This window comes from Phoenix dactylifera, chromosome 11, assembly GCF_051530095.1.
Source record: "Phoenix dactylifera cultivar Ajwa chromosome 11, Ajwa_hap1_PhDact_Kaust_v1.1, whole genome shotgun sequence".
Lineage (NCBI taxonomy): Eukaryota > Viridiplantae > Streptophyta > Magnoliopsida > Arecales > Arecaceae > Phoenix > Phoenix dactylifera.
Genome location: NC_143200.1, coordinates 28,871,759 through 28,924,535, shown reverse-complemented (window position 1 = coordinate 28,924,535; position 52,777 = coordinate 28,871,759). Strand labels below are relative to the sequence as shown.

The 52,777-nt window shown below is 44.4% G+C and overlaps 2 protein-coding genes and 2 pseudogenes across 6 annotated transcripts; 3 read left to right on the top strand and 1 right to left on the bottom strand.

The window, feature by feature from the left end:
* Positions 1–14,205: 14,205 nt before the first annotated feature.
* LOC103720428 (transcription factor MYB36-like) lies at positions 14,206–16,473 on the top strand. 2 transcript variants are annotated; one of them, XM_008810119.6, is made up of 3 exons: positions 14,206–14,695; positions 15,315–15,444; positions 15,548–16,473. In XM_008810119.6, the coding sequence occupies exons 1-3, from the start codon at positions 14,560–14,562 to the stop codon at positions 16,335–16,337; spliced, it is 1,056 nt and encodes a 351-aa protein (XP_008808341.4). In that variant the 5' UTR covers positions 14,206–14,559; the 3' UTR covers positions 16,338–16,473. The 2 variants fall into 2 exon arrangements, with proteins under 2 accessions (XP_008808341.4, XP_038983811.3); XM_039127883.3 differs by having other exon boundaries at positions 14,559–14,695; positions 15,315–15,383.
* Positions 16,474–19,989: 3,516 nt separating this feature from the next.
* Positions 19,990–26,589, top strand: LOC108511760 (uncharacterized; annotated as a pseudogene). Its single transcript, XR_016397919.1, has 5 exons — positions 19,990–20,473; positions 21,468–22,298; positions 22,329–23,058; positions 25,850–26,368; positions 26,456–26,589. The product of XR_016397919.1 is annotated as an uncharacterized LOC108511760 (transcript).
* A 907-nt stretch (positions 26,590–27,496) lies between these two features.
* On the top strand, positions 27,497–39,536 carry LOC103720443 (putative lipase ROG1). Of its 2 annotated transcripts, none has more exons than XM_039127885.3 (10): positions 27,497–28,474; positions 28,685–28,752; positions 31,837–31,907; positions 32,072–32,320; positions 34,105–34,268; positions 34,371–34,426; positions 34,540–34,592; positions 34,707–34,827; positions 38,410–38,481; positions 39,195–39,536. In XM_039127885.3, the coding sequence occupies exons 1-9, from the start codon at positions 28,155–28,157 to the stop codon at positions 38,448–38,450; spliced, it is 1,143 nt and encodes a 380-aa protein (XP_038983813.2). In that variant the 5' UTR covers positions 27,497–28,154; the 3' UTR covers positions 38,451–38,481; positions 39,195–39,536. The 2 variants fall into 2 exon arrangements, with proteins under 2 accessions (XP_038983813.2, XP_038983812.2); XM_039127884.3 differs by having other exon boundaries at positions 27,506–28,474; positions 38,384–38,481.
* Positions 39,537–42,273: 2,737 nt separating this feature from the next.
* On the bottom strand, positions 42,274–44,485 carry LOC103720430 (mitogen-activated protein kinase kinase 5 pseudogene; annotated as a pseudogene). The gene has a single exon (XR_015971552.2). The product of XR_015971552.2 is annotated as a mitogen-activated protein kinase kinase 5 pseudogene (transcript).
* Positions 44,486–52,777: the final 8,292 nt, after the last annotated feature.

Sequence of the window (52,777 nt, the reverse complement as noted above, 5' to 3'; positions counted from 1 at the left end):
CGGAGCCGAGGAGGTCCGACTCGGGGTCGGAGTGCTGGATCATAGGGCAGCCGACCCGGGGTCGGGCTGCGGAGCCGAGGAGGTCCGACTCGGGGTCGGAGTGCTGGATCATAGGGCAGCCGACCCGGGGTCGGGCTGCGGAGCCGAGGAGGTCCGACTCGGGGTCGGAGTGATGGATCATAGGGCAGCTGTAGCTTTCCTGGATACGCGTGCCGATCACGTGGGGCATGGCGGCTCAATTCCCCCATAACAGTAGCCCCCCGCTTCCGAGCCTGGAACCAGAAGGGGAACAGGTGAAGGGAGTGATGTTTCGAGATTGCCGCCATCCTTCGGAGAGGCGCGCGCGCTTCAAGCTTCCCGCCTTCTTTATGGCGTATGGCGGTTGCTGCTGACCTGGCAACCTGAGGATTTCGGCGGACATCCTTCCTTAATGGTGTCGATTCGCCTTTGGGGTGCGAGCGACCCTTCGGCGGCCAGGCGTCTTCTGGCGTCATCGAGGTGTCACTTGCCCTTTCGCCTATTTAATCGGGGGCCCTCCCCCGTCCGTCTTCTTCTTTACGGACATTTTCGAGTTTCTCCTTTGCGCTACCATTGTTGCCGCCGAAACGTTCGCTTGCTTTTCCTTTGACGCTCTCGGAGCCGTTCTTCCTCCTCTTCAAGTGAGTTTCCCACTCTTCTACTTTGAGCTCTTCATACTTTTTCTTTTTGTACTAGTGCACCCCAGTCGTTCCGGCCTTTCCCTCCTTCTTGACCCCGTCCTGACCGTAGATTGGCCATTAGGGATGGGCGAAGTGGGAGCAGATAGCATCAAGTCAAAACTGGTCGCCGAGGACTTAGACGGATTTGTGGCTCGGTACCACCTTCCCGAGGCCTGCAATGTCACGCTCCCAGGGCCTGAGGAGAGGATGTCTCATCCTCCTCGAGGGAAGATCGCCATCAATGAGGGCATCCTCCAGGCCGGGTTCCGCTTTCCCCCTTCAGACCTAGTCTTACAGGTGCTCCGGGGTTTAGGAATGGCACCGACGCAACTGGTGCCGAACTCGTGGCGTGCTCTGACGGTCTTCCAGGTTCTCTGTCGCTTGCATGCGATTCCCGCCACCTTGAACGTTTTCTGGGAGCTCTACGGCCTGAGCGGCCACCCCCAGGACAAAGGGTGGTGGTGCTTCGCAGCGCGGCGAGGGTGCGGCCTTGTCAAGGAGGGTCCTACCTCCATTCACCACTGGAAGGAGCGCTTCTTTTTCGTTGATGCAGACCCCTCCTGGGAAATCAGGGCAATCTGGGGGACGCCGGTGAAGTCCCCAATTGGCCTGTCGAAGTTGTCGAGGGAGGAATCCGAGGGCGTCGCCGCCTTAAAGGGATTGGTCGCCGAGGGCCAGCTTCCCCCGGTGGGCCGCCTTATTTCTGAGGATACCTTGGTGAACGTCGGTTTGAGCTCGGTCCCCACCGACCGTGAGTCCGCCATCGTTTCTTTAGCTCTTTTCTTCTCTTTCGTTCCTTCTTCCTTTCGGTTTCTCAGTCCCTGACCATCCCGTCCTTCTTGCAGAGGTCGACGACGTCATGCGGTCGGTGAAGTCGAAGGCTGTTGGTAGGGCGTCCCTGCTGGAAGCAGTCCGGAGGAGGAAACGAGCTCTTCCGAGCGGGGCCCCACCGGCGAAGAAGTCCCGTAAGGAGATACCTCCGATGCCGACCGACGAGTCCGGGCCCACCGGTCAGGGAGATGTCGTGGGCACCGACCGGCAGCTGACGCTGTATCAGCCCTCCGGTGGTAAGGTTGCCGCTACTCCGGAGGTGCCACCTGAGCCTGCTCAAGACGGACGGGTCGGACGTGATCGGTCCCCAACCCGGCCTTCGACTCGGTCGGCTCCTGATGACTCGAGGAGGGATGCGCCGAGGCCCCGGCCGAGCGGGACCCTATCAATTCCTGGGGCGACCCCCGCCCCGAGCGCGATCAGCCGGACTCTTCCCCAGGCGATGGATAAGGGTAAGGCTGCAGAACCACCATCCGGCTCCGGGGAGAAATCGGGGTCTGCCTTCACTACCGATGGCGCCCGAAATCTCATCGAAACAGTGTTGCTGGAGAAGGACCGTCGGCGGGTCCGGGAGTTGGATGTCTCTGACGTTGGGGCCGCCAGCTGCGTCTGTCTCATGTCGGTGAGTGTTCTTCTGGCCGTCTTTCACCATTTATTGGCTCTGTTGTTCTCCGCCTGACTCCCTTATTTTTCCTATTTCTTAGCTCGCCCAGTACATGATCCGTCTGGAGGAGTGCTACAAGGAACAGGCGGGGCTTTTGGCGAAGGCCGAGGACCGGCTGAAAGCAATGGAAGAGGGAGGCCGGGCTGCGGCAGGCAGGACGACCGGGGACCTCGAGGCGAGGCTCCGGGAGGCCGAAGAGCGGGCACTCGGCTTCGCCGCCCTGGAGGAGCAACTGTCAGAGGCTCGGGAGCAACTCAAAGCCGCCTCGGGCCTCGAAAGCAGGGTCAAGAAGGCGGAGGAACGGGCTGAAAAGCAGTCCCGGAAGATCGCGGACTATCGAGAGCGGTGGGAGAAGGCCCAGCGGTCTGCCGACAACGCCTGCGACCGAATCCGCTCTTTTGAAGCCAAACTAGGCGAACTGGAGTCGGCCCTGGAGAAGTCATGCACGGACGTCCAAGAGCTCCGTTCGCGCCTGAAGGAAGCCGAGGCCGCTCGGGTTGCTACCGAGGCGAAGCATAAAGAGGCTCAGGCTGATCTGCTGAGGGTCTCCTCTGAGGCCGAAGGCCGGATTGTGGCGAAGGTCTTGGAGGCCAAGGCTCAGATTATGGAGCGAGCTGAGGCGGAGCTGGCCGAGAAGAGGGCGGAAATCGGGCGTCAGGCGGTAGAGGCTTATCGCCAGTCCGCCGAGTTCGCCCATGATATGTCGGAGGCAGTGTGGACCTATCGCCAGTCTGACGAGTTTGTCCATGACGCGTCGGACGCGGGGGCCAAAGCCTTCACCTTGGGCTTCGAGGAGGGCCTGGCAAGGGTGTCGGCTAAGTATCCCGAAGTTGACCTGAGCGAGATCTCCCTCCTGGACTCCTCTCCGGCGCCATCGCCTGCTGGTTCTCCTGCTGCTTCCCTACCTCCCGCGGACGAGCCCGGCGTTCCCGACCCGGGAGTTCCTCCAAGCTGACCTCTTGTACCTTTCATTGTCTTTTTTATTTTTGTATGTCGGCGTTTTGCCCAATTGTATGGGCCTCGGCCCTGAAAATTAATGCACGTTGAATATTTCTTCATCTCGCCCTCGTCCTCTTTTTTTTTTTTTTTTTTTTTTTTTAGCTCTTGGTTGCTTCTTGCTGACTTTTGATTCCCGAAGTTCTTCCGGCGCTAGGCCAGGCATCCGAGGGTTAAACCTCAGGAAACTCTTCCGGCGCTAAGCCAGGCATCCGAGGGTTAGGCCTCAGGAAATTCTTCCGGCGCTAAGCCAGGCATCCGAGGGTTAGGCCTCAGGAAATTCTTCCGGCGCTAAGCCAGGCATCCGAGGGTTAGGCCTCAGGAAACTCTTCCGGCGCCAAGCCAGGCATCCGAGGGTTAGGCCTCAGGAAACTCTTCCGGCGCCAAGCCAGGCATCCGAGGGTTAGGCCTCAGGAAACTCTTCCGGCGCTGAGCCAGGCATCCGAGGGTTAGGCCTCAGGAAACTCTTCCGGCGCTGAGCCAGGCATCCGAGGGTTAGGCCTCAGGAAACTCTTCCCCTCAGGAAATTCTTCCGGCGCTAAGCCAGGCATCCGAGGGTTAGGCCTCAGGAAATTCTTCCGGCGCTAGGCCAGGCATCCGAGGGTTAGGCCTCAGGAAACTCTTCCGGCGCTGAGCCAGGCATCCGAGGGTTAGGCCTCAGGAAACTCTTCCGGCGCTAGGCCAGGCATCCGAGGGTTAGTCCTCAGAAAATTCTTCCGGCGCTAAGCCAGGCATCCGAGGGTTAGGCCTCAGGAAATTCTTCCGGCGCTAGGCCAGGCATCCGAGGGTTAGGCCTCAGGAAATTCTTCCGGCACTAGGCCAGGCATCCGAGGGTTAGTCCTCAGGAAATTCTTCCGGCGCTAAGCCAGGCATCCGAGGGTTAGGCCTCAGGAAATTCTTCCGGCGCTAGGCCAGGCATCCGAGGGTTAGGCCTCAGGAAATTCTTCCGGCGCTAAGCCAGGCATCCGAGGGTTAGGCCTCAGGAAATTCTTCCGGCGCTAAGCCAGGCATCCGAGGGTTAGGCCTCAGGAAATTCTTCCGGCGCTAAGCCAGGCATCCGAGGGTTAGGCCTCAGGAAATTCTTCCGGCGCTAAGCCAGGCATCCGAGGGTTAGGCCTCAGGAAATTCTTCCGGCGCTAAGCCAGGCATCCGAGGGTTAGTCCTCAGGAAATTCTTCCGGCGCTAAGCCAGGCATCCGAGGGTTAGGCCTCAGGAAATTCTTCCGGCGCTAGGCCAGGCATCCGAGGGTTAGGCCTCAGGAAATTCTTCCGGCGCTAAGCCAGGCATCCGAGGGTTAGGCCTCAGGAAATTCTTCCGGCGCTAAGCCAGGCATCCGAGGGTTAGGCCTCAGGAAATTCTTCCGCTCGCTGGTCGGCCAAGGCTGGCGCAAGCCGAAGCGACCGGTCGGGGCTTCCGGCTAGTCTGCTCCCGGGATGATCATCGGGTTAGCCAGGCATCTGAGGGTTGTCAAGCCTCAGGGAAATTCCGCTCGTTGGTCGGCCAAGGCTGGCGCAAGCCGAGGCGACCGGTCGGGGCTTCCGGCTAGTCTGCTCCCGGGATGATCATCGGGTTAGCCAGGCATCCGAGGGCCGAGCCTCGGGAGATTCCACTCGTTGGTCGGCCTAGGCTGGCGCAAGCCGAGGCGACCGGTCGGGGCTTCCGGCTAGTCTGCTCCCGGGATGATCATCGGGTTAGCCAGGCATCTGAGGGTTGTCAAGCCTCAGGGAAATTCCGCTCGTTGGTCGGCCAAGGCTGGCGCAAGCCGAGGCGACCGGTCGGGGCTTCCGGCTAGTCTGCTCCCGGGATGATCATCGGGTTAGCCAGGCATCCGAGGGCCGAGCCTCGGGAGATTCCACTCGTTGGTCGGCCTAGGCTGGCGCAAGCCGAGGCGACCGGTCGGGGCTTCCGGCGAGTCTGCTCCCGAGATGATCATCGGGTTAGCCAGGCATCCGAGGGCCGAGCCTCGGGAGATTCCACTCGTTGGTCGGCCTAGGCTGGCGCAAGCCGAGGCGACCGGTCGGGGCTTCCGGCTAGTCTGCTCCCGGGATGATCATCGGGTTAGCCAGGCATCCGAGGGCCGAGCCTCGGGAGATTCCACTCGTTGGTCGGCCTAGGCTGGCGCAAGCCGAGGCGACCGGTCGGGGCTTCCGGCTAGTCTGCTCCCGGGATGATCATCGGGTTAGCCAGGCATCCGAGGGCCGAGCCTCGGGACATTCCACTCGTTGGTCGGCCACTTGTCGCTCGCCGCCCATCGGGGTTTCTCTGTGCCCAGCCGCGACCGTGTTTCTCCTCTCCTCCAAGCGTTGCCTGGGGGGAACACGAGAAGGGTATTAAACGCTAATTAATGCGTTACCTGGGAAATCGGATCGCCAGTTGCTGCTGGTGAGGAGTGTTAGTTGAGCGGCCGCGATACGCGGGTTCTTCGAGGAGGATGCGGCCTGGGCGCGAGCGGAGACACGTGGACCTAGGGGTATACGTCACCCGGATCGTCCTGCACAAAGAATGCGATTTAAGGAGAATGACGCTTAGGAAATCGCGGGAAGATACGCCTCGGGAGCCGGAACGGCTCCGGATTCAGTGCGCCTGCATTTATTGGAGCCACCCGTATCGGAACTACCAGGGGGCCGCAGCTTGGCTATAAATACAGGTGCAGGTACGATGGAATTTGCCAAGCCGGAGCTGCAGGTTGCCATGGATCGCGGACCTCCTCCTTGGCATATGACTGAGAGACTCCTGTCGAAGGAAAGGGGAGGCGCTCCCCTTACAACTTCAGCCAACTAGCCGTTTCATCTGGGATCAACAAGGAGGGTCTCCCCGGCGGAACTCCGCTCTAGGCGTTTCATCCGGGATCACATCTCCCCTCCTTGAAGTTCAGCCTCCCGGTTGAGCTCTGCGCCGGACGCTCAATCCGGGACCGCGCCTCCATATACTCTTCCCCCTTGAATCCCTTCTCTTCCCTACCACTGGGGAAGATGGGAATATCCTTTGGAGGCGGCGTTCCCCTGGGGGCAGCGGGAGCTTCTTCTGCGGCGGCTCCTCCTCTTTTTGGTGAGGTGCTGGATGGCGCCTCCGGTTAGAAGCACCCACTTCTGGTGGGACTGCAGCCGCCCTGGGTTGAGGGTTTGGGTCCCCACCTCTTCTTTACTTTCTTTACTCCCTAATTCCCCTCTGGGAATTCCTTGTAATCACACGAGCACGCCACTGTAACCAGAAATTATTGAAATGAAAAGTATTGCACCTTTTTAAATTGTCTTTCTGGCCTTGTTGTTCTACTGGTAATACATCCGCAGGTTAGCGGAATTCCAGCCCCTTGGAATTCCTCGGCCATCTAGGGCTTCCAACTGGTAGGAGCCAGGTCGGTTTACCCAACGAACTTTATACGGGCCTTCCCAATTTGGCGCTAGCTTCCCACCTTCCGTAGGTTGAGATGCCTTAGCTCGCCTCAGCACCAGATCTCCAATTCTGAAAAGCTTCGGTCGGACTTTGGAGTTGTAATATCGGGCCACCCTCTGCTGATACATTGCCATCCGTACCTGAGCCATTTCCCTTGCCTCTTCCAAGAGATCCAAGTTCCCTCGGAGTTGCTCTGAATTGGCCTCGGGTCGGTGCGCGGCCACCCGAGGCGAGGGGAGTCCGAGCTCCACGGGGGCAACGGCTTCCGTGCCATAGGTTAGGCTGAAAGGCGTCTCTCCAGTAGGAGTCCGTTGTGTGGTCCGATACGCCCAAAGGACATTCTCGAGTTCCTCGACCCAAGCTTGCCCCGTCCGGCCGATCCGCGCTTTGATACCTTGGAGGATTGTCCGATTTGTGACCTCGGCTTCGCCGTTGGTTTGGGGATGCGACACGGATGTGAACCGATGCTCGATCCCGAATTCCTCGCAGAAGTCCCGGAAGTGCTTGTTATCAAACTGTCGACCGTTATCCGAGATGAGGACCCGAGGTACTCCAAATCGGACAATGATGTTCTTCTTCACGAACTTCCGGACTTGTGCCTCCGTGATGGTGGCCAGTGGCTCTGCCTCCACCCACTTGGTGAAGTAGTCGATGGCGACAATCAAAAATTTCCGCTGGGCCGAAGCGACGGGGAATGGTCCGAGGATATCCATTCCCCACTGTGCGAAGGGCCAGGGCGCGGTGATTGGCGCCAAGGGGACAGAGGGGACTCTCTGGACGTTGGCGTGGCGCTGGCAGGCGTCGCATTTCCGCACGTGGTCCTTCGAGTCCTCCAACAAGGTCGGCCAATAGTAGCCTTGCCTCATGATCTTATGCGCCAAGGACCTAGCCCCCAAGTGCGATCCGCAGATGCCTTCGTGGACTTCGCCGAGGGCGTAGGCCGCTTCCGCGGGGCGGAGGCACCTTAAGAGGGGGGCGGTAAACGAGGTCCGATACAGCCTCCCTTCATAAAGTACGTAGTGGGCGGACTTCTTTACAAGCCGCCGGGCCTGATCTTCGTCTTCAGGGAGGATTCCTTCGGCGAGGTAGGCGACGAGCGGGTCCATCCAAGACGGCTCCGGATCAATTGCCATCACCGCTCCAGCCCCGTCAATGCTCGGGGCATCCAGGGTCTCCAGGTAGATTGCCCTCGACAAGTTGTGCGCGTCTGCGTCCACTAGGCGGGACAACCTGTCGGCCCTGGCATTTTCGCTCCTCGGGACCTGCTGAATGTCAACACTGCCGAGGTCGGGAATGAGTGTTTGCACCTTCCGGACGTAGCTCTGCATGGTCGGGCTCCGCGCCTCGAACTCCCCTCGAACCTGCCCGACCACCAGCTGGGAGTCGGTGAAGACTTTCAGACGCCGGATGCCGAGCTCCTTGGCGAGTTTGAGTCCCGCGACTAGGGCCTCGTACTCCGCCTCATTGTTGGTCACTGGAAATCCGAACCTCAAGGCATACTCGGCTATCACTCCATCGGGATTGGTGAGGACCAGCCCAGCCCCTCCACCTTCAGGGTTCGACGACCCGTCAATGTCGAGCGTCCAGATCGGGAGATCGAGGCTGGGTGTCTCCGGCGGCTTAGGTTCCGCCTCCTGCACAGTGCACTCAGCGAGAAAGTCCGCGAGCACCTGGGCCTTGATGGCTGGTCGGGGCTGGTAGCGGATGTCGAACTCACCAAGTTCTACTGCCCACTTCACCAGCCGTCTCGCATTCTCTGGATTGCTGAGAATCTGCCGCAGTGGTTGATCGGTCAAAAGGGTGACAGAATGAGCCTGGAAATAGGGGCGAAGCCTCCTGGTCGCAGTCAGCAGCGCGAAGGCGATCTCCTCAGCCTTCGTGTACCGCGTCTCGGCATCCCGGAGGACTCGGCTGATGTAGTATACAGGCTTCTGAAGTCTTGCCTCTTCCCGAACCAGTACTGCGCTGACTGCGGTTGGGGAGACCGCCAGGTAAAGGTAGAGCATCTCCCCCTCTTGCGGCTTGGACAGCAGGGGAGGAGACGCCATGTACTCCTTGAGCTGGTCGAACGCCGCATGACATTCGGCCGTCCAGAGGAAGTCTTTTGGGCGCTTCAACACCTTGAAGAATGGTTGGCAGCGTTCGGCCGACTTTGCCACAAATCGTCCGAGCGCGGCGACCCTTCCAGCGAGCTCCTGAACCTCCTTCACTTTGGTCGGAGGGGACATATCTTGGATGGCTTTGATCTTGTCCGGGTTGGCCTCGATCCCGCGCTGGTTGACAATAAAACCGAGGAACCTCCCGGCCGAAGCACCAAAAGCGCACTTCGCTGGGTTTAGCTTCATGCGAAACTTTCGCAAGGTGGTGAAAGTCTCCTCCAGATCTGCAATGTGCTGGTCTGCATGGCGGCTTTTTACCAGCATATCGTCCACGTACACCTCCATATTCCGGCCGATCTGCTCCTTGAAGATTTTATTGACGAGGCGCTGGTAAGTGGCGCCAGCGTTCTTCAGACCGAAGGGCATTACCTTGTAACAGTACAGCCCCCGGTCTGTTATGAAGGCAGTTTTCTCCTCGTCCTGTGGAGCCATCATTATTTGGTTGTAGCCGGAGAAGGCGTCCATAAAAGACAGTAGCTGATATCCGGAAGTCGCGTCGACCAGTTGGTCTATCCGTGGAAGCGGAAAGCTATCCTTGGGGCACGCCTTGTTCAGGTCGGTGTAGTCGACGCACATCCTCCACTTCCCGCTCGCCTTCCGGACAAGTACGACGTTTGCCAGCCACTCGGGGTAGCTCACCTCTCTTATGAAACCTGCCTCCAAGAGTTTGTCTACCTCCTGGTCGACCACCCGGATCCGATCCGGGGCACAGTGTCTCTTCTTTTGCTTTACTGGTCGGTGGGTCGGGTCGACGTTGAGGGCGTGAGAAACGACCTCCGGGTCGATCCTAGGTACATCGGCCGCCGACCAGGCAAACACATCTGCATTGGCTCGGAGGAATTCCACTAACCGGAGCCGAGCTTCCAAGTCGAGGTTGGCACCGACCCGGACCGTGCGGTCCGGGCGGCCTTCTTCGAGGGGAACTTCGATTACGCCCTCGGCCGGCTCCCCGTGCCGCAAGGCCACTTCGTCTCTGGCGTCAAGTGACTCGACGCTTAGGGCCTCCATGGGCTTCTTCCCTTTGAGAGTTGCTAGGAAACACTGCCGTGCGGTCGGCTGGTCACCTCGGACCTCTCCAATCCCGGCCGCTGTGGGGAACCGCATGAGCAAATGGTAGGTAGAAACCACCGCGCGAAGGGCGTTCAGTCCGGGTCGTCCGAGGATAGCGTTGTAGGCCGAGGGGACACGGACGACCAAGAACCCGAGCCGCACCGTGGCTTCTGCGGGTGCAATGCCCGCAGTCACAGGCAGCTCGATGACACCTTCGGCCGAGATAGCGTCTCCAGTGAATCCTATGAGGGGGGTGGATGTTTTGTGCAACAATTGTCGGGAAAAGCCCATCTTTTGGAAGGCCTCGTAATACAAAATATCAGCTGAGCTTCCACTATCCACAAGAACACGCCTTACATCATAGTCCGCCATAGTGAGAGAGATCACCATGGCGTCATCGTGGGGAGTCTGAACCCCCTTTACATCTTCATCACAAAAAGTGATTACATTTCCGACCCGCTGCCTCTTCGCGACGGCCACTCCTGATACTTCCGCCGAGCCCCCTGCGTTCCTCACGGGCCGAGAGCAGCCCCCAGTGATGGTGTGGATCACTCCCGCAACGGGTCGATTCTGCTCCCGAGGCTCCTGAGGGGCCGGGTCGGCTGGACGCGGGTCTGCGGGGGGACGTCGGTCGTTTACATATCGACCGAGACGCCCTCGGCGAATGAGAGCCTCGATCTCGTCCCGAAGCTGGAAGCAGTCTTCGGTATCGTGGCCGTGGTCTCGGTGGTACTCACAGTACGCCCGAGAAGGCTTCCTCCCAGGGATCTTCTTCATCTGCCTCGGGACCGGGAGGTCCTCCCGCCCCTTGACCTCCATAAGGATCTGGGCCCGGGGGGCCAGGAGTGGGGTGTACCGGTTGAAGCGTCGGTGCGGAGAACGAGGGCGTGTGGCGCCGTGGTTCCTTGCTGGTGACGGGCTTCTGCGCCGGCGTTGAGGCGTCGGGCTCCTCCTCTGGGGTGCCTCTTTTCGCCTTTTCTTCCCGGGCTTTAGAGGGGCCTCGGCGGCCTCCTTGTTCCGGTGGGAGGCTGCCTCCTCGGCGTCTGCATACTGGTTTGCCCGAGACAACAGCTCCGGGAAGCTCCGCGGCAGGCGTTTGTCCAGGAAGAAGGTGAGTCTGCCCTTCCGGAAGCCTCGCTTCAGGGCTAAGAGAGCCACCTCCTGGCTCAAATTCCGGACCTCCAGTGTTGCCTTGTTGAAGCGGGTGAGATAATCCCGCAGGCTCTCTCCCTCGTTCTGCCGGACATCGAAGAGGGAGTCGGAGACCAGTCTTCGCCGGCTATTGACGGCGAAATGGCTGATGAAGAGACGGGTGAACTGGTGGAAGGACTGGATGGAATTAGCCTCCAGGCCGGCGAACCACGCCCTTGCCGGGCCGCGGAGGGTCGCCGGGAAGGCCTTGCAGAGGAGAGGATCCGATGCTCCATGGAGGAGCATAAGAGTCCTGAAACTCTCCACGTGGTCCCGTGGGTCCGCCGCCCCGTCGTAGGGTTCGATCGCCGGCATTTTGAACCCCGGCGGGTTTAGGGTTCGCAGGATCCTTGAGGCAAGCGCCGGCTGGGAGGAGATTTCCAAGTCGGCGAAGGGATCTTTGGAGTGGCCCTTCAGGACCTGGAGCTGTCTGTGGAGATCGTCCACCCGCCGGTCCAGGGAGCGCGACCGGTGGGTGGGAGACAAGGAGCGGCGCGAGGGGGACCGACTGGAGTGCGGGCCCCTCGAGGACTGGGGTGTCTGAGAACGCGCCCGGGTCCGCCTCTCGTACCCCGCGCAGCTCCGATGAGAAGGTCCTGGCAGAATGGACCGCACTCGAGAATCCTCCCCGCGCCGGCGCTCCTCTCCATGGGAGAGGAAGGAGCGCGGGTTGTGAGGAAGAGGCGAGTGCTCGGGGAGCAGCGGCTCCTGAGCCCGCTGCGGCACCCGAGAGATCACACCCTGCAGATTCTGCACTGCCTCCGCGAGGGTGCGAACCTGCTGGGCTAGCTGGTCGAACTGAGCAGGTTCGACCGTCTGAATGGGAGGAGAAGCGGTGGAATGCTGCTGAGAGTGTGTTGGGGACGCAGCAGCCTCCCGGCCAGAGGCGCGAGAGGCTCCGCGACCGGAAGCATTGGAAGCTCCGCGACCACCTCGCCGTGCCATTACGATCGTTCTGAGATTCAGGCCCTCCTTCTAGCGCCAACTGTTGCTGGTGGTCCAAACCGAGAACGATTGACACGACGGTGTGAACGGGGTTCCGCCTGAGTTGTCTTGGTTGGTGCTGGTTGCGCTCCACCTTCCGCCAAGGAACCTGCAAACAAGCCTTGCACCACCACCAGGGTGGTGATGGCCCTCCGACGGTCAAGTCAGAGGAGATTGGAGGAGGAGAGATGATAATCACAAGTGGGAGAGAGTGCTCTGGGAGGTATTGCTTACCCCCCCCTTCTCCCCCCAGCCGCATATATACCTGGCTGGGAAGTCTCTCAGGGGGGTTTGTCGTCGTGGGGCACGATAGAATGGCCACTGACATGGCCGTTACGGGGCGTCGTGGAGCAGCGCTGGGTACGGTCATGGCAGGGCGTAGTGGAGCTCCGCTTTGTACGGTTGATACAGGAGATCGTGGGCAGCATCGGGTACAGCCGTTGCAGGGAGTAGTGGAGCAGGAGGCCGCGGCGTGCCTCTGGAGAATAGCCTGTCGTTATCAAAAGATCTCCGACTCGGGGTCGGAATGCTGGATCATAGGGCAGCCGACCCGGGGTCGGGCTGCGAAGCCGAGGAGGTCCGACTCGGGGTCGGAGTGCTGGATCATAGGGCAGCCGACCCGGGGTCGGGCTGCGGAGCCGAGGAGGTCCGACTCGGGGTCGGAGTGCTGGATCATAGGGCAGCCGACCCGGGGTCGGGCTGCGAAGCCGAGGAGGTCCGACTCGGGGTCGGAGTGCTGGATCATAGGGCAGCCGACCCGGGGTCGGGCTGCGGAGCCGAGGAGGTCCGACTCGGGGTCGGAGTGCTGGATCATAGGGCAGCCGACCCGGGGTCGGGCTGCGGAGCCGAGGAGGTCCGACTCGGGGTCGGAGTGCTGGATCATAGGGCAGCCGACCCGGGGTCGGGCTGCGGAGCCGAGGAGGTCCGACTCGGGGTCGGAGTGATGGATCATAGGGCAGCTGTAGCTTTCCTGGATACGCGTGCCGATCACGTGGGGCATGGCGGCTCAATTCCCCCATAACACTATTATTTCTGAGGAAGGTTCAAAATGACGGTAAAAAAAGACCGGTTAATTTCTCACCCATTTGGAAAGACATAAGCAAGGATCTTAGTTCTTTCTAGAACTGCACGACATTTAAGTTAGGGATTGGTAGCCGCATTCGATTCTAGAAGGATTCTTGGCTTAGGTATGTTCCTCTTGCTCTCTATTTCAGCGGCATTTTTCTATTGCTGCTAAGGTGAATGTTTTGATGGCCTCCCAATAGAATTGGAGATCTCATAATGATCCTCTCTCTTTTTTTTTTTTTTTGCTATAGTGGGTGGATTCATACCTGACGAGTATGAATGCACCCAATAAAGTCAGAAAACAAAATGGCCCAAAGTGCTTGGGATGCGTCACTATCTCCAGCGCACAAAATACCCTCGAAGTGATTGGCCACATAAGTAGCCACTCAATCCACAACCCCATTGGTTTTTCACTCTTTTCTCTTTAGCAATCTCTTCTCTTCAGTTGGAGCAGTTATTTGATCTTCTTTCTCCTATTAGACTGACAAGAGGAGCTGATTCTCCTATTTGGAAGCTCACAAGAAATGGTATCTTCTCTGCTAATTCTTATTACAACTCGATCAATAGCGGAGGATTGCATTGGTCCTTGTCGAAGGTAGTTTGGAAAGTGGCTGTACCCAAGAAAGTCAAAGTGTTTCTTTGGCTTGCCTTGAAGAATAAACTTCATGGGTGGCTAGTAAGTTGAGGTTGTCCACTCAATGGGTCTAGATTAGAGACAGTTTCTCACCTTTTCTTCAATGCTTTTTTGTGAATAGTATTTGGTGGACATTCAAGGCTTACCTAAATTATATTCGCGGAAGCTCATTATGGCACTCTTTTGGGATATTTGGCAAGAAAAGATTGCTAGAATTTTTCTCAAGAGGTGTTCTATCTATGCTACTTTGTAAAAAATCCTCCACACTTCCAGCTTTTGGGAGAACCTCGGATCAGCCAAAGTTGAGAAAGGATATCGGAAGATCTGGTCGTCTTTGTCTTCCTTGATTCCCGAGAAAGTTTTAAACAGTAACTATTTCAGTGGGAGCCCCCCGAGTCATACGTTAGGGCTAAACCTTAGTGGGAAACCAAATTATAATATCTATTAGGTCTTGCAAGCAACCTTATAAAATTAGAAAAAGGTTTTGTAAATTAAGCCATGAGGTTAGGTCTCCAGTGCAGTTTGATTTATCATGGAGAAAGAATAAGCACCAACACACGGTAGGCATACGCTGTGTTGACTGCCAAGATTAGATTTGAAATCTATTCAACAAAGGCCATAAAATAGGCGACCGAGAAAGCCATGCATTGAAGAAATTTATAAAGGTGGCTGAAAAGAAGTGATCAAAATAAACCCTAGAAATCGGTTCGCCAGCAGCTTTGTCCTCTCGTAAGCATCACATCACATTGGCCCGTCATTCTCTCAAGGTGCCTTTCTTTAAAGCTCGGCAACATCTTCCTCGGTTCTTCTCCAACTAGGGTCAAGATCGACCTCATCTTCTATTTGGGTAGCTGCAGAAAGAGTGAGAGAGAGGGAGGGAGGGAAAGGATAGAAATGGGGAGAGCTCCATGTTGTGACAAGGCTCATGTGAAGAAAGGACCATGGTCTCCTGAGGAGGATGCGAAGCTAAAGGCCTATATCGAGGAGCATGGGACTGGGGGAAACTGGATTGCACTGCCTCAAAAGATTGGTCAGTAACAAACCTAAAGGCTTCCTATCCGTTCCTGGTGTGCTGTTTCTTCTTCTTTATAAGAAAGTTAATTCATCCCATGTGTTTCTAGAATATATACATAGAGAGAGAGAGAGAGATTGGGAGAGAAAACATATCCTGTTAAAATTGGCTACTGAATCCAATTACATCCTTTCTTAATCCATTACTTCCTCTACGGGACTAAGAGATTTCACCTTCTACTGTTGGATTATTATCTAGAAGCAGTGGGTTTTGGTTTGTCATGAATTCAAAGAAGAACAGGGTGAAAAGAGGGGAACTATGGGGTTATACCACCTTCTTCTCCTCTCTCTCTCCATATCCAGAAGCAGGATCCATTCTTTGTCTTGATAATCCGTGTTATTAATTTTAGATAGATAAAGAAATAGATAGATAGATAGAGAGAGAGTGAGAGAGAGGGGGGGGGGGGGGGGAGAGGGAGAGAGATTTATGGTATGCATATATTCTTCCCTCTTTTTTCACTAGCTAATTTATGGAAGAGTGATAAATCACATACTTATCTCTACATAAAACGATGAGAATGATTAGAGGGGATAATATTATACACATATTCTTTTAACTCGTGATTATAATATTGCAGGTCTGAAGAGATGTGGGAAGAGTTGCAGGCTGAGATGGCTCAACTATCTAAGGCCAGACATCAGACATGGTGGGTTCTCAGAGGAAGAGGATCAAATCATCTGTAGCCTCTATATTAGTATTGGGAGCAGGTGCATCGTGTTTCCGCTCTCTTTCCTGCCCCACTGCTATAAACTAGTAGCTTAGGTATATCATTCTCATTAATTATGGGCTAATACTAATTTCATGCATTAGGTGGTCAATAATTGCAGCCCAAATGCCGGGGAGAACAGATAATGACGTCAAGAACTATTGGAACACAAGGCTGAAGAAGAAACTCCTCGGGAAGCGAAGAGATTCATGGCAGTCTCGCCGCCTCTCCATTAAACACGAGCCAAATGAGGAAACCAATGGGATGAGCCCTGACGCATCTTCTCAAGCTTTGAGTGCATCGGCCCCTGAAAGGATGCAACTCCACAAGCAGCTCCAAGGTCGCTGCAACCCCTTCTCTTTCTATAATAAACCTGGGCTGTGGCCAAAGTTCCACCCCTTGGGGGATGAGCTCTTCTTCCATATCCAACACACGGATGCCAATACTATTGCTGCCACCCCGGTGCAACAAGCCTCTAATGCCTCCATGATTGAGCCCTCTTGTCAAAATGTGTTCCTGATCAAACCCGACATCCCGAATCCCATGAATGCTAAGATACAAGAAGATCTGAACAGCTCTACCTTAGGGTTTCCTTCACCTTCGAGCTCTGGTGCTCTCAGAATGGAGAATCCCAGCTCAAACTTTAATGCAGCTGCTGTGGGACTTCAAGACGAGCTCCATGATTTGCTTTATCAGAAGAATCGGTGTTCCGGTGGGCAGGAACAGCACCAACAGACCGAATTCGAGTGTTCCAAAGATATGAACGGCGAAAAGGTGAGCATGGATTGGTGGCCTACCGATGGTTTTGAGAAGTCATCATCAGGGTCTTGGGACTCAGCTTCCAATCCCCAGGCTGACCTGCTTCAGGAGTATGAGTTGGGGTATGATTTATAGTTCTTGTTAGAGCCGATCTAAGAGTCTGGTATTAGTGATTCTGCATGAAAGGTCTAATTAAGACCAGTGGTGTACGTGTGTGAATAATACTGTATTGTTCTTCTCACTATGAAGAAATTAAATCTAGTTCTGAAAATTTCTTCTCACTCCTCTCTTCTTCTTCTTCTTCTTGCTAAATCATCAGTTTCTATCTTTTCTAAATCCTTTCATTGATTTTACTATACAGAGATTTCTAAATCAACAATCTAAGTATTGCTTTCTGCTGCCTTTTTTTGTGATAAGATTCCATGCGCTGTCTCTGTGGCCATTGCAAGCTCGCATTCTCCCTTAACAAATACTATATCAAGCCACGTTTCGTTTTATGAATAAATACATGTACATACCAGCAGGTCTGTACTATTAAATTACTTTGTATTGCAGGCTTCCTTTTCTCCCCTCTTCTCATGAATATAGTGTACTTCTGTTGCAGTTCTTCTGTTTCAACCCTTTTCTTCTCTCGTGAGGTTCTGCTCCATATGGTTATGTTTAAGCTTCCTTCCCCTTGTTTGGTTCTGCAAGATACGAGTGTATTTGAACTTAATGGGTACTAAGATATGCTCCCGCACGTGCCCCCAACCATGCATTTTTTAACTTTCCTTTTACTATAGAAGTTAGAACATGCATCCAGGCTATTGAGCATGGGACGGATATATACCTTTATCTCAGCTTCTATACACTCTTGAAGTTTGTTTGCCCAGGAGGATAATAGCTCATTTGCCTTCTATATTTCATGTATGATTCAATTACATCTGATTAAAGCTATTTTAAGATCAATATTTTCCATATGAAATTTGAAGCGTTACATCATCTATATTTCACAAAAAAAAAGGTTTTCTAGTTCTCAAAAAAAATTCATGTATAATTTGCATGTAATTAACTAAAATTGGTTAAAGATCTTAGACTTTTAACATAACGAACTTAGTATCATTCCAGACCATCAAGAAATTTGGTTATTAGCAGGCTACTAATTTTTTCTTTCATGAGTTACTAGATCTTCTACACTTGGCATGTTGCCTAATTTGAAATGACTCATGAAGACAGCGAGGTTCTTAGATTTCTGATTTTATATGTTGTTCCTAAATAAGAAATTAATCTTCTATTCCTTTAATTTCTGATTAAAACACTACAGGATGCATTATTCATTAATCTAAACTGAAAATGCCATATCATTTAATCATTTTATTGATTGTCAAAGATTTAGCGGAAACTTCATTAATATTTTCTGGGAGATCCTTAGCGGCTAGTAAACGAAAAATAAAATGTGAAATGGTAAGAAAAATAACTGAAAGATTAAAAAGACAATATATGCTCTTTAATGCTTCAAAAGTTGTTTTTCTCCTCCCATGAATCTTACTAGAATGGTTTTTTCTTACATATATACATAAACAAGTAATTAAACATACTTAATTTCTACAAATTATCTTCAAAATCCTATTAAAATTGTCCCTGGAGCTCCCACCGGGCCCAATGGCCTGCACCACCATCGCCTTGAGCTCATGCACCCTCTCCCTCATCCTCTTCCCATCAACCACCTCGAGAGCCCTCACAGTCCCTTCCTTCGTCGCCATCTCGCCTCCGAAGCCCAAACCGATCCCTTAGCACCTGCGACACGGCCCTCGCGTTCAACGTGATCTGGTCCCCGAAGAAGAGCCGGCACACCCTCGGCCAGCTCGGCTAGCTCGGCCGGCGGTAGGTCGTGATGGTGCCGAAGGCGACGGTGGCGGGGCAGTAGCGGTCGAGCCAGGAGAGGCAGCGACGGGGGTAGGGCTTGGGGACGGGAGGGCCGAAGAGGTGGATGGGGCCGGAGGGGAAGGGCGTTGGGGAGCGCGACCGCGAGGTCGGCGTCGATGGGCGGGTCGAGGGCGCCGAAGCTGTTGAGGGTGACGGCGGCGGCGGATTTGCTGGGCCATGCGGTGGAGGGGGACGTCGAGGGGGCCGGAGACGATGCCTTCGGGGAGGTCGCGGACTCGGTGGGTGGAGAGGCTGGGGATGAAGTCGAGAAGTTCGTCTTCCTCCTCCCGGCCCAGATTGGCGCCTGGGATCAGAAACATAAAGGTGAGTCCAGAAAAAGGGAAGGCCTAAATCCATCGTGGCGTAGACGGATGGAAGTAAGGCTTGCAAAACTTGATTCGTCCTCAACCAACCGTAACCAGATTTGGATTCGGGCTAAACAGATTTGAACACAGATCAACCCGTCTAACTTATTTAACATTTGGGTCAGATTTAGGTTTCAAACTTCTACCATTAGCCCAATTTAATATTCGAATTAATAATCCATTTAACTCATTTAACCTATCCATCTATTTTTAAAACTTGTTTAATCGGGTTAAAGCCTGCTTAACTAGTTTCTATTCTATTTAATCTAAACCGCTTAATCTATTTAACCTATTTTTATTTAACCCGTGTAATTTGACTTGACCTAATTAATAAATAGATTATGCAGGTTGAATTGGATTCAGATCTAAATTTTTGACTTATTTAATAAACATGTCAGATTCGAGATGATGAATTTTTGGTTCTAACCATATCTAACTCTACCTCACCCAATTGCCACCCTCAGAAGGAAGTGATTCAATTGAATTCCTTTTTTGGGTGAGGATTCAACACATTAAGGCAATGCAAAAAATGGACATGCTAGTTATATAAAAATCAGATACAATGAATATGACCATATTAAGGCAGCTTTTAGTCATGAAAGATTGGACGGATATCTAAACACATTCTACAACTCTCACATGCAATGTGCCAATGATAAAAGTTACAGAGCACAACCATGAGGAAAGTATGTTGCCGTTGCCGACTCTCTGGTAATCGATAGCTACTCAGCACAAATTTTGATGCCAATCCCTCAGCATAATAAATCGATAACTCCCAATCTAGGAGGAACTATTACCGTCTCTCGGTCTACCAGCTCCGCCGTAGACCAGGCCAATAGTTTCTTGCCGCATCATCTTGTCTGAAATTGGAACGAATTTATATTTTTGGCACGAGAAAAAAAATCCACCTTGGCACAATTCTACATTGAGGTTGTCTTAAGATCAGTTCTGAGCGCCTTGAGACCTGTGTGGTTGGTGATCCAATGGTTGATTTGGGCTGAGGAAGGCAAATCCTGCTTTCATGCAAAAGATAAACCTTGCTGCTTTGATAATTCTTTTTTGTTAATAGGAAAACCAAAGGCATGTGCCTTTCTTTAGGGAAGGATACCATTTGTTCACATTTCTGTGCTAGCAATTGAGTCCTTGGTCATCGCATTTAAATGTGCTTGTTGTGGCCAAATCACAATCGTTCCACTTTCGCAATCCTCGGTTTATATACAACCGTGCCTGATTATTATCCCGCCAACCTTTTCTTTTTTTTTGGTAAAAAATAGGAGGAGATGGGGAGGGGCAGAACCCCACCCGCGTAGCAGTTCTTACTGGATCATTTTCTATCAGAAAATGTTCGATGCTGAGTTGCAAATTTCTGCATGCTCTTTCCAACTTGAGAGGGCTATCCATATGTGAGTAGGTCATCCGAGCGCCATCTCAATACTGATAGAAGAAAGCATATTTACATGGAGCCATTTAAGCATGAGACATATGGTTTCTTAATTTAATCAACATCACCGGTGCATTTCGAACTCGGACAAGCCAGGTGGAGCCGGAGCCCCTTAACTTCTTGATCTTGAAACTGTCGTACGTAGAGAAGGGACGTTATGAGGGAGGTTATCTTGCCGCGAGTTTCAAGCGCTTAGATCTCCGAGAGAGGAAGCAGAGACGCGGGATACGCTCCCAATGGCGTACGAGATCCCATTCGATCGGATCCACCGGCTCCAGTCCGGTCTCCGGGCGGCGGCCGGCATCCCGTCGTACGACCCCTCCGACCCGGCGCTGCCGCTCCTCCCTTCGATCGAAGACGCGGTGGAGGCGCTCGACCCGAGCCGTCCCCCCTACCTTCGTTGCAAGCGATGCCGCGGCGGCCTCCTCCGAGGTCTTCAGTCCACGCTCTGCATCTACTGCGGCGCCGACCGGAGGAGAGAAGGCCTCTCCTACGAGATCTCCTTCAATTCCACCGTCGGCTGCCGGAAGCTTCTCGAGTCCCTCTGTCTCGATGGATCCGTGAGTTGTTTTCATTGATTTGTTACCGATTTTTTTTTAACTTTTCTTTATGCAGTTTCTAGGGTTTCCGAATGATGTGTTAGTTTTGTTTTTAGGAGTAGCCGATCAAGAAGTAAGGATAAGTTATTTAGAGATGCACTTTTATATTTCGTGTAATTTAAGAGAATACTTGTTATTCCCAAGGAGAAAATAGGGGATTGCACGATGTACAAGGAAATAAAAGTGAAGGATGAATGCTTGGTTTCTGTGTAGGAGAAATGCTGGCATAAATAGATCAGCATGCCACCTAGAAAGATTTAGTAACATAAAAGTCTTAAAGAGTTTCCAAAGGTTTCATCGCCATTTTGGATAACAGTAATTTAGAATCCCAACAATCATATTGATTCATCACAATTAGTTCTGTATGTTTTTTTTCCTTTAATAGGAGTCTCAGTTGGCATCAAACCATATATTTTCTGGTGAATGTGATGGAGATAATTCATACAATTAAGAAAAAGAGACGATAGCACCAGAGGATAGGCTTCCATCCACCTCAAGGAGTTGATAATGTAGAAGAGGAGCAAACTGATATTTAACCTTTTGATCATGGAGACTATTTTGGTTAACTGTAAACTCAAGAAAAGAAAAGTAAGAGTTGGTGCGGTGGATACGCATTAGGGCTTTGACATCTTACAGGCACTAGGATATGCATTATTATATTCTTCCAGAAAAGAATGGGGATATTTATTTGCATTCAACCGTGAAGTTTATTAGAGTCTTCTGGCAGACATGCTAACATAGGAAGTTATGTTTATGACTATTTTGAACTAGGAATGTAATCTAATGATTATAATTTCAAAACACAGTGGAAGATGAAAAGCTGTAAGTGTATGTTGTTATTTGAAACCCAACATCATCATAACACCTTGTTATTAGTGTTCTTGCTCCAAAATTTATAATCATGAATTTCTTTGCTGAGTATTTCTATGAGAAACTATGTTGTATTATTTTGCAGGAAGCTGTTACTTTGGACACTGAATCAAGTGATTCTAAGGGAAAGGATACGCCAAAGGGTGGTTTGGTTCTATCTGACCTTTTGGACTTGGAACTGAAGTGGCCTTTAGATAAGGAGGAAGTTGATAATAGCAGTAGAAACAAGGAGTTCTCTAACAATAAATATGCTTTGAACCTGTCAGGATTTGATCTTGATAATTCTTTTTCTGAACCTAAGATAGAGGCAGCTTCTGCTGCTCGTGGCCTACCCGATGAACAGATGATGCCAGAAAAGCAAAGCATAAAACAGAATGATGAATTTTCCGGTTCAGATAGTATGTTTGAGAACCTTCGGTCTTCAGACATGAAAGCAAGTTCTTTTAACAATAAAAGCAGTGAATTTGGTGAATCATTCACGGTTTGGGAGGTTGAGTTTCACACTGCCAGTTCTAAGACTTCTGCTGCTGACTCCAAATCAGTTGACCTGTTCCAGGATTCTTCAAATACTGAATCTATTACTACACTAAGGCCTCAGGCCACTATCTGCCAGCAGACAGATATACAGAATGATACAAGCAGCAAAGATAACACAGGAAAAGTTACAAACGATGCAGTTGAACCTTCCTCGACTAATAACTCGATTCCTGATGATTTTTTGTCTATGAAAAGTGGGGAAGTAAGTAAATCTGACGAGTTGAAGAGCAATGGTGAAACTAATATTGGTGAACTGAACAGTAACTTAAATGATATACCAGACCACAGGGTTGAAAATGATCCATGGCCTGTAAGCAGCACAAAGGAATCTGAAAATACTAAAAGCATAAATGATAATGATGTCTCATTTGATGATTGGTGAAATTTCACCAGCTCATTTAAAGCATAGGGAAGTTCATCAAATTTGGGGATGCAAACTGAGCCCAGATTGTTTGAGTTACCATCAGAAACAATGTCAATGGATCTATGGCCTCCAAGCGGCACAAAGGAGTCTGATAACACTAAAAGCTTAGATGGTAAGAACGATCTATTTGATGATTGGCAAGGTTTTACTAGCTCGAGTGAAGCATGGTTAAGTTTATCAACTTCAGGGTTGCAAGCTGGGGCCACATTGATTGAGCATCCTTCAGAAAGTCGGTGGATTTATGGTCTACAAGCATTACAAATGAGTCTGACAATACTAAAAACTATATGGTAATGATGACTCATTTGATGACCGGCAAGATTTTACTAGCTCGAGTGAAGCAGCGGGAAGTTTATCGAATTTAGGAGCAAACACTGGGGCCACATTGTTTGAGCATCCTTCAGAAATAAATTCATTGGATCTCTGGCCTACAAGCGGCACAAAGGAGTCTGACAATACTAAAAACATATATAGTAATGATGAGTTGTTTGATGGTTGGCAAGGTTTTACTAGCTCGGGTGATGCAGAGGGAAGTTTATCAAATTCAGGGGCACAAATTGTTGCAACATTTCTGGAGCATCCATTTGAAATAAAGTCAGTGGACCTATGGTCTAAAAGCAGCACAAAGGACTCTGAAAAAGCTAATGCCATAAATGGTAGTGATCAAGCGAGGCCAAACCGGACCGAACCGCCCGGTTCGGCCCGTATCAAGTCAACCCGATTTTGAACCGGGCCCTCTTTTCTTGTCTTTGTTTGTTGATAAAATGATATTGGAAAGGCCTTCTTTCCAACATCATTTTTAAGCGACGGAGAGCTCTCCGTCTTTCCTCCTTCCCCTCACGGTAAATCACACCAATTCAGCACTTCAGAAGGAAGATCCTAGCCTAAATAAGGAACCGTTTGACACAGAAGTGCTTCAACGATCTTGTATATGTTCACTACAATTTAAGGTTGAGGCTGAAGTGCATTCAGGAGAAAGTGGAGCTAAAGTACACAAATTCAATCCATAATGCTTTTATTGATGATGAGGATGATCCTATAATCGGATGGTTGTAGCCCAGCAGTAGGAGCTGGAGCGCTGAACAACTGAAAGGATGCGTGGAATATTACTTTCTGCCCATTGTCCTGCATCGATCCCAGCCTCACTGGTTACGAAACTGGCCAATCGTGGAAGCGATCCTCGCTCATCAAGCTTCAGCTCCTGCTGCTGGCCTAGAAGCCATCCGATCATATGATCATTCTCATAATCAACGAAAGCATTATGGATCGGATCTGTGTATTTTAGCTCTACTTTCTCCTGAATACACTTCAGCCTTAATCTCAGATTATAGTGAACATATATAAGGTTATTGAGGCGCTTCTGTGTCAAACGGTTTCTTATTTAGGCTTGGGTCTATCTTTTGAAGTGCTAAATCGGTATGATTTTCGCCGTAAGAAAAAGGAAGAAAGGTAGAAAGCTCTCCGCCACTTAGAAATGATGTTGGAAAGGCCTTCCCAACATCATTTTATCAGCAGGCAAAGAAAAGAGGAGAGGGCCCAGTTCACACCAAGTTCAAATGAAACCGGCTGGTTCTGAATGGTTCCGGCCGATACGGACCTTTTTCGGCCTGTTCGGAACCGGGTCGGCTCGGTACGGACCGAACCGGGCGGTTCGGTCTGGTTCAGCCTTCCATGGGATGGAGTTTGGCAGCTTCTTGCATTCGGACTACTTTTTCGGAGCCCCTGGCAGTCAAGAAGGTTCCAGTGAGGGGAACAGAATGCAGTTAGATGCCTCAATTTCTAATAGGTACATGGTGAATGTTCATTCTGGTTGTTGCTTAATTTTTCTGTAACATTAACATTGAAGAAGTTTGGAAGAAAAAAAAATCCTAGCTTAGCTGTTCATCAATATTCATCTCATCCATGAGATGTTGAAAAAGATATAGACTGATTCGTAGTATTTTTTATTTAGAAAAGGAATATGCATTACATTGGAAGCATCTTCTAGTGGTGTACATTTTGATTATTATGTTTTCTACACATACTGTAAATATTCTGTATTTGAATGTGATAGGCAGTGTAGTGTCTAATTTCAACTTTTTTTAGGAAGTTAATATAATTACTAGTTGAAACATTAGCTAATATAAAGATGCATTGATCAATTAAACATTCTCACTGTATAATGAGGATTAAATGCTTGAGTTTTATTATTTGAGAAACATACTTATTGAAGAACAATGGCTACTGAACACCCATGGACAATGGTGGCTACAAGATACAATTTTATGGATATCAGTGTACATGCTGGTTTTTGTATTTCATGTCATTGGATCTCATTTAATGGTTTTTTGGCCTGCTTTATTTCCTGTAGCTGTCTACAAGTGGCAGGCAACATAAGCTAGTGCATTTATGTCAGGTCATGACTTTAATTGGTCGACCCTAAGAATGAATACTCCTTTCCCATTTTGCTTCATCTCCCCCATTCTCATTTGTCTGTCTTCCTTATTTTTGCCTCCTTTTAATTTAAATCATCTTTCCCCTTTTCCATTTAAATCACCTTTCTTGGAATATTTTCTTTCCTGTGCTCTTATTACTAATACTTTGAGGCTTTTTTGTTGCAGATTTTCTGGCTGGAGCACATTAACTGTTCCCATGTACTATTAGGCCCAATTTCATCAGCACTGTGCAAGGATGGAGTGTTTACATTGTTTGCTCTTAATTATATATGAATATGTCATTGACATAATATCAGTAAAGTAAAATGTTAATGGGTATATTTAACAATATCTAGAGAGGAGCAGCTTTTAGGTTTTTGGGAATTGGGATATCTTTACAACTCCTAATCTAAGATTGATAACTCCTAGAGCCCTGATTCTTTTTATTACTTCATCTTCTTGGAGTGAAACCATTTAAAAAAAATCTTAGATGCACCCATATGGGATTTCTTTTACTTAAACATTTGAAATTGTAGTATGCCATACTATTATCAATGGCAACCAAAAAAAACTGCTCCATTATCCAGGTGAATACTTGGGAAACTACCTGCATCATCTTGAGCCCAAGAAGCAATAAATATTGTATAATATTTTACAAGTTGCACTAACCTGCAATCATGACGCTTTCATATGCACATTTGAACTGTCAATTATAAGCCTAAATGTTATTATCCTTGTGATGATTAATTATTTGTTTAATAATGTTCAAGCTAGTTAAGTTTTTACTTTTTTATGTAACAATAAAGTCCATTGGGAACAGAAGAAAATACTAGAGGAATGAATCTAAATTCTTTAAAAGTGGTAAGGAAAAGCAGGAGACCGACATGGAAAGGGGAAACAAAAATGTTTGCAAGTTGGTCATCCACATGGATCATGCTCCAAACAAATAAGTAGCTTATTTTCATACAAGCAAAAACCTCCAAACAACAATAACTTATGGCATTTACTTTCTACTTCTTCCCTGTCCTTTTATACTTCCCACCAAATTGTTGTCAATAAGAGTTATCAATAATATTTTATTTCCCGGTTTAACTGAATGTTGCTAATGCTCTTGTTATTATTGCAGTTATCTTCCATTCTTTTTTATATATCTGTTACATTTGTCTTCATTCAGTCACAAGTAGTTTTCTTTTATCATTGGAATTTCTTTGTACTTGGTATCTGAGGGTAATATCAGATTTTGGGCATATGTCATGCTGGATTATGTTTTCATCTCTGTTCTATCTTTTGCAATTATTGTTAAAGGAGAGTTTGAAATTGTCCCTTATGTATTGTTTGAGTAAACTGAGACTGCATAAATTTCTTTTTCTCATACGCACTGCTTTTGCTTGCAGGATGGGTGCAGTGCATGAGACATTTGGCATGGATTCTCATTCTACAGTGCAGGAGGCCACTGAGAATTCTACTGCTGCTTTAAATCCAGAGTCTGCCAATTCAAAAGTTGAAATGCTGTTATCTCAGATGCATGACGTATCCTTCATGCTTGAGAACAACCTCTCAATTCTGGAGAAGATTGAGAGGTCTGACTCAAATTCCTGAACTCAAATTCAGGTTGACAGTATTTTCATGGTCTGTTATGTAACCCAATCCTATCTTTTCGTAAGGCATATAATAGGCAATTTTTGAATGTTTTATCAGGTAAGAATTGTGCCAAGTTTGAAAGTAAAAGGACAGAAATTGCTACATTTCTGTCATAGCTCAAGTCAGTGTGCTTTGCTTTTTTTGGATGCTACCCAGCTGAGTAGGAGACCTGGGCCTGAAGTGTTTGCCTTCCATCATCGAGACTTTTGATGGGTGGAAAGCCTCAGCTTGACTGCCTTTGATCACGCTGTTGCTGACATTGAAGCTTCACATATGCACCACCAGCCGGAGCGGTGCACTGTCCTGTGTGCTTAGAAGAGCAATGGCACTCGTCATCCACAGGCAGACCTGTAATCAGGTCCATCAGGATATTCATTGGAAGAGCAATGGCACTGTCCTGTCTGCTGACACGATTGTTACGTCGTAACAATTTTGGGGATTATCCAGATATTTTGCAGACAGGTGATTTATTCACCAACTGTTCGATCATTATCTATATATGATCTGTTCATGAATTTTTTTACTAATGAATGTGCTATTGATGTTATTTGATGTTGTGGTTTATGTTTTTGTTGGACGCTCTGCTAATGTCATATTTATTTTCTGTCCACTCTCTTCAAAATCTAATCCTTTGCAAACTTTGAATTCTGAGCTTGAATCCATGGGTAGCAAGTCAGCAACCTGGATTTTATTAGTGGGATTGGATAGCTGTGGCACATCCAAGGGCAACTGACAGTTTGTTGTTCTGTGGCCGTTGGTCACAGCCCAAAAGTGATGCGAAATCTTCAGATACCAGGTCTTAACAGTTCCTTCACTTGGAAACCTTCCTCTCTGGATGTGAAGAGAGTCTAAACATTCGCTAAGACGCTATCAAGAAAAGCTCAGGAGATACTTTGTCTGTACTCCCTAATACAGAGCTACTGTAGGAATGTGGATGCTAGTCTTGTGGTCAAACAAAAGAGGTTCCATCCAATAAAGGGCTTGGGTTAAAGACAAATGAGCCTGTTTCACCTTTTTGTTAGAAAAAAAGAAGAAGATTGCTTTGAGTTTCATAGAACCTTCTAATTGGTTCTGCAATGGTTTGGTAAAGGTGACATGTACATCAAACCACTCTGCAAACGAGCACAGGATCATATCAAATATATTTCGACATATTTGCTTCGCGAAACGTCTCTGCTAAGATAAGTGGCTTTGGTATCATCGTTGGTACCTTTAATATTTCAAGATATTAGAGCTCTCTTATAATTCTCGTGCAAGATGAGCAGAGTCGTTTGGTTGAACGCCAAAAAAAGAGCCGTTATGAACCCCTGGCCACCATGTTTGACGCTAACTATGTACGAAGCCGACTCCTCCGACTCCGAGATAAACGTGGCGTCCATCACTGCCGAAGATCAGGAGGAAAAGCCTGCCGGTTGGCGGCGGCTTCGTACCTTTGTTATCGCGTGCGCCGAAGCCTGCACTGAACGAAGCCAACGGCACGAGATTTTTTTTTGTTTTTTTCTTAGGGCAGCACGAGAATTATTTAGCGAATTGTGCCTCCGAATACTCTCTCTCTCTCTCTCTCTCTCTCTCTCTCTCTCTCCTTTCTCTATATTATTAATTATTTTACGTGAAAGGAATAATTCGCCGTTGGAGTTGGGATTTTTCTAGGGTTTGGAGCCCGAACCAGCCCTCCCTCCGATGCACTCTCCTCTCTCTCGCCTCCATTGCTCCGTCCGTTGAATTCTTGGGAGCTTTCGAACTCCGCCGGCTGCTGATGCTCGCCGCGGACTCGATGCTGGGGACTGCGAAGCCTGGCGTGGGCATCCCTGGGGGCAGCCGGATCCGGTGCCGGAGGGGAATGGCTTGCGCGAAGCAAGGTTTTCGGCCGTGGTCCGCTCAAGAACCAAGAAAAGAGGGAGGGAAGGCGGACTCCTTCCGGTGGATGAGCTGCTTCAAGGATCCAATGGGGAAGGGCAAGAAGGTGGAGGTGGAGACCGTCCGCGGGGGGGAGGACCTCTGGGATGTGGCTTCCACGACCGAGCGGGGGAGTTTCCCGGAGCATCTAGTCATAATGGTCAATGGCTTGATTGGAAGGTACTTGATCATCTCCTCTCTCCTCCAAGCTCTGCGGTTCCCTTATTCAGTTATCGTATATTAATAGTTTCTAGTATTTGTTCTTGGTATCTTGGTCATGTTGTTATTTAATGATTTTGTGTTACAAAGAAACCAGAGATCTTCTGTGTTGAATTTGATGACAGAACTTACTAATTGTCACTGTTTACCCCTTCTTCTACTTGATTATAGTGCTGAAGATTGGAGATTTGCTGCAGAGCAGTTCGTGAAAAAGCTTCCAAATAAAGTAATTGTCCATCGTGAGTTTTGCTCTCATCCCTAATCTTTGGGATTCTTTCAAAAAATTTGCATTCGTCCATAACTCATCTTGAAAGAATATTTCCATCATCAAGTTTTAAATTTGTCGGTATTAGATGTTACTGTGTCATGATACATCTTTTATAGGTAGTATGAATCAACAGTAAGCTGTGAATTCATGCAATACGCGGTAGGCAACTTGTGAAAAGCAGGGATACTAATCAGGAAAACAAAAAAGTAAAAAATTGATGGATTTAGGTTGGTTGCTCTATCTAAATTGGCAAAAAATAACTGCCTCATTATAAGGTAAATAGCTTTGCTGTTTGCCTTGTGCGCACAAGCACAAATTATGTGAAGAGCCTGCCTAATTTTTCTTAACATACCTGGCATTTTACTCGCAAAATTTAGGATTAGTGTGGTTGCATCTCAAGAGGTTTGAAAATTTGGTTTTGGTTTCGGCTAAGCCAAATGAGTTTTGGTTCCTTTAGGTTCAGTTCGAGGTTCAAATTTTGGCCCAAAGTATAAGAAAAAGGAAAATAGAAAAAATATACAAAAAATAAAGAAAATTGAGGAAGGTATTTTATATACCATTTCAGATTATATCGTATAGTTTGAAACCTTTGGGCATATTCTATACGATTTTCCATGCTTTGATACCTAGAAACTCCTCAAATTTGTAACAACTATCCAAGAAAACTTTAAAATTCTAGTCAAATAGAAGAAAGTTTATAGAAATAGCACATGTTAGATTATGTACCACTTTTAAATCCTATGTTATCTATTGAGAATTCTAAACACGAGATAAATACATAATGTTGAAACATTTTTTTTTTTTAAAAAAAAATTCTTATAAAAAACTTCAATGTGTTGTGATACTTAAAAAATGTAAGCAACGCTTATAAGATTTGGATCAGTTTAAATCAAAGTTTGATGTTTCGGCTGATCCATTTTGGCCGAAGTGGATCGGTTTCGGCTAAGACCGGTCCGAAATTGACCGAAATTTTTTCGTTTGGCATGTTATGGCTAGTTTTGGCCAATTTTAACCGAGTTTCAGCAGTTTTGGCCTAAACTGATTGAAATTGATATCACTTTCTATTTTTCAGTAATATATGTTCAATATTTTTTAATATTTTCTAGAATTTGTTAGCAAGATTCAATATCACATATATCTAAGGATTTAATGGTTTTATTTATGTTATTTTGGCCAAACTTTATTACTATGTTGGGCAAAATACAATCATTATTTTTGTCTTTACTAATTAGAAAGTGCTATTTGTTTCTATGATTTATTTTCTACTTAAATTCTTTTCTTTCTTTTAGAATAAAATGATATTTTAAAATGAAATATTGAAATAAATGGATTTGTATTTGGAATATGATGAAAACCATAACCATTTAGCCTTTTCCTAATTATTTGGTGTTGGCTTTATAGATCCTCATTCGCCAAGTATTTCTATATATAGCCACCTTTGATGTCATTCCAAGTTTCTCCATATCTTCCCTTACAACTTGCATTCATATCACCTTTGATCTTTCCCTCCATTTCTTATCACCTTCAACACAAAAACTAAAATACCTCTCCTTACTGGAGCCTCATAAGATCTTCGTTCAATATTATTTTGTTCTTAATTTGTGCAACTCCTACTAGCCTAATGTATTCATTTCTTGTTTTATCTTTTCTAGTTTTACCATAATTTATCTTAACATTCTCATTCCTATTATACTCAACTTGTTTTCATGTATTTTTTTATTGCCAAGCCTCCGAGCTATACAATACGGTAGGTGTTATTATTGTCCTATAAAATCTGCCTTTAAGTTTTTAAAATATATGCCTATCACATAATATTTCATATGCACCTTTCCATTTCATCCAACCAGCTATACTTCTATTACATATATCTTCGTCTATCTTAAATAATGAAAATGGTTACCTTTCATATCTGTTGGTCATCAATCTTAATTGGTATCATATCTTCATTTTCATTCTTACTAAATTTACATTCCATATATCTTGTTTTTTTTATAACTAATCTTTTAAGCCCTTATTCTCTAAAGTTTTCCTCCGTAAGTTCAATTTAATATTTAATCCATCTCTATTCATCAATCAACACTATATTGTTTGTAAATAACATGCACCATGATGTATCTTCTTGAACATTAGTAGTAAGTTCATCCATAATTAGTTATCTTTTGTCTCTTCTCTTGATCTTCTCTTTCCCTCCCAATCTCTTTGCTCTTTCTCCCTCCCATTCTCTCCTTCTCTCTCTCTCTCTCTCTCTCTCTCATTCGCTTGTCTCCCTCCAATCTCTCTACCTCATCTTTCCCTCCCAATCTATCTCTCCTCGGAGTCTGCTCTCTCTCTTCCCCCCACCCTCTCTCTTTCCCTTTTTGTTTTGTGCTAGAGTTCAGAGGAGAAGCTCGAGCCTAGATCCAGGCCAACCCATTTGGGTTTCAAGCCAAGCTTGGAGTTGGGCTCGGGTCGGGCTAGGCCTAGGCTGCATAGAAACCGGACTCGATCTAGCCCAATTCTAACCCTAATCCTAAGTGCATGTTTTATAGGGATATATTTTCTTGTATCTTTTGAGCAATTAATAAACCTCTTATAGAGAACTTTTGTCATCCAGCCATTCCTTAAGCCATCGTGCATGTGTCCTTGCGTCATCAGTTCATGTCTCATTCTATATGCACCCCCTTCTATGAAGGATGTATCCCCCGAGATTTATTTTTCTAAGGATATGGGAGTGTATTTATTAATGGTACTTGGATTTGAGAAGAGAGAATGGATTAGATGGGATCACAAAGGAAAACAAAAAGTCAAAAGAGGGAATAAGTTTGCTGAACCTAGGAAAACTTAAAGGAAATCAAAAAGTCAAAAGACAAAGACCCTTCTTTGCCTCTTATTATTTGATTGTTGTAACTGGGTTTTGTAACATCTTCTTCTATTTAGTTTGGATGAGCAAAAAGAAAAAAAGATGGCCTGGTATACTATTCTATGTAGTGTTTTATGAGGCTAAAATGTAAGAGGTGGCTTTTTTTTTCCTTTTCATTTATTAGCAAATTATTTTAACATAATCTTTGTCAAGCAGGCAGTGAGTGTAATACTTTAAGATTGACATTTGATGGAGTTGATTTGATGGGTGAGAGGCTAGCAGAAGAGGTAATTTAGTTTATAAAGTCGCTTGTTTTACATCTTCTCCCTCCTGTTTAATATTTTCTGGGCTTATATATTTGCTCTTCACATTTCATGAGTTTTACGTTGGAACCAACGAAATTTTGATTTCATGAAAGAAGTGTGCACATGTACCTGATGTTTTATTGTAGGTCCGATCGGTTGTTAAGCGAAGAGGCGGTGTACGGAAGATCTCATTTGTGGCTCATTCATTGGGTGGCTTGGTAGCCAGATATGCTATTGGAAGGCTATATGAGCCTATTACCAAAGCGGAGCCTTTTGCTGGTGCTAAGAACCAATTCGATGAAGACAGCAGTCCGGAAGGTAGAATAGCTGGGTTGGAACCTATGAATTTTGTAACATTTGCCTCACCCCATCTAGGTTCAAGGGGACATAAACAGGTAAAATTTGATTTTTGGTTTCTCGATCCAAGTGTGTTTTTTTAAGCTGCGAAAAAACCCATGGATTTTAAAACTGTCGGAACAGGGTGGTATCATCGATACCATGCGGTTCTGATGCAAAACCAACACTGTTATGGGTGTCGGGATGGCGAAACCATATGTGCCAACCATATGGGAGCATACTGACAATACCATATTGACCTTATTGTTCTGATTGTACTGGTCACTGGTAGCTTTCATTCTTTTTGATCCCGTCGATTTTGATATGTATTGTCATTATTGATACAAATAAAAATATCGTATCATTCCTATGGAAAAGTGGTGTGTGATTTGGTATGAGTATTTGAAACCCTCAAATATACTTTGTCTTTGAATACATAATTCTGGTGATTAGTCTAGAATGCCATTGTGGATTCAAATAAACAGGGTTAGATGTGCACATACGCAACTCGCAGGCTGATTGTGGCATGAGTGGTTTCTTTGGAAGTAAATCAAAATGGTTGAGAAATAAAAAAAAAATATGATAGTAAATTCTTATAGCAAATTCATACAGATGCTATAGCTCCATTGTTCTGTCATTACATATATATTTGTTAAGTGGAAGTGTCCTAAACATACCTTGATTGCTGAAACATTTGACATATCTTGTCTGGCATCATCAATGATCTCATTTCTCTACTGATGTGCTCGGAGCACCAGAGATGGTGCATCTTGTGTACTCAAATGAAATTTCCATCCACAGGCCTTTTTCTTTTAGAGCATGGAATATGTTTTTAGTAGATCCGTGTTTGTTTTCTGAGACTGGGACTTGACTAATTTTGAAAATATTTGCATCACTTCTCTAGTTGTCTGCCATTAGGAATTGGTCTTACCTGGTAAGGAAGCCTGCAACAAACTATTAATTCTCTGAGAAGCTGAGAGAATAATGCATTAACCATAAGTCTAATCAACATACCTTATCTCATCTCTTCAGAGTTTTCAATGATCTTACTATATAAATCGAGAATGTGATAGTAACATGACTTTGAATCATTTCTGTATATATTTTAGTAGCAATTTTTTGGTCATCTAGCAACAATTGGATGAAAGAAATAAGATGTTTTAGTTGAATTACATTACTTATTTTGCTGCATAAAATAAACCCCCATCACCACTCCACAGCAGAAAAAAAAAATGAGGCCTTAAATGTTTGATCGAAAGCCTCTCTCACCTAAATCTGCTTTGGCCAGGATTTGGCACCAAATCCTAGAGGGTTGTGGTTAGGTTGATCGCCAGTCTTAAAATTCACTCAATCCCTCCATTGGCATTCTCATTTTTTGGGTTGTGCGCATAGCCAACTTAATATTTGATGGGAGAACGCTTGAATGATGGAGTAATTAGTGTTGCTACCATTATAAAACCTTTATATTAAAATGAGTTGCTGAGGTAGTTGCCTTGAGCAGGAAAAAGTAATCGTCACTTCTTTTCCCCTTAACCATAACCATAACCTTTACACTAAAATGGTTATGATAATTTTTCCCTATCCACTAATTATCATACCAAAATGGTATATTGTTCTGATGTTACTTTGGCAAGTGTTGGTGTTTTTTCCTATTATATTTGCATGATGCTTGGAGATTTTGCATTGCTGCTCTACATGAGCAGTGCCCCTTTTTCAACTTGCTAAACTCATTGTTGTCAATAATTTTCTAGCTTTTAAATCAAAGTCTTATAATCAGAATGTTCTGCCCTGTGCTGATGTCATTTTCACCAGATTCCTTTCCTTTTTTTTTGCTGAAGACCAGATTCCTCTCCTTTGTGGTCTTCCTTTTTTGGAGCAAAGGGCGTCCAAAACTGCACATTTGATAGTTGGCAGGACTGGAAAGCATCTATTTCTTACAGATAATGATGATGGAAAGCCTCCACTTCTCCTTCGAATGGTTGATGACTGCGATGATATAAAGTTTAGGTTCGATTTTTTGATTCTTTCTTTCATGCCAGTATCTGTTAAGCCTGGGCTGTTTCAGACTGATGATAAAACACACATGTACATTATTGTTCCCTTGTGCAGGTCAGCCTTGCGCTCTTTCAAGCGTTGTGTTGCCTATGCCAATGCAAATTATGACCGTATCCTGTTAGTGTTCATTTGTTATGACATTTTTATCTAATTTCATGATTTTCTTTTTGGTAACTGTCTGGTCATTACATTTTCTATCATCTGCATTTAACTGGATAAAAAGATATTGTAGGATGGAGAACATCATCGATTCGCCGTCAACATGAATTACCAGAAGTATGGATCAACGTCTTCTGATCTGTGTGGACATAAATTAGACTATTTTAGTGATAAATATTTCTTGTTCTTACTACCCTCGATGAATCTCATGATTTTCCCCCATGTCCACAGCATCATCTTCTTGTAAAGGATGAGAAGTATCCACATATTGTTTTTGTGGATAAAGAAAATACAGAGATCAAGCATAATGGAGTATTGGTGGATCTCGATGCTCAACAATATGATCTGGAAGGTATCTCTAAAGAATAACCATTAGTTCGTTTCTAGTTGCCATAAGTTTATTGTTAGTTGAATTTAAATTGAAGAATATGCCGAAAAATACATAATGTTAAAATATGTTTGCTTATTTTTTTCCCCTTCTTCCTTTGTGGAGTGAAAGTGACACTGGGATCATATGTTTGGTCTCTTGACTAGGTTTAATTGATACTGTCTTGAGAGCTTTAATCTCAGTATTGCTGAGGGTTTAGATTGTTAATTCAGGATGCATGTTGCCCTGAACTAGTCCTTGAACCAAAACATGTGCATTTTCTAATAAATATTCACCCATTTTTGGCTGGTACTTGGTGGTTAGGTACCACAAGGCTTTCAAACACATTGTCAGCGAGTCCCAGTATGCATGCAAGTATATGTAGTAAAACCTGATTTCTCATTAGGCATATCAAAATAAGACAGTGAGATGGTGGGCAGTTTTCTTGACACATTAATAACACTGGTTTTCTACTCTTTTAGAGTTTAGTATCACATGATAGTTTTTATTTTTATATTTTTGTCATTCAGCAGAACAGATTGTCATGATTTATAAATCAATGCCTACCTTTGATGAGATGGGATTCGGGAACTAATATGATCAATTATTAAAGAAGTTTCGACTAGTTATTGAGCCTTGAGCCCCTATGAAGCATGGATATGGATGGAAGACACTAGTACGACTTGATATAGATATTCTGCTCCAAGAAAACTTGACATTATGATATATTTGGTTGGGTACAACATTAAACATGCATACGATTTACATATATGTGAAAAAAAGCATCAGCAGGTTGTCACAATGATTAGTTCATACTACCAGTGACATCAACAATCACAAACTCTATTAGACCATAATTCATGCCCCATACCATAACAATAACACAATAGATTCTAAAATTAACCATCCATAATAACATCTCTAAATGGATCCAAGAAGTATCTCAGACATATCCAGGAAGCAATGATAGCCTTTTCTTAAGTTTTAACAATAAGATATTTTAAATAAGTAACTCACATGCCATAGATTTATCGGATGCACATCAGTATCCAATACGTGTCGGATATGATCATGGCATGCAATTTGAAAAAGTATTTATGTGTTCTAGCTAGGCCTTGGGCTAGAGAAGAAATATAATTTGTTTTGCACAGATACAGTTTAGGGTGTTTTGATGGGTCATGCGCCTCTAGCACTTATTGAAGCAATTGCATTTGATGGTTCTAACTACTTGGACAATATACTTTTGTGGACTGTTAAATGATTTTCCATTGCTTGGATGGTTAAGATCAGCTGACCAGCACAATGCTTTGATTTCCATATCCGTTATCATTAGGCCTGTTAACGAGCCGAGCTGCTCGGGTTCAGCTTGGGCTCGGCCCAGTAAAAGCTCGGCTCGTTAGTCAAACGAGCCCGAGCCCAAAATGAGGCCCGTTTAAATTCGAGATTGAGCTCGAGCCCGAGCAGCTCATGAGCCCAATCGGAACTCGTGACTTAACACTGCTTCGGGATCCAACGATCTTGATCGCGCCACCGACGGAACCGTGGGCGGTCAGATCTAGATCTCACTTGAAAACCCTCCTCTCCTACCTCTCTCCAACCATCCTCCTCCCCCCGACTTGCTGCCCACCTTCGAATCGAGAGAGAAAGAAATCCAAGGTTTTACCCATTTTGGCAAAGCGCCGGCCGCGACGACGACGACGAGAGACTCTCTCGTTCTCTCGCCTAGCTAACAAACGGACCTCCTCCGCCGACTTGTTGCCCACCTTCAAATCGAGAGATTCGTCTTCTTTCTATACATTTATACATGCCCCTTCGGTGTTCCATCCGTATGCTGGACCCTTCCTTCCGGCGATGCTGGCCTCTTGCAGCGGCAACAAGACCGTCAGGATCTGGCAGCAGGGTCTCTCTAGTTCTTGGGATTGCTTGGTTTGATTCCTCCTCTGATTTCTCTTCTTCTTTGATTTGTTTTTTTTTAATAATCTATATATAATATTCTTTGATCGAGCTTTTAGTAATTAAGCTTTGAAAAAACCTCTTTATTTTGAGGAGATTGAAATGAATAAAATTTTTGTCAATGTTTTTGAGTGAGAAAACATGTTCGTTGAAATCTTTATCATGTTTGTCTTCTTTCGAGCTCGGGCTTGAACTCGTAATTGAAACGAGCTTTACGAGCTCAAGCCCGAGCCTTTGCTTTGCCAAGCAAGCCCGAGCTCGAGCCCAATATCGAGCTTGTTACCGAGCCCGAGCCCGAGCTTCTGTGAAACGAGCCGAGCTCGGGCTCGACTTGGATCGTTAACAGGCCTGGTTATCATTGAATTACAGTTGAAAGCCTGAGAAAATAGTTGTCTGGATGCATGAAAACCATGCCTTCTGCATGAGCTCTCTAGCATCAATGCCACCACATACAAGGGCAAAGCGAATCACTTGCATGGTACTGGCCACTGTGAACTCAAGGATTTGTGTACTCTTCCTATGAATTTAGGAAACTAGAAAGCACAATGATATTAGTCTGAATCATGTTGGGCCTTTTTAGTGTTGAACTTTATTAAATACGACAAGGAGAATGAATTTTGGGTTTGCAAATCAACAAACATAACCATATGGCAACTTACAGCCTTAATTTTGTAGAAGTCATTAGATACTGATGTACAAAGAGTTGAATAATTTTTGAAGGTTAAATATCAAACGTATTTATGATATGCATTTTTGGGAAGTTTTGCAATTGTAGATTAATTTCTTTTATATATGATCAGATTGATTAGTAGTATGTCCGGAAAAAAAATTATGCATAAAGGTACTGTTGTTTTTTTTTCCTTCTGTTGACTATATATATGCTGAACAAATATCTTAATGCATGACCTTTTATACATATTTAAAGGATATGCCTGAATGGTATCCATGAAGTATCGGTTTAGTACCCATTATTGGTATTTCCATGCCACATTTTCGATTGGATATAGGAGCATTTCTTTTTCTAGCTTACATCTTAGCCCTGAGAAACTTTCAAAATGAATCAAGACATTGTAACATGTAGTTTTGGGAAAGAGTTGAAATCTTTTTCGGACTACTGCATGCTAGCCACATATTTATTGAGTCATATAGGAGAAGAAGCATTATAGAAGAAATAAGAAAATATCTGTGGTATCCAGCTTGTGGTGACTTCACAACTGTGGATCAACTTTGATTCCTAATTGATCAGGTTGAAATATTATGTGCCTAGTGAAACTTTTTTTGTGCAAATAAGTCATGGGGCATTGGTATTTTTTTGTCAACAACGTGTGCTATATCCTTTAGCACATTGACCTGTATTCATGTACAAAGATGTGGCCGGTCTTGGGGCATTGGTTTAATAACCTAAGTTTCCTGGTTAGCATTACTTCATATACATCTAGCTTGTGGACTTTTAAGTCTATGAATGACACGAGCATCTTCTGCTATGTATGTCTTGACCCTAGGAGAGATTTGGAATGAATTTAGACCTTTCAAAGCTTCTTTTCTTATGCTTCATGACCAGTTCCAATGAATAATCTGTTATGTGCAGAGGAGATGATTAGGGGTCTTACACAGGTATCTTGGGAGCGTGTGGATGTAAGCTTTCAGAAAAGTAGGCAAAGATATGTTGCACATAATACCATCCAGGCAAGTGTTCGTCTTTGTAAATTTGCAAAAAATTAATCTCAACTTATTTTTATTCTACTATACAATTTTTTTTTTAATGATAGTTGCGATCTTCAGACATGACTTTTGCTTTTTAACTGGTGATCTGAGAAAGTACTTTCTTTTGCATGGCCCCCTGTACAATCAGTTATATGCGTAGCTCTCCTTAGGATATCCATAATCCCTTGTACCTTGGTGAAACTTTTTGAAGCTTCATAAGACCAGTTAATTTGCATGTTTGATGAACCGTTTTGAAGTGTTGAAACTTCCAGGGAACAACATCTTCATACTTGTGGGGCTCAATATGCTGATAATGCGAGTCAATGCACAAATCCAATAATAACACCTAAAAGGCTAAAACCTTGACACCGGGCCCCTTCCTTGCAGAGCCATATGTAGCCTTCTTTATGCACAAATGTAATCTATAGTGGTTCTTTGCCACATTAAACATGTGTTACTCCTAAGCTTTCACTGGTACCTGTTTCTTTGTCCATCGCCTATTTTACCCAACAGGCAAGCTTTAATTGGTGGAATCGTGAATCCCTTTATCCCAATCTTGCCATGACCACCATGACATTGTCATGTTTGCCACCCCATCTGGCATGTATACGTTGGAGTGGTAACATGGCATTTACAGCTTTTCGCATCTATTGACTGATCTGTTTTAATAATTTATCCATTTTGTGAACATGCAGGTGAAGAGCTACTGGTTGAACTCTGATGGTGCAGATGTGGTCTTCCATATGATTGATAATTTTCTTATCTAGTCTTCTGACAAATTTTGCGGTTCTCAATTGGCAGGCCACAAACTCATTCTGGTGTGTAGAACACTGATGCAAGTACATTTATTCTAAAAATCTCGACCTTGTAGATAAATAATTGTCCTGTGTATTAGTTGCGCAATTTTGATTTGGTTATAATTCTTCATTCATACACCGCCTAGGGAATCTGGTAACAAGAAACTGTAGATTTTCTTAGTAGGTGGAATTATCTTGTAATAGAATTCATCATTTTATATCTTAGGAAGAAATTTCCTACAAGTGCCTCCACCCCTGGCATCATGAATGAAAGCCATTTCATTTTTTTTTATTTAATACCACCATTGTCATGTGGACACTGTATGAGGCTTTAACCTAATTAGCATGGGGCTGGCAACTAAAATGTGGTATTGAAGGTGTGTGCTCTGTATTCATTTTATATCTTAGGAAGAAATTTCCTACAAGTGCCTCCAGCTCCCCTGGCATCATGAATGAAAGCCATTTCATGTTTTTTTATTTAATACCGCCATTGTCATGTGGACACTGTATGAGGCTTTAACCTAATTAGCATGGGGCTGGCAACTAAAATGTGGTATTGAAGGTGTGTGCTCTGTATTCATGTGAGAATGGCAGCCGGATTACGTAGTCTTGCATTCATGCTGTTCGCAGGTTCTCTTTTGCATCTCTTGGTTTTTGGTAATGAAAGACCTTTTGCCTGAAGGGGAACTGGGGAAACAAAATATTTGCATTTTGAAAATCCAAAAAGAAAATGTAATTATTGAAAAGATTGTTTTAGCCAAAAGAATCTGTCATGACAGGGATGAACCACATACCTTTGCACTTACAATGCTGTAGTGATCATTTACCATTTTTCTCATATGATTGTAATTCACATGCACGCACACGCATAACTTGAGTGGATCTTCACTCTAATCCGTATAGTTTGGATATAGGGTTGCATATTAATGATCTGAGCTATTAGATGTAATCTACTACGTCTAAATTATTGATATACAAAAAATTATGTGGTTTGAAGATTTCTGATCCGTGCATTAAGTGGTGGGAGAAATAAGTATTATTTCGTGCTATTTAAATTGTTCATTTTTTGACTACTTGATGTGTAGACTATGGATCTCTACTAATATGATTTTTAATATGTAAGTATCTTAAAGCTAGGATGTCATATCCAATGATTCGGATTATCGATGTGAGATACTCTTCATTCAATCTCGGTCCTATTGGATCTAATGGAGATCCATTCGAGTATAATAAATCTCTCTCTCTCTCTCTCTCTCTCTCTCTCTCTCTCTCTCTCTCTATGTATTTATCTATATATGCATGTTGTCTATGTACAGGGCCGGCTCGAGCCCTAGGCGATCGAGGCGGTCGCCTAAGGCCCCGGGCTAATGGAAGGCCCCCGAGAGGCTGACCAAAAGGAAGCAAAGGCCCCATATAAAATGGGAATAGGAGCTGGCTACGAGTCTTTCCCCTTGATGGAAGGGGGTGGAGAGTTTCCTGGCCTGCAGAGGGGCAAATTGGGAAGTTGGAGACAGTAGTTTTGTTTTGGGTGGAGAGAAAGAGAGAGGAGGGATTTGGTTGGGTTCATACACGTCTGAAGCCACTCTTATCTTTCATCCCATCTCTTTTTTTTTGGTCTTGGTTTCCTTCCCTCACATTACTCCTGATCCAGCTGGGCCATCAGCAAGAAAGATAGGGGGATTGGAGATCGACTTCTTGGAGGGTAGAGAAAAAAAAAAGGAGAGAGGGGGGGTTGAATGGCTGCTGTGCCGTGATGTTACAGTGGCTGCTTGGGTACTCACTTGAGGGGGAGATGGTGGGATGGGACTTTTATTAATTAGATGGAGTGAATTTCCCATAATGCCCCTACTTTCTTTTATAGAGAGGTTTCTTTCTGGACAAATTCTTTCCTTTACGTTGACCATGAAGGGCCATGGGATAACCTTTTCCTTCTCTGCTCTTGCTTGACATGGTAAACAGTACTGTCAAGCATTATCTCAGTTATTTAATCAGTTTTATGGGCCCTTCTTTAAGCATAATTACTTTTCCGTGCTTCCATTCAAAAATTATATTAAGTTGAAAAAAAAATTTATCTGTCTTAGTTGCATACATGCAGTTTTGTTGAAATAATGTACTGATGGCTATCTATTTTCATATCTTTTTTTAAATATTTTATACTTATTAATTTTTTTATTATTAAAAAAATAAGGCCTCATTCACTGAATCCGTCTTAGGCCTCCAAATATATTGGGCCGCCCCTGTCTATGTATGTATGTATGTACGAACAGACCTCTCCCTACCTTCAACAAGAAAGCCAGCTGAGTAAGCTCAGGTTTCTCTTTTGAGGTGTGATCTGTGAATTAATTGCCTGTTTTCAAGAATGTGATTCGTGATATACCTAAATGGATGGGCCTTGTATAAAAGGTTTCTAGAATGTCTGCAAGGTATCGGTAAGAGAATAAAATATACCATACAGATAACATGACAAAATGTTCCTCTATGGTTGTTAAATAATTCTTTTTTCATTACAAATTTTGTTGCGCAATTTGGGACAGCAGAATCTAGCATTATTTTTTATTGCCGTACACAGTTGAGAAACTCTCGTCTTAAATCTTGTTCCTCGCAGCTTTATTTTCAGCTTGGTTTTACCAACTTTTTGTTTTCCTTCTGTATGGGTAAGCCAACTTGTGAACGACCTCCATGTCCATGTTTTTATGAAAGTAGAAATGGCCTGAGTAACTCCTGGCTGTGGAGCCGTTTAGATAATTTTAACCGAGCATCATAAAATTTACTTGATAACTGAGTCCACTCTTGGCTGGCACAGAAAGCTATGATCTCCAGTGAGACAGGCTTGTAAGTGGCATTTTGTGAGAGATCTTACTGAGCTAGCTCAATCCAGTTTTACTGGAGTCATAGTTTTGCTTTATTAAACCCAAAACAGTAGTATTCACCAACTCCATTCATCACCCAAAAAAATTCTAAAAAATAGTTTACAAAATTGAAAGCTATTCCCGAACTTCCATTCATTAGAAAGTTACATTACAGTTCCTGTTAAAGTAACATATTCAACACTTCAATTACCAAAAATATACCTAACACTTCCCATAATAAGCGCATTGAAAAGTTTTTTTTAGCGTATCAAATAAAAGCTTTTCTTGCCTTGCCATTGCCCTTTCAGCATTCTATTTCCTTATAATGCAGCTATCATCATTTAGTTGTCACAACAGTTGCCATTCATCGCACTTGTCGATGCGAGTGACAACTGTTGCCGGCTTCCGTCACATCCATTAATGAAGGTTGCCCTCGCTGGTGCTTGTTCTTTCCTTTTCTATAAAACATATCCAATTTCCATGCACAGGATGTCCCTCTCCCTCTCTGTCAAATCACTTTCTTCTTCCTTCAACGCCCCAATGTACCTCACATTAATGTCTGTCTAAGAAAAACCCAACAGCAAAATCTAGAGCCAATCTACAATTTCACAGTGAGCCATAAAAGAAAGCGGGAAAGTTTTTTTTTTTTTTTTGGTGGGGTGGGGGGGGGGGGGGGGGGGGGGGGGGGAGGAAAAGCCAAGCAAATGAGAACAGTAAAGAAGAAGAACAATAAACAAAAAAGAGATTGATTCCCACTTTATTTTGGTTTTGTTGATCGTTCTAACGCATGCATCTAGTCTAATCCCAATCCCTCCTCGGAGTAGAGAATACATCAAAAGCCACAGCCCATCTCCCCCTTTCCAACCACCACCATCATAAAAAAAAAGGCAAAAAAAAAAATGGCACTTCCATTTAATATGACCAAAATCAAAGAAATTTTTTTTAAAAAAAAATAAAGCTAACTTTCAATTAAAAAGAGGGGAAAAACACACCATTTTGTCTCACCCACCCATCAAAATCTTTCCTTTCTTTCATGGAATCCACTTGGGAAGGGAAGAAAGCAGGGGCAATTGATTTTTTTTTTATAATCCGAGCTTAAAAACGTCTTTATCACGGGTGAGATGACGAGGATGAGGAAGGAGAGTGATGGGTGATGAAAGGATGCTGGAGGAGCTGGAGGGCGGTGAGCCGCCTGGCGGGCTCCTTCTGGAGGCAGCAGGCGATGAAGCTCCGGAACTCCGGCGAGGCGGTGCGCGGCGCCTCCGGGGGGTTGGAGTAGCAGATGGCGCACATGAGGGAGGCCCAGTCCCCCTGGCGGCCGATGTTCTCGCCGAAGGGGAAGCGGCCGAGGTAGAACTCGAGGATGCTGAGGCCGAAGCTCCAGATGTCGCCGGCGTAGCCGTTGTAGATGCCATGGTTGAGGTCGGTGTTGATGCGCTCGGGGCTCATGTAGGCGACGGTCCCGACGGAGGAGTTGCAGGGGTCCATGGTCTGGGCGAGGATCCGACCGACGCCGAAGTCGGCGATCTTGACCTGGCGGGCGGAGTTGATGAGGAGGTTGGAGGGCTTGATGTCGCGGTGGACGATGCGCTGGCGGTGGAGGTAGGCCAATCCGGCGAGCACCTGGCGGGCGACGTGGGCGAGGAAGGGCTCGGAGGAGATGCGGCGGCCCTCGAGGGATCCCCCGTCCATGTACTCGAGGAGGATCTGGATCTCGCCGGCGTGGTCGTACATTCCGTGGCACCGAACGACGTACGGGTTATCGGCGGTGCGGAGGATCTCGATCTCGCGGCAGATCTGTCGGCGGACGGCGTCCTCGTGGTTGCCGTAGATGATCTTGAGGGCGTAGATCCGTCCGGTGGGGCGCTGCCGGACCATCCAGACGGTGCCTCCGCTGCCGCTGCCGATGCGTCGGAGGCGCTCCAGGTCGGAGAGGACCGGGATCTGGGAGGATGCAGTGGGAGGGGTGGCGGAGGTGGGCGGCGGGAGTGGCAGTGGCATCGCGAGGGAAGCGTCCCGCTGGGGAAGGGGGAGGGTCAGGTCGGGCCGCCGCCGGGGCCGGTTCGTGGGCCGTAAGGGCGCTGGACCGGGTCTCATGATGGCCGCTTCTCCTTCTGAGGACACGAAAAGAAAGGAAACCATAAAAAGGAACTTCATATTATTATTTATCAACAAAACAAGGAGGCTTGGAATTATTGCTTGATTGATACATAATACAAGAGAGGATGCGTAGTGAACTTTATTTTGTTCTAAGTGTAGCACCAAAATGAGGAGCAAGAACAGGAGGCCAATATATATATATATATATATATATATATATATATATATATATATATATATATATATATATATATATATATCCTTTTTGTTGATTGATGCATCTGGAATGGGCGAGGAGGAGAGAAGAGGGGAAGTTAGGATTTAAATATGGGATAGGGGAGAGAAAAGAAGAAGGGAGGGTAAGAATTTTACACGGGGGAGAGGAAGAGAGGAGGGCATTTCTTTACTTGTATTCGTTCATTTCATTTGCTATTTTTTATTCTCTTTTCTTCTTTCTTAATTCCTACACCCCGCCGTAGCTCTTGCGGGGGTCCCATCTGAACTTTGCGAAGGCCGGCTTCTCTCGGATCAAATTGAATCTGCGGTCGCTTTTGTTGAAATTGCCGCGCGCGTTCATTCCCTTCTTTTTCTCTCGCACGAAAGTCTTTAATTCTTTCATCATCTATCTATGCTTAATCGTTGAAGATTTTTATATAGTTCTTTTCGAAGACAAGATTTACGCATGCATCATGCATTGCCCGCACGTGCGGAGGGTCTTGACCAAGAGGCAGTGAAACATGAGTGTCTACATGCATGCATGAGCCTCGCGCTTGTGCTTTTTTAGATTTAATATATTAGAATTTAGAAGTGGTGCAAACATTTTGAGGAATAATGAGGTCGGCAATAACCCGAAATATCTTCTTGTAAACAAACTTGTGTGGCAATAATATTTTACATAGCTGAAGTAATAATGCTTATGAAAATCTTTTATTGGTTAGTTCATTGCCCTAAAGGTAAGGTAACTATTGCATGAAAAAAAATTGCATGCATACATACCTATCTATATGTATATATATTTTTTTTAGAATGCCATGTGCTTTGGCTCTAGCTTTGGAACTCTGCAAGTACAAGCATATTTTATTGGTAAAGTCTTTTAGTATTAAATTGGATATTTGAATTTAAATTTCAGACTACACCAGGATTTATGGAATATAAATATGTAGAGAACTTTCCTCATTTTGTAGCCACTTTGCCCATAGTCTTCTTTCTAAAATAATGAAAGAAATTAAAAATGAGAAAAATCCCGTTATCTAATTTTATAATCATTTTACAATTTGTCCTCTGATCTAAAATCAATACTTTGAATTCACAATTTTTTAATCATCGATAATCATCATTTTGGATGTAGACAGCCAAGAAACTCAAAAGTACAATTGATAGATTAGAGACTTACCGTATCAATCTCGTAACTTATCTTACGCATATAAATACTAATCTTTCAAGGCTCCACCATTTCTTGGAATGACTTCAAATCAAGAGGGATGAAAATAAGGTTTGATGTGAGAAATTATACAAAATTTCTAAAGTATGCACCATTTGTCAGCTTGTCAATTGAAATGCATCCCAATTTTAATTAAGTTTTTGGCTATGACATATGATGTGATAACGTTCCTTTTTCTCTTCTTTGATGTTAATTATATACTCGACGTATGAATAGGATCGGTCTACATTTCGGAGAACCAACCAATGTCCTATTAATAAAATGCCATAGATTTCATATGTGGTCATCTTGGTCTTTTAACTACTATAACTTCTACGCAATCAATGAACACATCTTGCTAGTTGTATTCAATGAAGCAGCTTTAAGATCATTTCATCCCTATGTGTTCATTGTCTTTGGTACGTGGTCGGAGTAGCATTTACTGTGTAAATTAATTCAGGACAATATATTCATTAAAGCAAAGTTAAAAGTAGATTTACGGACAATATAAATAAAAATCGTGTTTGGAGGTCAAAATGGTCCCTCCTCGCTCCAATACGGGAGTTGGGTCCCTTTGTCCAAACCTTGTTCTAATTTAGACCTCATTCCTTGGTCATAGTAAAACGTTCATGTATCTCGTGCACGGCCATAACCATCTCGCTTTACAGAATAAATGGTTGGTACCAAGCAATTGGGCTGCGTGCATGTACCCCCTGGAAGAAAGGGTGTATTGACGGATATAAAGTTTCCTCGATCATTGGATGGTGAGCCCCTGCGATTGGGACCATCTGATAAATGACTTGGACCACCCGACTTGGAACATTATAAGATCACCAAGGCTGCATCGAAAATCTTATGCAAGTTAGGCCACAAAAACACTCATGTCGAGTCTAAGATCACCCAACTTACATCAAAGAATTTATCCTAGTTATACCCCAACCTCCCAACAAAAAAAAACACAAAGTCCGCAATAATGAATAAATAAATTTTTTAAAAAAATTTAAAATTAAAATCAATTATATTTATATCTAATAGTATGAAAAATTTACGTTATTCTTCTGAAATTTATTTTTATTTAATAGTTTAACTCATAACTTAATAAAATGTTAGTCAAATTATTAATTTTTAATGTATCCAATGTAACATCAGGAAAATTTTTTTAAAAATAATCAAAATAATTTTATGAGGCACAACAACCACTTAACGGTATAAGAAAATGTAGATATCTTTCTTCTCATCCAGAAGTAAATTTGATTTGAGGTAAATAGATTCATTTATATTATTAATTTAATTGGGCATAAGTTTAGATTTTATAAATCACTTGATGTAAGTATAATAAGTATAATTTTACTTTAATAAATAGTATATGAGTCTAAGGTGGCCATCACATGGTATTGATGCCCACCATCATATCATATGGCCCATTGAATTTTCTGAAAAGATCAGGGATTGGACGTCCGCTTATGTGATCAATATTATAACATCACGGGACTTCCTTTTCCAAGACTTTATGTAAGGTGAAAATACAGACGTGATAGATGTCTAGGCCGGTTTGGATCGCGGAAAAATAAAAAAAAAAATGGCTAACAAAAAAGTAATAAAATATTTTTTATTGAATTAGAGTTTTTAAAAAAGAGAAACAAAAAAAATTATACTTTTATAGAAATATGTTTCACGTTTTATGAAAATATGAAAAAATTATTTTTCCGCAAGCCGAAAATTACTTCATTTTTTTTTAAAAAAAATTCTTTAATATTAAAGAGATATTAAAAATCTAATTTTTATTAAAGATATAATAAAAATTATACATAACTTTTTCACAAAAGTAAATGGTCAAGCAAACATAAACACTTTATAAATCTGTCACTTTTTCATTATTAACTAAATATACTAAAAGTACTTTTTCAGATATTTTTTTATAAAAATTTACTTTCTTAAAATTATATTTTAAAAAAAAATACTTTTTACGAATCAACCGAGCTTCCAAACCTAGCCTTCCCACATTATTGGGGAGTTGTCACGAAAACAAAAAAAATATGTGAGGAGAAGGAAAATATAAAGTGAACGTAAATGTTATAGAAGGGTGCAGGACTCACAGGATTTCTCCGGGAAAAGGAAAGAGAAGGATGGGACGTGCCGGTGGAGAGCTATAAACGAGAGAATCCCGTATGAAAGGAAGAGTTGGGCAGGGCAAGACTTGCCCTTCTCCTCCCAACTTCTCTTATTCTCCCTTTTTTTAACTTTGATTGTTTGTATGCATGCATCTCCGCTAACAAGGAGAGAATCCAAAGTTTCTCCATGTTTGTTGGATCTCGAAGAATTAGTCTCTCTCTCTCTCTCTCTCTCTGTAAACTGAAAAAAAAAAGTTGCTCTCTCTCTCTCTCTCTCTCTTTCTCGCTCTAAATTTGTAGCAGGAGTCGCTGGGTTAGACCAGATTAATTTGATCTCCAAGCGGTTGTTCTTCAGGGTTTCACTGAGAAGAAGAGGAAAAAAAATTGATAACAAGAGGCGAATGAGATGCCCTCATGGTGCATGTTTAATAACTTGTTTAATATATACATAACAGTCAAACCTGAGACGAGAGTGATAAATGCTAGAAAGTCGGCTCAAACCCACATGAAATTTGGAATTGAGTAAAATTTAACAAACCTACAAAAGCCGCCTATAATGAGTGTGAACTGAACATGCCTCCCTTCTCGGATTCAACCACGTCACAAATGAAGAAAGAAGGAAGTGGTTGACAACATGCATGGGTAGATACTTTTATCATCTTTCAACAAAATGAACCATTTTTTTTCTCATGCATGCATTCTTCCCAATATATTGACTCCCCAAATTAAGCACCATGCACTCATTGCGCTTGCTTAATTCTACATTGCAGGACATGATGAATTGCTTTCCAATTTCTTCTCCAACATGTTTCTGAAAACTATAGAAACAATATTTTTTTTTTTGGTAACCATAGAAAAAGTAAATGCCAACATAGTCATCATTACCATCATCCTAACGTCACCTTGATAGTTCCACTTCGTCTTCTACCATGCTTTCCCATAAGCTAGCTCCACCGGATTAGATTCCTTTCCCTCGCATTGAAGTTCTTTTGCCTCTCATAATACCTCAACCCAGGTCATGCCACGCCCATGAAAGCTACTGTTTGATACTGTTTGATTTTGCAACGACAAAACCACCGCCCAGATCTTGTGACGCAGCAAGCTATATGTCGCAAATCAGAGTTCGATTGTGACTGTTTTGTAGAGATGTTCAAGGGCACACCATGGCTGGCTTTGCAAAGATTTGGTTTGCTTGGCATGGAGAGATTGGAAGGTTTTGGATTGGTCGGCATAATAAGTTGCTGGCAACCTTTCGCTCAGGCGATAAGTATCATGAGAAATTCTTCCATTCGGTGTCCATCATATAGAAAAACATCTGGCTATATTACTTTAATACGACATATATAGAGAACCTACCAGCTATTAGATTAGCCACCAGGCCATCATTTAACTAAATATTAAATAAATAAGTAGCGAACGATTCCTTTCCTGGTGACTAATTTTGTTCAGCAGAAGAAAAAATAAAAGGAAAAAGGAAGAAAGAGAAATAAGAATCAAGAGAAAAATTCTTTATGGGGATATTCATAAATCATGATTCGTGTACATGAGATGCAGTCTTGTATGAATACAGTGAAGCCCATATAAGAGGCTGGTTCAGAATGCAGGGATTGAGGTTAAAACTGAAGTAATTCATAGGCCAACAATCACAAATAGTAGAATCTCCGAAACCAATTTGCATGAAGAATGAGAACAAATAAGAGGCTTACTGGAGCATAAAAAGCTGCAATGGAAGGAGAGTGGATCGACCTGCCAATAAGGAACTTTGAGTTGGTTCAATTATTGCACTTAACAACCTCTAGGGACAACCTCTCAAAAGCATCCAATTGACTAAAAGAATCAAAAGTATAGTTGCACACTAACGATACAGAGATCCTTTATATCACTGATGAAATTGCTCAGCTTGTTGAATAGCTTAACATATCTACTTACAAATCATTATTTTTTGTAAAAAAATTTTATTACTCTTTTATATTTTTTGTTCTTACAAATTCTTTTATAAATAATTTATGTAAATTCTTTCTTTTCTAATAAAAGCTGAGCGGCTTTGCCTCTCTCTTTATTATATATATATATATATATATATATATATATATATATATATATATATATAACATGCAAGAATCAAGAGTATGATTTATAGTGTTTTTCTCCCGAGGACTTTTCTTCTTGAATGCCGAAGCGAACCTGGATCTTTTAGCAAAAAGAAAAAAAGAAAAGAAAAAAGCAAACCTGGATCTGGACTAGTGTGCATCCGATGACTCCGGGTTCCATCGCAAGGACGGCATGAAGTCCATCGCCGGTGGACCCCTCCTCGCTCGCGACGCTTATTAATTACGATCCCAATTTCACCCGACCCAACGGCCGGTCCGCCGACCCTAGATTACGTGGTTTTCCGATGGATGCGGGAAATGACAAGATTCGCATTTAGCACGCGTGACGTGGCAACAGAAGTTTGAAATAAGACAGCGGGGGAAAAGAACACACAAAGATGAACTCCCTACATGACATTAGACATGCAAAAAGTCCACATAGCCAGCTATTCATATAAAAAGTGCTCAAATTATTCTTTAATTATGCTGTTTGATCACACATTGTTAAAGAAATGAAATAAATTATTCGACTGCTTCGATTCTCGTTCTCAATAAGAAATGAGAAATGAGAAATATATAGAAGATGTGCAAAGATTTGTTTCTAAGATAAAAAGTATTATGACCGTATTGGTTAAAACCATATAGCAAATAATAAGTATTTTGTTCTTATCCAATAGTTATAACCATAGGATATATTGTTCTTGGCCAATACCATCCAACACTTGATGAACAACCAGATGATGGTCAAGACAAATACTGATTGTATTTCGTATGCAGAAACTTTAATTACACCCACATGACTAGTTTATTCCATCATATCATTGTGAAAAATATGAAAACTTGGTAAATTTTTTCCTTTCGAAACAAATTAACACAAAAAAAAGAAAAAATTACGATGCATTTTCAGAACTAGTAGAAACTCCTATTCATATGAAATGATTTCATTCAATATAAAGAGGGAACAAAGAATTATGCCCTTTTCTTTCACGGAGTAAAAGGTGGAGAAAAGCTCCCATCTAATTAAGTGCATTAAGATGTTGAAACAGAAAATGAATTTTAGATAGCCTAACCCCAAATGAGTAAAACCATCAGTGTATACCCCAAAGGCATTTGGTCCTCTCCAACAGCTCTAGTCATGAATCTACCATATTCAAGACCTGAAAAAAAAGGCCCATTTAGCATTTTTTTGTTTTTAAAAATTCATGAAAAAAAAACAAATTAGACTGCACAACATGTACAACAAAACCCTTTTTATAAAGCATTTACAAAATCTTCAAAGCTTTTAAGTATCAAAGATTAATTGCTTTCAAAAAGTGGAAATAAAAGTAAGGATTAGTGAAAGTTTTGTGCGAATACTATCTTCGTTTATTACTAGTTTATAGAGAAACAAAGATATAAAAACGACGGAGATACCGAACAGGCTCCAAACATTCCATCATATGTATGAGAGCCGATATGTTTTGCATTCTTACCTACACCCCATGATGTGTGATTTTAATGGACGAAATACAAGATTGACATGAATCATGCTTTTGTTTCTGTCACATGTACCACATTAGATTGGGTAGTCCAAGGAGATACTTTGTCAATAAACAGAACAGAGATTAGACTTGCTTCATTGGGAGACATATGAATCCTTAAACTGGTTTCATTCCTCATTGTCTCTCATCCCTTCGTGTATGGATACGGTTTAGGTCCGCTGAAACCTGACATACCGTTTCCCCGGTGTCTTCTCTGCTATAGGTCCATATGGGCCTTAGTTGGGTTGGGCCTAAGCCTAGGTCAATTCAAGCTTCTGTCGAGGGCTAACTCACACAATCAGGCCCAAGTTAAAAGTGGGCAACAAGGGCTTACTTGCTTTGTTACAAGACCAACCCCGAACTCAAACTTAGATAATTGATCTAATCTTCCACCATCCATTTTTGGTGGGGCTGTCCCGCTACCCCGCAATCAACCTGCCTACTTGCTAAGTCTTTGGGCTGTTGCTCGATGCAGCCCATTTAACTTGTGATCGAGAGACCCTGCGATGAGCAACGGCCTTGTGGAAATTATTTGAAGCCCAAGCTTGTAAAAGTCACACGTACATTTAAAAGTCATGCCTTGCAGTTGGTGCGACTAGGGGTGCAATAAGCTGAGTTGCTCGAGCTCAACTCGGATCCAAGTTCGACTCGACTACTATTGAGCTTGAGTAGCAAGATACTCGGCTTTAAGGCTCATGAGTTTATTCGAGTTTATACATTTTTAATAATATTATATATATATACACACACACACGCACACATAATATTACGATTAGGCCCAGGCTCGAACTCAAACTCGAGTATAGATTAGTTGGCATTCGAGTCAAGTGGATCTCAAGTATTGCCTTTTTCTTCATCTAGTTTAGCTCGAGCTTGGGATGGTAAGGCTTGATCTATCTCGAGTCGAGTTTCGGATCCAAGTATTTTGAATTGAGTCGAACTCGTGTATCTAACTACTCGGCTCTGCTCGGCCCGATTACACCCTCAGATGTTAAACTTGAGCCTAGTCTCCAGTGTGTCTCCATGTTTCACCGTTACCAATATCAAATAAATAGATATTCATATATTTATCCCTCAGCCATGACATTCTACATTACATTATTTAGCTATTAGGCGCTTGCTTAGATAGCATTGCCTCCTTGCTACTCGAGCCGGCAAGGGGCAGGGATTCAATTTCAGACGGGGTTTTCCCTCAAAGAATAGGATGAGTATAGAGTAGAATGAAAGGATTAGCTTCTCGTAATCAGAAGGAAAGAAAGAAAAAAAGTTTAATAGGGTTCTAAGTTATACGAAAATGTAATCATCAACTAAGTTTCGAAGGAAGGATCGAAGATACTGGGTTCAGTGCAATGATTTCAACATTATGATAGAGATCATCAACTAGTTCTTCC

What these genes read in the sequence shown, in the direction of transcription:
- LOC103720428 (XM_008810119.6), top strand. Translation starts at nt 14,560, where the DNA reads ATGGGGAGAGCTCCATGTTGTGACAAGGCTCATGTGAAGAAAGGACCA. An exon ending in TGCACTGCCTCAAAAGATTG is followed by an intron (nt 14,696 to 15,314) that starts GTCAGTAACAAA and finishes ATAATATTGCAG; the next exon opens with GTCTGAAGAGATGTGGGAAG. An exon ending in TATATTAGTATTGGGAGCAG is followed by an intron (nt 15,445 to 15,547) that starts GTGCATCGTGTT and finishes TTCATGCATTAG; the next exon opens with GTGGTCAATAATTGCAGCCC.
- LOC103720443 (XM_039127884.3), top strand. Translation starts at nt 28,155, where the DNA reads ATGCTCGCCGCGGACTCGATGCTGGGGACTGCGAAGCCTGGCGTGGGC. An exon ending in TGCGATGATATAAAGTTTAG is followed by an intron (nt 34,269 to 34,370) that starts GTTCGATTTTTT and finishes TCCCTTGTGCAG; the next exon opens with GTCAGCCTTGCGCTCTTTCA. An exon ending in TTGCACATAATACCATCCAG is followed by an intron (nt 38,482 to 39,194) that starts GCAAGTGTTCGT and finishes GTGAACATGCAG; the next exon opens with GTGAAGAGCTACTGGTTGAA.